The 72,089-nt window shown below is 38.9% G+C and overlaps 3 protein-coding genes across 3 annotated transcripts; all 3 read left to right on the top strand.

Moving 5' to 3' along the window:
- Positions 1-16,068: 16,068 nt before the first annotated feature.
- Positions 16,069-17,013, top strand: LOC142150488 (olfactory receptor 1E16-like). The gene has a single exon (XM_075205685.1). The coding sequence runs from the start codon at positions 16,069-16,071 to the stop codon at positions 17,011-17,013; it is 945 nt and encodes a 314-aa protein (XP_075061786.1).
- Positions 17,014-37,806: 20,793 nt separating this feature from the next.
- LOC142150487 (olfactory receptor 5P81-like) lies at positions 37,807-38,751 on the top strand. Its single transcript, XM_075205684.1, has one exon. It carries the CDS (start codon positions 37,807-37,809, stop codon positions 38,749-38,751), a length of 945 nt encoding a protein of 314 aa, XP_075061785.1.
- Positions 38,752-63,463: 24,712 nt separating this feature from the next.
- On the top strand, positions 63,464-64,408 carry LOC142150486 (olfactory receptor 5G3-like). The gene has a single exon (XM_075205683.1). It carries the CDS (start codon positions 63,464-63,466, stop codon positions 64,406-64,408), a length of 945 nt encoding a protein of 314 aa, XP_075061784.1.
- Positions 64,409-72,089: the final 7,681 nt, after the last annotated feature.

Here is a 72,089-nt window from a genome sequence, read left to right as displayed (position 1 = left end):
CAAAATTCCAATGTGTGCACACTGTGGCATAGCTGGAAGCATCTATTGAACAATATCTCTGAATATTATGTTTCATCTGTGATTGCTGTTTTGATATAAACGTAATCCTCAAAGTGAACCTATAAAATTTTGGTAGATACATATTCCTCCTGAGTAGTTAGATAGAGGAAATTGTTTGAGTCTATATTTCAGGAGTAAAAATATACCAGATTTGAAATTCAATTAATATAAGCGAATTGAGAAAAAAATTAATGCTGCAACCCTAAACTTGCTCTCTTAAAACTTCCGAACACACTATTTCATGCATGATCTCCAAAAAAACACTGTTTTAGAAATGTCCTATAATAACCCAGAATTTATATGCCCAAGCTGTGTGGCCAAATAATATCTCTAGAAATCAGATACTGCCAGCCTATTCTTTTTACTAGGTTTCTGGTATATTGAAAGAGCTGTCTTGGATCTAAAAGCTATCTAGATTTCTGCGATATAAAAAGAGCTGTCTTGGAGTCCAGATTGTCAGGCATTTATAAGCAGGAACTACTAACCGGTATTTTAGCTACGGAACAAGAAGGTGCGGAGACTAACATACCCCTGGGGGTAAATGTATCAAGCTGCGATTTTGAAAATCCCACAATTTTCTCTGGCAAATTCAAACTCACCAATGTATTAACCTGAAATTTGAAGTAAAATCGCCGGAGATGAGTTATTGTACAAATCGCTGGTTTTAAACTTGTAGCAAATCGCTCTCCCGATCTTTCCCCACTCTAACTATACAAATCTTCAAATGTATGAAGCTGCAATTTTGCAAACCCAAACGAGTTTAAAAAAAATCGCCAGATGCAAGACACTGCTTTCTAGGTGCGAGATTAGCAAAGATATTAATCTTACACTGCCTGCCTATACAGCCACAGGTCCAAGCGGCTGTCAAAATTTAAAAAATAGATGATTGTTTTATAAAAAAAAAAGAGTTGGATCCCCCATCCAACCACTATTAACCCTAGTGCTGCCAGCCTACTGCTGGTTGCGCAAGAATCGGGAAAAAATTTGCCCGTGTTTCCCCGATTTTCACGCAACCAGCAGTAGGCAATCCCTAGTGAGTGGGGTCCGCATAAAAAAACATGCTTAGCCCCCGTCTAGTGACAACCAGCCGAGTGCTGAAGCACAGCCCAAGGCTCTACCTACACCCATGGGCAGTGCGTTTAGGGTAATAACGGTAAACATTTACTCTATATCTAAATCATGTTACATATATCTAAAAAACATTTCCAGAATTCGCACATATCTCACACAAAACACTGCAAAAACCTTAATTCATGCACTTATCATCTCCAGCATTGACTATTGCAATTCCCTCATTACTGGTCTTCCGCAAAACAGACTCAAACCCCCACAATTTATTTTGCACGCAGCGACAAGCATGATTTTCCTTGCAAATCGTTATTCGTCTGCTGAATTAATCATTATGTCTCTACACTGTTTGCCTGTTTTCTACTAAATCCAATATAAATTACTTTTACTAACCTACAAGGTCATCAACAAAGCTGCACAAATATACATCACCTCTTTTGTCTCAAAATATCTCCAATCTCGGCAACTCCGTTCAGCACAAGATCTGCGTCTCTCATCCACCCTCATTACATCCTCCCATTCCCGGTTCCAGGACTTTTTTTTATGGAATTCTCTCCCTCACACAATAAGACTCTCCTCTGGTCTACAAACTTTCAAGCGTTCTCTGAAAACCCACCTCTTCAGACAAACTTAAAATATTCCTCAGCCACCCTCTTAACCTCACTACATCACCCTATTACACAATTTCACACAAGACAACTAGCCCCCTGACCAACATTGTTGTGTGACAGGATTATTTAGCTTATGAGTCACTTTTACCTTTGCAGTCTGGCTGGACCGAAATGCAAAATGTAGACTTAACCTCATGTATCAATCTCCCATTGTCCCATAGATTGTAAGCTTGCGAGAGGGCCTTCTCACCTTTATCTGTTTTACCCAGTTTGTTTATTAGTTTACTGTGTTTTCCCCAATTGTAAAGCTCTGTGGAAATGTTGGCACTATATAAATAAATGATGATGATGATGACGATGATGATGATAGCATGTGAAAAAAAACAGACGCCATTTTGATTGTGGAACTGCAAATCCCAGCCAGGCTGGCCTGCCCTAAACAGTCTGGGCATGCTGATGTTTGTAGAACTACAAGCAACAGCATACCCATGGCAGCCAGGTAATGCTGGCACTTGGAGAACCACAAGTGTCAACATGGCCTGACACCCATGCCTTGCTGTGACCTGTAGTTGCACAAACAAAAATGTTAAAAAAGCCACAAAACCCTAATTTAAACCACATCATTTTAATTAATAAAATAAAACCACAATAAAAACACAAAACACCCTTTTTAATACCACATCTATTTATTAAAAATATTAAAACCGCATATACTCACCAATCTGATGTCTTTTTTAAGCAGCTTTTAATCTAAAATGGCTTGAAACTTATGTCCGTAAATATTTGCAATTCCATAGAGTCCATTAGGACTTCCCAAAATATTTGTAATTCCACATGTCCATGCTTGAAAAAAATCTTCTGATCTTCGGGTCAGGTGGACCCCCATTTGTATATCCATCCGGAACATGCTTGATGTTGATTTCTGTACTTATATATAAAACAAGCACCCCGTCGCGAATGGTATAAACAGAGCCGCGGGCTCTATTTATAGTCTAAGGGGAAATCCCACGCTTTCATGGGGAAACCCATTTGCAAACATTTGTGATACAAAATGGGCCATTATGAACAGCTCAGTGACTACAAGCATGATACTGTGATAGGATGCCACCTTTGCAATAAGACGGTTCGTGAAATTTCATCCCTGCTGGATATTTCGCAGTCAACTGTAAGTGATATTATTAGAAGGTGGAAGCATTTAGGAACAAACAGCAACTCTGCCACGAAACGGAAGACCTTGTAAAATCACAGAGCGGGGTCATGACTGCTAAGACACATGGTGTTCCAAACTTCCACTAGCATTAATGTAAGCACAAAAACTGTGCAGCAAGAGTTTAATGGAATGGGTTTCCATGGCCGTGCAGCTGCAGGCAAGCCTCACAATACCAAGACCAATCCCAAACGTCGAATGGAGTGGTGTAAAGCACACCGACACTGGACTGTGGAATAGAGGAAACGTGTTCTGTAAAGTGACGACTCACGCTTCTCTGTTTGACAGTCAGATGAGCGAGTCTGAGTTTGGCAGATGCCAGGAGAACCTTATCTGTCTGACTGCATTATGCCAACTGTGAAGTTTGGTGGAGGATGGATAATGGTATGGGGCTGTTTTTCATGGATTAGTTTAGGCCCCTTATCTCCAGTGATAGGCAATCTTAATGCTTCAGAATACCAAGTCATTTTGGATAATGCTATGCATCCAACTTTGTAGTAAAAGTTTGGGGAAGGCCCTTTTCAAATCCAACATGACTGTGCCCCAGTGCACAAAGCAAGGACTTCAAAGACATGGTTGGATGAGTTCAATGTGAAAGAACTTGACTGGCTTGCACTGAGCCCTGACCTCAACCCATCGAACACCTTTGGGATGAACTGGTCAGGAGATTACGAGCCAGGCCTTCTCGTCCAACAACAGTGCCTGACCTCAGAAATGCTCTACAGAATGATAGGGTACAAATTCCCACAGAAACACTCCAACATCTTGTGGAAAGCTTTCCAGGAAGAGTGGAAGCTGCTATTGCTGCAAAGGAGGGACCAACTCCATATTAAAGTATTGATAGTTGAATACAATGTCATTACAGTCCCTGTTGGTGTAATGGTCACATGCCTGAATACTATGTATATATATTTATAGGCTTTTCTATAAAGGTGGGCTCTCAGTTGAGTTGAGGGATAACTGTAAAGTGGAACTACGGTATGAGTAATAGTGAGTGAAATATATATATATCGCTACTTAGGGTTACAGTATATATATATATATATATATATATATATATATATATATAAACACACAGTCCTTACAGATTTATTGAATGCCAAAACAGATATCAGTTATTTGTTATTTTTAAGCCTTGTTTTTATTCCAGTAAATAGTTGCTGAACATATTAATTAAATGTTAAAAAAAAAATCACAGGTGCTTTGTTATTGCTCCTCTATGAGCTCATGGAATTATTCTCACATATGAATTCACAGGGATCTCTCCCCACTATAAAAGTATCACAGGAGCTGGGAATTTGCACTGTCAGATCCAGAAGTCACAACACAGACATGACTGCTGAGAGGAGGAAGCTACCTTTCCATTAGATGTTTTCAACTGCATGACACATATTGTAAGTAAATATCATTGCAATCTGCATGTTATTATGGACACTCTATGGTAATATAAAGACCATACATTGGTTTTAGTGCAGACTGTCTTTGGAATGTTTTGGTGCAGAGGTCCCCATGGAAATTAGGGAAAGCACCCTCCCTACATTTCATAAAACAGGAATTGTGAATTATTCCATCCATTATATGTCTTTTATAACATTCCTGCTTGCTGTGACAGTTTCCTAAAGAGCAGTGACCATTTTTGCTGAAGATTAGGAGCTGACTCTGTGACTTAGAGTAAATACATTTAAAGGTCTCAGGATTTGTGGCCAAAACCAAAGGTTCATCAGCTTTTCCTGCTATTGAGGATGTTTATTTTATGGTTATGTATAATTACTGGTAGCTGTTATATCCACCACAGTGGTAGTTTTCATGCTTGTAAGCCAAAGAGAAAAAGTCCCTGACACAATAAATTAAAGGTAAATTTGCACATTGTATTTTAAATCTGTTTCCTCCAAGCTGATATTAAGGTGATTTACAATCTTTTATTATTTTTCTGCTTAACTCTGGTGGTAAAATAGACTGTATTAGAGCTGTTTCTAACTACTCTATTTGTGATCTGATCTTTTAACTGACAAGTGTCTCACAATCGTCTCCTTCCCTCTTAAAGTGAAAAAAGCCAGTTTTTAGGAAATAGTGAAAATATAAATCTATGGGTGCGTAAGTGTGCACACCCCCAAATAAATACTTTGCAAATGACCTTCTACTTTTACTTTTGTCAGGATTTTTTTAAAATAAGGTTCTATGAATGTTGCACACAGGGACTTTGCAATTGATCCCACTCTTCCCTACAGAAAAAATGTAAGGTCCATCTGCAAAGGGATCTCCTGTGCACAGCCCTCTTTAGTTCATTACACAGTTTGTTTGTTTTTTTAGAAATAGATATTTTGAACATACCTTATTGTAGTTACCGTCCCTCTACGACTTGTGTCAGGAGTTTTCCTTTGTGTCTAGTGGCTGCTATTATTTGGGGACTAGTTGCCATTAAGATGTGTTAATTTTAGGTTCACGACAGTTAAAAAACATAGCAATGATCATGTTAAAATACAGAATGTATTTATGTTTATAATAAGTGTAGGACTGGCCAGAAGGGAAAGACATTGACAACAGTTTGTCTGCTTAACATATATAGCACTATTAGGAACTTGCACTCCCTGTTTTAATACAGAACACAGCTCTGTATTGTAGTATAGAATAGTATTATAGTATAGAATAGTATTAATAATGTATTAGGTGCAGAATATCAATGTCTTTTTGTTTATATGTCTATGAAGAAACTAGTATCAGAGAAATCAATCATTTAGTGGAGCAATTGTCTATGAAGAATGAAAAAGTACAATTCAGATAGATCTTATATTCTTTAAAAAAAAATATTTTTTTACTTGTTTTATAACTGTAAAATAAACTATGTATTTTCATATTTTGCAGAGAATGTTCCGCCTATTTGTTTTCACTATTCTGTAGCTATTGCATTTCTTTTACACTATCAAAAGTGGCGTTGTACAACTGGGGTAAGTAAAAAGTCTATTTATCAGGAACACCACAGAGGATTTAATATAATTACATTTAGTTATGTTGAAAGCAGTTTCAGTGCTGTTTATATTGGTAAAATCCAGTATGTAGTTTGATGCAATTACAACAGTTGTTAGTTAAGATTGTCTCCTCAATTATAAATTAACTTAGCAACTTATTAATGTATTGAAGTCTGGTTGCTCGGAAGTAAAAGCACAGGGGTGGCACCTGACAGTAACATTGGCTCACAGAGGACATACTAGGGGTTGAGGTCCCAGTCGGACCTTTTGTTGGTGTACGCTGGCCAGAACTTTGACCGTGGAGTCCTTTTATGGGTCTTCCTCTGGATGAATTTGGATGACCTTAAATATAAAAACAACAATGACACTGGGCAGCCAACCAATGGTTCTGTTGGAAGAGCTTCTAAGCTGCCAAATATTTTTAAAATAACAGTTATATCCAACTCATTGTTAACTTAGTAACTTAAAGATTTAAACACGGGCAAAGACCGGTACTTCATATATATATATATATATATATATATATATATATATATATATATATAGCCTAGAGAGAGGCTGAGCTTATTTTAATATACTGGAGGAAAGGGTTGGAAAGCAGTGTCAGGGAGGTCGGAGAAAGCTAATCGGAGGCATTGTATGGTGAGATTCGATGGTAAAGGTGGGAAGTTGGGAACGGTTGTATATGTCACGGGCACTAGGAGTCTTTACCCAGGGATCACCAGGTGATAAGCTTACCAGAGCAGTATAGGTGGTAATATGGTACTCTGGTAGCAGGGTGATCACGGAACAGGAGACAGCAGCTGATAGAGATGCTCAGGAAAGTCTATGACTAGCAGCACTGGTAATATATATGTAGTAATACACGAGGAACTGAATGGACAAAGGACACGTGAGGGTAGTCAGTGGTCTGCGGTAGCAAGTTGTACCACTGCTATAGTGAGGAGGAATGTCCAACAGAAACGAGGAGGTGATGAGAGTCAGCGGTCTGCGTTTAGCAAGTTGTACCGCTGTCTGGGTGAAGGAATGGGATCCAGGTGAAGGTATCCGGGAAGTCAGTGGTCTGCGTTAGCAAGTTGTACCACTGCTATGTGGGAGGACACTGGAAACAGGAATCAGTGGTCTGCCTCTAGCAAGTTGTACCACTGAATATATATGTGAGGAGGAGCACGGGGAGAGACTGCAATACAGAGGATACACGGGCACCTTGAACTTGATCCACAATGACATGCACAATATAGTAATGACGAACAGCACTGCAATAATATAAAGTCACAGAAACTATCCGGGCAAAAGATAACACAGTCAATGATGGCAAAAGTCTCAGCGGATAGTAAGCTCCAGAGGAGAACAACTCAGTCCAGCAAGATATGCAATACACCAGCACAGTCAATGAGAAGTATGCATACCGTGGTTCAGGAGCAGGCTGTCAGACAGGAGTGCAGAGATACCTGAACGGCTGAAGGCCGGCAGGATGCGAAGTCCCTGGAGGGTGAAGCGGTAATCAAGTAGGTGTAGCGCACAGGTAGGTAGACCAGCAGGGGAACAAATACTCAGGAAGCAGTAGTATGTAGAACTGGACTCCTAGAGGACCCTGAAGAGTAGCGATGGTCTAGACGAGATGAAAGCAGTGAAGCGCAGATCCGATGCAGACTGGCGAGTAGAGACCAGCAGGAACACTGAGAAGCACGGAGAGCGGATCAGCTGCTGCAGACACGAGTAGAACTGAGAAGTAGCAGCCAGCAGGACTCTGCAGGTACACGGAGGTAGCGGATAGCAACCAGCAGGTGCAGCCACGATGAAACACGGGAGAGTAGAGCTGAGCTGGAACTGTTGAGCACGGAGCAGCGGATAGGAATCCGTTGTAGCAGTCTCGAAGAAACCCGGAAGAGTTGAGATGAGCTGAAGACTGTAGCGCATGGAGGCAGCAGATAGGAAACAGTCAAACAGTCACGATGAAACACAGGAGAGTTGAAGTGGTCAGAGGACTGTAGTGCACGGAGGCAGCGGATAGGAATCAGCAACAGTCACGATGAAACACGGCAGAGTTGAAGTGGTCTGAAGACTGTAGTGCACGGAGGCAGCGAATAGGAATCAGCTAACAGTCACGATGAAACACAGCAGAGTTGAAGTGGTCTGAAGACTGTAGTGCACGGAGGCAGCGGATAGGAATCAGCTAACAGTCACGATGAAACACAGGAAAGTTGAAGTGGTCTGGAAACCACAGGAGTAGAAGTGGTCTGGAAACCACAGGAATCAGCAGCGCTGAATACACGAGGAAACACAGGAACACCTTCAGAGGCTCATGGGGAATGAGACTCCAAGATCAGGCAACAAGGTATGGACAGCAGGTGCTTTAAATAGGGAGTGTTGCCTGATCAGCCAGTTAAGTTAAAGGAACAGGTACTGAAGGTTTTGAAAGGGCTGCGCATGCGCAGACCCTCAGGATGGTGGACGGCCACGGTTCCTAAACACACGGGAAGAAGCACTCACAGTCTGGTGAGTGACAGTACCCCCCCTTTTAAAGGTGGGCACAGAACGCCTGGAACCGGGCTTGTCCGGATTTTTGGAATAAAACTTCTTAAGAAGAGCTGGGGCGTTGAGATCTTCAGCTTTGATCCATGAACGCTCCTCAGGACCAAAGCCCTTCCAATGAACGAGGAAACGGAGAACTCCTCGCGAAATTTTTGCGTCCAATACATGAGTAATCTCGAAATCTTCCTCCTGATGAACTTGAACTGGCTGAGGTGCTGAAGGAGGAGCCGAGAAACGGTTGATGATGAGAGGTTTGAGCAAGGACACATGGAAGGCATTGGAAATACGAAGGTTCTTAGGAAGTAGAAGTTTGAAACAAACTGGATTTATCACTTGAATGATCCTATATGGACCAATAAAACGGGGAGCGAATTTCATAGATGGGACCTTCAAACGAATATTTTTGGTAGATAACCAGACACGATCTCCAATTTTCAGTGGTGGAATAGCCCGCCTCTTCTCATCTGCGAAAGACTTATATTTGGCAGATGTCTTCTTTAAACAGGTTTTGACCTGAGACCAAATATTTTTGAAGGTCTGACAAACAGTCTCTACAGCAGGAACTTGGGTGGGAGGGAGGGCAGGAAATTCCGGAAAAGACGGATGGTGACCGTAAACCACAAAGAATGGAGTTTTGGACGATGACTCATGGTACATGTTGTTATGAGCGAATTCAGCCCAAGGAAGCAATTCTACCCAGTTGTCTTGATTGGCTGATGAGAACATCCTTATAAAGGTCTCGAGATCTTGATTGACCCGTTCAGTTTGTCCGTTTGATTGCGGATGGTAAGAAGATGAGAGTTCTAATCGTATGCCCAAGGTTTTACAAAGGGCCCGCCAGAATCTGGAAACGAATTGTACTCCTCTATCTGACACAATCTCAGACGGATATCCATGAATACGAAAGATTTCCTTAACGAAATGTTCAGCCAGAGTAGACGAGGAAGGCAAACCAGACAAAGGGACAAAATGAGCCATCTTCGAAAATCTGTCTACCACTACCCAAATAGTATTACAATTTTTACTAGATGGCAGATCAGTAACAAAGTCCATACTAATATGGGTCCAGGGCTTGGACGTAATGGGTAGTGGTTGCAGCAACCCCGCTGGAGTTCTGCGGGAGGATTTAAACTGAGAACACAATTCACAAGAAGCAACAAATTCTTTGACGTCTCTCCTCATCGAGGGCCACCAGTAACTTCGAGAGAGAATCTCAAAGGTCTTGCGTTCACCAGCATGTCCAGAAAAACGAGAAGAATGGAACCACGAAAGGATTTTCCTCCTAAGAGTAGGAGGCACGAGGGTCTTCCCAAATGGTAGCACTTTAGTGGAAGAAGCAGCCAGCGAGATACATTTGGGGTCTAGTATAGGATGGTTGGAAACCTCTTCAACGTCAGAGGACGTCACAAAAGCTCGAGATAGAGCGTCAGCTTTCTTGTTCTTGGCAGCTGGTTTGAAGGTTATGATTAATTTGAAACGGGAAAAGAAAAGAGACCATCTTGCTTGACGAGGATTCAAGCATTGGGCAGACTGTAGGTATGACAAGTTCTTATGATCCGTGAAAATCGTCACAGGGTGACGAGCTCCTTCCAATAAGTATCTCCACTCCTCTAATACAACTTTGATAGCCAGCAACTCCTTGTCCCCGATAGTGTAATTTTTCTCCGCAGGCAGGAGACTCCGAGAGTAAAAGGCACAAGGATGGAATTTTTGTTGCTCCGAGCGTTGGGAGAGAATGGCTCCTAAGCCCACATTAGAGGCATCTACTTCTAGGAAGAAAGGAAGTGTCACATCAGGCTGTCGAAGAATGGGAGCAGAGGAGAAGGACTCTTTAAGAAATTGAAAGGCTTGGAGGGCCGCGGATGACCATTGCTTAGTATTGGCCCCTTTACGAGTCAGGGCCACAATAGGAGATGCAATGGACGAGAAGTCTTGAATGAAGCGTCTATAGTAATTGGCATAACCTAAAAACCGCTGGATAGCACGAAGAGTAGTTGGCAGGGGCCAATGTAATACAGCATTCACCTTTTCTGGATCCATTTTTAGGCCAACTCCGGAAACAATATACCCCAAAAATGGAATCTGGGGCAACTCGAATGAACATTTTTCTAGTTTGCAGAATAATGAATTTTTCCGGAGTCTGGAAAGGACCTCTGCCACATGTTAGTGATGAGAAGGCAGGTCCTGTGAAAAGATCAATATGTCGTCCAGGTAGACAACGACACATACATATAACAAGTCCCGAAAGATCTCATTAACGAAGCCCTGGAAAACAGCGGGGGCATTACACAACCCGAAAGGCATTACTAGATATTCATATTGTCCATCTCTGGTGTTGAACGCTGTCTTCCATTCGTCACCGGGCCGGATTCTAATTAAATTATAGGCACCACGAAGATCCAACTTGGTAAAGATCCGAGCTCCCTTGATGCGATCAAATAACTCAGTGATCAACGGAATGGGATACCGATTTTTAATAGTAATGGCATTGAGTCCACGAAAATCTATGCAGGGGCGTAGTGATCCATCCTTCTTTTTTACGAAGAAGAACCCGGCTCCAGCGAGAGAGGTGGAAGGTCGAATAAACCCTCGCTGGAGATTCTCCTGGATGTAATCAGATGTAGCTTGAGTTTCAGGTAACGAAAGTGGATAGACCCGACCCCTAGGAGGAGTCTTGCCAGGTAGAAGATCGATCGGACAATCCCATGAACGATGAGGAGGAAGACGTTCAGACTGAGCTTTATCAAAAACATCGGCAAATGAAGCATACTGAGGAGGGAGTCCCGGTGAGGAAGATGAGATGGAAGATTGCTGTATTTTAAGAGGAATGACTTGAGAAAGACAACGATGATGACATTCAGCTCCCCAAGACGTAACTTGAGGAGTGCGATAGTCAATCTGGGGAGAATGACATTGAAGCCATGGAAGGCCTAAGACAATCGGACTTGTCGTAACAGGAAGAATTAAAAACGAAATCTCTTCATGGTGTAGCACACCAATCTGAAGCGTTACTGGAGACGTACTCTGGGTGATGAGACCATTGATGAGACGTGATCCATCTATAGCAGTCACAGTAATCAGTGTTTTCAAAGTAATCACTGGTAGGGACCATTGATTCACTAGGGATTTAGAAATGAAATTTCCTGCTGCTCCAGAATCAATCAGTGCTTGAGACTCAAAGGATTTGGTAGCAAAGGAAATCGTAACATCAAAAGCGCAGACTTCTAATTTCGTAGAAGATGGAGAGGACTCCAGGGACCCTAACTTCACCTCTCCAGAACTAGTTAGGGCCTGGCATTTCCCGATTTCTTAGGGCAAGAACTGAGCATATGTGTGGAATCAGCACAATAGATACAAAGTCTATTCTTTACTCTTCGGTTCCTCTCCTCTGAAGTTAATTTGGAACGTCCTATCTCCATGGGGATCACAGAAGGTGAAGCTGGACGAAATTGAGGGGTTGAGCGAAGAGGTGCTTTAACTGAAGTTGTTTTCTCAGATTCTCTTTCCCGAAACCTCATGTCTACACGATGGCAAAGAGAGATCAAATCTTCTAATGATGTAGGAAGCTCTTGGGTAGTCAGTGCATCTTTAATTTTATCGGAGAGCCCCTGCCGGAAGGCGGCAATTAATGCTTCAGTGTTCCACTTAAGTTCAGAGGCTAATATTCTAAATTGAATGACGTACTGGCCTACTGTATGAGAACCCTGACGTAAACGAAGAATGCTGGAAGCAGCGGAGGTCACACGACCTGGTTCATCGAACACACTTCGGAACATAGAAATGAATTTGGCACTATCTTGTAATACAGGATCGTTTCTCTCCCACAGAGGGGAGGCCCAAGCCAGAGCTTGTCCAGAAAACAATGAGATAAGATAGGCCACTCTGGAACGATGGGTAGAAAAATTTTGAGGTTGGAGCTCAAAATGAACTGAGCATTGGTTGAGAAAACCCCTACAAGTTTTGGGGTCTCCATCGTACTTTGACGGAGTAGGCAGGTGAAGCGTGGGAGCTGTAGACACCTGGGATGGCACTGGGGAAACGGAGGAAAGCACAGGAGCTTCAACATTAGCTGTAACGGTCTGTTCAGATGTTCCTTGGGAGGCTAACGACTGGTAGCATTGAAGTAACAGCTGTTGGCGAGCATCCTGTTGCTCCACACGGGTGACCAGATGCTGCAGCATCTCTTTGGCTGTAGGTTCCGTATCTGGGTCTGTCATGGCCTGATCTTACTGTCACGGGCACTAGGAGTCTTTACCCAGGGATCACCAGGTGATAAGCTTACCAGAGCAGTATAGGTGGTAATATGGTACTCTGGTAGCGGGGTGATCACGGAACAGGAGACAGCAGATGATAGAGATGCTCGGGAAAGTCTATGACTACCAGCACTGGTAATATATATGTAGTAATACACGAGGAACTGAATGGACAAAGGACACGTGAGGGTAGTCAGTGGTCTGCGGTAGCAAGTTGTACCACTGAATATATATGTGAGGAGGAGCACGGGGAGAGACTGCAATACAGAGGATACACGGGCACCTTGAACTTGATCCACAATGACATGCACAATATAGTAATGACGAACAGCACTGCAATAATATAAAGTCACAGAAACTATCCGGGCAAAAGATAACACAGTCAATGATGGCAAAAGTCTCAGCGGATAGTAAGCTCCAGAGGAGAACAACTCAGTCCAGCAAGATATGCAATACACCAGCACAGTCAATGAGAAGTATGCATACCGTGGTTCAGGAGCAGGCTGTCAGACAGGAGTGCAGAGATACCTGAACGGCTGAAGGCCGGCAGGATGCGAAGTCCCTGGAGGGTGAAGCGGTAATCAAGTAGGTGCAGCGCACAGGTAGGTAGACCAGCAGGGGAACAAATACTCAGGAAGCAGTAGTATGTAGAACTGGACTCCTGGAGGACCCTGAAGAGTAGCGATGGTCTAGACGAGATGAAAGCAGTGAAGCGCAGATCCGATGCAGACTGGCGAGTAGAGACCAGCAGGAACACTGAGAAGCACGGAGAGCGGATCAGCTGCTGCAGACACGAGTAGAACTGAGAAGTAGCAGCCAGCAGGACTCTGCAGGTACACGGAGGTAGCGGATAGCAACCAGCAGGTGCAGCCACGATGAAACACGGGAGAGTAGAGCTGAGCTGGAACTGTTGAGCACGGAGAGCAGCGGATAGGAATCCGTTGTAGCAGTCTCGAGGAAACCCGGAAGAGTTGAGATGAGCTGAAGACTGTAGCGCACGGAGGCAGCAGATAGGAAACAGTCAAACAGTCACGATGAAACACAGGAGAGTTGAAGTGGTCAGAGGACTGTAGTGCACGGAGGCAGCGGATAGGAATCAGCAACAGTCACGATGAAACACAGCAGAGTTGAAGTGGTCTGAAGACTGTAGTGCACGGAGGCAGCGGATAGGAATCAGCTAACAGTCACGATGAAACACAGCAGAGTTGAAGTGGTCTGAAGACTGTAGTGCACGGAGGCAGCGGATAGGAATCAGCTAACAGTCACGATGAAACACAGGAGAGTTGAAGTGGTCTGGAAACCACAGGAGTAGAAGTGGTCTGGAAACCACAGGAATCAGCAGCGCTGAATACACGAGGAAACACAGGAACACCTTCAGAGGCTCATGGGGAATGAGACTCCAAGATCAGGCAACGAGGTATGGACAGCAGGTGCTTTAAATAGGGAGTGTTGCCTGATCAGCCAATTAAGTTAAAGGAACAGGTACTGAAGGTTTTGAAAGGGCTGCGCATGCGCAGACCCTCAGGATGGTGGACGGCCACGGTTCCTAAACACACGGGAAGAAGCACTCACAGTCTGGTGAGTGACAGTATAGCTGATATATATCTGATTTAAATATTTTAGGTAAGTAATATGGGATGAGGGGGTCACAAGTTGATTGATTCAACTGAATGTCAAAGAGTTTACTTTATGCAGAATATTGTTTGTTAGCAAATTATATGTTGTGTGAGGGGACACTGTTAAAGAGGAATACAGAGGGAATATAGAGGTAGATCTTGTTATGATTGTTGAATGTAATGTTAGGTGGGTGACACCTCTGTAACATGGTTTTGTCCATAATTGTATCTCCTGTCCATTGACTTTGCTTTCCTCTTAACATTGACCCTAGAATTTCAGAATGGAAGAATTGTATAGACCTTTAAAAAACAATTCATTTGATGATCTGAATGATATATATATATATATATATATATATATATATATATATATATATATATATATATATATATATATATAAACAAATACAATAGATAGTACAGCGCGTAACTCTGAGAAGATAAATAAGTTCCAATTCAAATATTGTCCTTTGGAAGAAGTGGATATCCTATGTTCAGGAGGCTGCCAAAGTTCCCACAAAGCCAGTTGGTGGACTGGAATAATCTAAAACAAAATAAGTAGGAGGGGGCGCCACATAGTATAATACTGTATTCAACAATACAGATAGGTGTACCACAAGCCAGAATTTAAATCACCAAGTGGACATAGGCACTCAGGTATTAGAAGTGAATCAGTCAGGATAAAAACACACAGAGAAGGAAATATTTCCAAGACCACCAACACCATACCAATATGCGTACCAGATAAAAGAACTTTAAAGCTTATCTGTAGGTATAGTTGGTCCCTTCATAGATTAGAGTAGCTTTGGTTCCCCTTCAGGTTGGTGGAGTGTTATTCTCAACACTTACAGGATCATAAACAGGCACTTCATATATCCTCAGTGGTAACCACGTTTATATAGAGAAAAAAAGGGGGAGGACTCTCATAGTGTAATACCATATGGTTACACATTTATTGCAGAGTAAAATACAGATGTACACTTACATTAAAAAATAAAGATATATGCTTATCTGGGTATCTTTGAGCTGGAACAGGACAGCAGGATTCAGTAACTATCACGCTACCACGTTGCCAAAGATACAGATCACTGAGTCCTTAAGAATAAGTCTCCAGCAAGGTTCAACACAGAATACGCTGCCACGCATTTACAACAGATAGATTAATCTTTATTTTCAATCCAGATCCTTTATATTATAGGTTAACTGAAAATAAAGATACAGAAAAGAAACCTACAGATAAGCTTTAAAGTTCTTTTATCTGGTACGCATATTGGTATGGTGTTGGTGGTCTTGGAAATATTTCCTTCTCTGTGTGTTTTTATCCTGACTGATTCACTTCTAATACCTGAGTGCCTATGTCCACTTGGTGATTTAAATTCTGGCTTGTGGTACACCTATCTGTATTGTTGAATACAGTATTATACTATGTGGCGCCCCCTCCTACTTATTTTGTTTTATATATATATATATATTTATTTATTTATTGAAGACATGAGGCTAGCCAAAATTATCATAAACTGATATTGGGATGGGTAAACATTAGTTTCTGTTGGTGATTAATATAATCCAAATTAAAATAATATTAGTAAAATATTCTTTAAGATGTGCTACATTTCCAGCGGTACCCAAGATCGCTGTTGCAATGTTTGATAACAATTTATCATAATTTACAATATGATCAAAGAGAGCAAATTACTTACAGTGTTAACTTTCTTGCAGGAAAAAAGTGTTGTCAGTGACCTCTTCCTCAGAATGTGTGAGGACAATCAGACTGAAGTCACAGTGTTTTTACTACTTGGATTTCAAGGTCTTTATAAATACAAAATTCTACTCTTCATTGTCTTCCTCTTGTCCTACATTGTGGTACTAATAGGAAACCTTGTCCTTATTGTGTTGGTGTCGACAAGTGATCATCTCAAAACTCCAATGTTCATCTTCCTTAAACATCTCGCAGTAGCCGATGTCCTAATAACCACCACTATTATACCAATGATGTTAGATATTATATTAAGGGACGAAAAAGAAGTATCTGTCACTGGCTGCATCCTACAGTTTTACATGTCTGGACTTCTTGGAACTTTGCAAAGTTTTCTTATTGTTATAATGTCTTATGATCGATATTTGGCCATTTGCTATCCGATGCGTTACAATTCAATAATGGTGCCCCACGTCTGCCTCAAAATGATTGTTGGGTCTTGGTTATTGGTCTTCATTTCATCAAGTGAAATAATTATAATTTGCCAGTTGCACTTTTGTGGTCTCAATTACATTGACCATTACTTCTGTGACCTTGGCCCAATAGTAGAATTGTCTTCTTCAGACACTTCCACCTTGCTATTGTTTAATTTTGTCATAACTATTTTAATGGGTGTCGTTCCTTTTTCCTTGATCATCATAACCTACATCATCATTATTTTCACCATACTTAACATTTCATCGAACAGTGGAAGAAAAAAAGCCTTCTCCACATGCAGCTCCCACCTTGCCACTGTATGTGCATATTATGGAACCCTAATCACAGTTTACATGGCACCATCTGACGAGAGCTCATTTAAAACAAACAAGTTTAGGTCTCTATTATACTTTGTTGAGACTCCTATGATGAATCCCATTATCTACAGCCTCAGGAACCATGAGATCAGACGAACTCTTAAAAAAGTGATCGTAAATTTTCAAATACAATTAAAGACAAATTAAAAAAGACATACAGACAGCAACAAAATACGGCCTAATACTACTAGTCTACACATTTTGTTAAGGACAGTTGTAATCAATATTACTTCCTACAACATGTTCTATGGATAGGAAGAACAAAACTATGCCTTAGTAAGCTGTCGAAGTTAGCAAATTGGATAAAGTAATTTCAATTGATTTTGAGCAAATTTGATCGTCCTTGCCTGAAATTATGCGTAGAGCATGCTATGGCGTGGAAGGGAATATCCAGCCTCAACACGTGGCAATAACAGTTTTTACACTTTAGTATACATTCGCACCAACACACACATTTGTAAATAGAACACATATTTTGTAGTTGCAACACATAGTTATTTATGTCGAAATATAGCACTGTTTATGTGTAATATTATAAGTTATATGCATATTAGTGATACATATGGTTCAGGTTAAAAGAAATGTGTCATGTCTAATATCATATTAATTCCCTGTACATCAGCAGCTGTTCGGTGCATTCGGCGAAGAGATCGCACATTGCATACTCTAGTTATTGATGTCAGGGAATAAACCTTTAATATGATATTAACTGTCAAATGCTAATAGACTGATTGTAATTGGAGTGTGGCGGGAAGAACAGAGCAGTTTGGCGGGAAGAACAGAGCTCATCCCCTGGAGAGACCCCCACCTCTGGATTCCTTAGATTGAATCAGCCTATTATGTGTAACCCCCTGGACCCTCCAGATGCCTGGATCAATAGAAGCAAGCTATACCACCTGCATTGTTTCACTGCATCTCTGTTTACATATAAGCAGTAGCTCTCATGTAGTGTTCAGTCACCTAGACCACAGACTTCAGGACTGAATGACTGTAAACTGGATCTAGAGCGCCTGCGATAAATAACGGCTGTACTTATTATTATTTCGCTTGAATTATTCTGCTACTTTTTTAGAATAAATATTTGTGCGTTGGAAACACAAATTGAGATTCGACAATCGTTATTGGATAGCGACAAAATGCTCTTAACAAAACCATTTTTGAAGTATGGTTTGTACATGTCTGCTTTAGCCTGTTATGGTTAAGAAGATTCCAAAACTGTATTTTATTTGCTTTCATCTGTCATTAATAGCGCTGCCATGTTTAATAACTTGGAGTACTAATTTTCATAGAATTTAGTCTCTGAATTAATGGTTTACCCAAAAAGATCCAAGGGGTGACTGATATGGACTTAGTAAATATCCTGTCAAATGGGCAACACAGTATATTCCCCCCAAATGACAAGAAAATTAGAGCGTGATTTGTGACTGCCATATCATTATTTATGCATAACATGATTGAGTTACAGAAGTGATGGTACTTTAACAATTGGCCTGAAACATGCAAACCTCTGCTGTATAGGGATAGTTAAAAACCCAAAGAGTCTGCAGGAACAGCCTGCAGACAGCCCTCTTGGTTTCTCATGCAGCACAGAAACACACAGGTGCACCACATGAGTGTAATTAGTTTGTTGCTTTCTTTAATTGGATTATAGTGCTTGGGTGGAGGATGAAAGACTGTTCTTGTGGGCAGTGCGACTGATGCCAGATACTTGGCCGGTGACTAGGGAGGTGAACTTTGTCTAGCTAGAGCGAGGGTTGTATGGTGTCATCCTGACAAAAGTCTGCTGTGCTAATTGTGATGTGAACAATAAAAGCCACCATGTTTTCCATGCAAGAAGTTGATTGTGTCTGTTGTCTGCCGGGTGTTAGTATCACATTGGTGTTATTGTGGAATTACAAAGGACAGTCACATATTACTGTCCATTCAACCAACCAGATGCAATGCTTGTTAGTGAAAAGTATTCAATACCACTATCAAGTAGCAAACTGTTATAAAGCTGTCAGTTGCAGGGGTGAAAAATAGCTGTTTTGTAAGAAAAAGCAATAAACCTGTGAACTGTGGAGCAGCTGTCATTTAATATATTAGGAATAAAACATATTTGTCAATACAACATAGCACAAGGCAGCTTTAGTTTAGAAGATTCAGCAATGTCTGTCCACCTTTGCCTTTTAATCCAACATTATTCTGAATTGTTTTTCTCCAGTCTTTCTTCCTAGTGAATTAGGCAGGATGGGAGCCTCCATGACATGATTCACGGTGAATCACAACATGTTGGCTCTGCCACCGTGGCAATATGATGTTTCGCAATTGGCCGCTCTCTACCCCCCAATACCCCTCAGCCCAACTCTGTCTTCGCACTTCACCCCTCACCTCCGGGATTTGACGGAGGGAAGGTTAAAAAGTTGTAGTTTAATGCTATTATCACTGTTACCTATATCTGTGATATGACTGCAGGCTGCTCTCCCCCCACTCGGACAGCATTGTTAGCAGAGATATAAAGCCATATATCAGCTATTGGTATTCACTGTCTGTGATTAATTAATTTATTACAATAATAACAAAAAAAAAACATTTTTAGTGCGCAAATATTATATTTATTACACATAGTTATTAATTATGAATTTTTAAATATGTTAATTTGTGAGTTCCTTAATCCAGTAATAAAGACATTTCACAATGCACCAGGATGTGGTGACATTATATATTGTTATATATTATAATATTTTGTTATATATTATAACATTGTATATATATATATATATATATATATATATATATATATATATTTATATATATATATACACAACGTTATAATATATAACAAAATTATATAATATATATACACACACACATATATATTAATGTATACTTATATATATATATATATATATATATATATATATATATATATATATATATATAGATATAGATATATATATATATATATATATATATATATATATATATATATATGATGAGACACACATATAAATATGGTACTGGACACAGTAGGGCAGTCACTGTTCAGCTAAACCCTGTTCCTGAATATCATTTACAAGAATGGTGCACAATGTCTTTAATTTAGTTTACCTCCTGACTTATACACAAATTAAGTTATTTATTTCCTAATGCTTTCCATTTTAGATCCCAAAATACTCATGCAAGTCACACTAACTCATTGCCAATAACCCCCTCAGGACTGATACTGTAACTTAGCGAAATAATGATCAGCTCATGAAATACAGACGTTAGGAGCTACATTTAAGCTGTTTATGGTTTGACAGAGAAAAATCCCCAGACAATACTTGTGATATCCTTATGGAGTTGCCAAATAAATGTTTGTTTATGCTGTGTGATTAATAAGGCAATTAACCTGAGGTTCTGTAAAACCTACAATTGAAACTATTTATTCTCAGACTTTGTTTAAATTGGAAATATGATTCTGAATTATGTGCAATAGTTTGTGTGCAGAAAAGTATTAGTGCATTATAGTTAGACCTACAACAGTAACCCAGTTTTTTATTAACATGAAATATAATAGTAGTAATAAAGATTGCACTGTGATTGTATTATACTTCAACTATGTAAGATAGTGAGTTAGTGAGTACATGGTATAACAGTACAATACAGTAAACAAATGAAATTACAATTCGCAACACAGCTACTGTGGTGCACAGGGTATATTCAGCGCAGGCTGAAACCTGTGCCCATTAATGTGGGTGCAACTAACAGGTTTAGAGCCACTGAAAGAGGTGCAAAGGCACTTGAGGAGTGGAGTCTATGGACAGAGAGACCAAGGAGGTGGTGTGTAGTGTAAATGGTGAGTTATAGGCAATTAGAACAGGAGGGCCCTGCTCATTAGAGCTTACAATCTAAAGGGAAAAGGGCAGACAAATGGTTGACACATGGGGTGAGACAATGTAAGAGGATCTGAGAGCATGAAGCAAGAGTGGGAGAGAAGGAGGATGAAAGAGGGTGAGTTATATTACATGGGGAAATTGGTTCACTAGGTGACAGGTAGGCTTTTCTAAAAAGATGGGTTTTCAGTTGATATTGGGAATAGAAAGCGGGGGTCCCCTTGCGCACAAGAAGTGTAGGAGATGGTAATATAGTAAGACCCTTGTATTCTTATTTCTGATTGAGTCAAAGCATCATACGTAAAAACATATTGTCACAAATAAACAACATAACAAACCATAGCTTGCAACCTTGTAAATTAATCTCATATCACATAAAGGTGGGTAACCAAGTGAACAAACATTGGAATGACATGCACAGGTATCAAATGCAGTATTCTTATCTCAAGGTGTTGGTTCCTATTAAGGAACTAGAAGTCTGTATTGCAGAATGGACAGACTTCCCAATAGGCGCAATATTGGAAGGTATATCCCATAAAGTTCAGTAATAAAGTTCCAAATATACAAAAGGCTCCAAGATAGTAGTAACTTGTCAGAAATAGCGAAAGGCTATATGGTGAAGATTAGTAGCAAGTGTCCCCTCATAAAGTCTCTGATGGTGTGCAGGCTGGGTGTACCAATAGGTGCCTGTGCTGAAAGCTAGCGAGGTTGAGGTGCAGTAACTGTCTGTGGTGTTGGGACATATACGGGCTGAGGACTTTCCCCAGGCGGATTGTAGAAAAGCCTCTCTCCTCTCAATATCCGCCACGACGCTGCTCTCCCATGAGGATGTTTAAGTGTGCAGGAAATGGAGAGTTGCGGCCGCGGCTTTCCGATGTGATTCGAAGAAAGTTGAAATAGTCTTGTCCTCTATGAACTCCAATCCGGAGCATGTGGATTTTAAGCAGAGGAACAACTTGGACCCTACGCGTTTCGCCGAGGCTTCTTCAGGGAAAATGATGGAAGCAAAAGGGAACAGCTACTTAAAGGTAATCCAGGAGGAGGTCACTTAAAGGTAATCCAGGAGAAGGTCAATTAAAGGTAATCCACGAGGATTGTAGCTAATAGAGGACAAGGCTATTTCACCTTTCTTCGAATCACATTCGCATGCGCGAACCGTCAAAACACAGAAGCCGCGACTCTCCGGTTCCAGCACACTTAAACATTGTAATGCGAGAACAGCGTTGTGGCGGACATTGAGAGGAGAGAGGCTTTTCTACAACCCGCCTGGGGTAAGTCCTCAGCCCGTATATGTTCCGACACCACAGACAGTTACTGCACCTTAACCTTGCTAGCTTTCAGCACAGGCACCTATCGATACACCCAGCCTGCGCACCATCAGAGACTTTATGAGGGGACACTTGTTATTAATCTTTACCATATAGCCTTTCACTATTTTTGATAAGTTACTATCCATCTTGGAACTTTTTGTCAATTTGGAACTTTATTACTAAACTTTATGGGATATACCTTCCAATATTCCGCCTATTTGGAAGTCTGTCCATTCTGCAATACAGGCTTCTAGTTCCTTAATAGAAACCAACACCTTGAGATAAGAATACTGCATTTGATACCTGTGCATGTCATTCCAATGTTTGTTCACTTGGTTACCCACCTTTATGTGATATGAGATTAATTTACAAGGTTGCAAGCTATGGTTTGTTATGTTGTTCATTTGTGACAATATGTTTTTATGTCTGATGCATTGACCCAATCAGAAATAAAAATACAAGGGTCTTACTATTTTACCATCTCCTACACTTCTTGTGCGCCAAGGGGACCCCCGCTTTCTATTCCCAAGATTTATTGTCTAAGGGTTGGGACTATTCCTTATTTTTCTGGTCCCCCAGGCAGCCCTCTTTCACTACACTGAAACAAGGGAGCGCGAACCACCTCCCCTCTTTCGTGTTTTCAGTTGAGTTGAGGAATAATTGTGGAGTGGAACTAGGGTATGAGTAATAGTGACTGAAATAGGTGCTATTCAACATTAGGGATGGCCAGTGTTCCTACTCTAGAGCGAGCAACCACTATGGAGATGTTCAGTTTTTTAAACTATGTATCACAAATATTCATCTCATACCAGATTTGGGTTTGAAATCTTGTATTTTGGCTTCATGCATGAAGAGACCCCCAACCTGACCACAGGGCAGGGTGACACAGACATTGGTGCTTTCAAAAAATAAGCTCTAAACCGCTGCATGTAAAATAGTGTATTTATAAAGAGGTGCACGCATGGACAGAGTAAAGCAGTTGGTTATGTGCAAAGTCCCTGAAAGGTGGGAAAGGAATACCAGGAATCCCCACCATGCTGCGAGCATTCTTTGTTTGTAACTGTATCTACAGGGCTCTTATTGAAAAGAACACTTGCTCTGCTGGAAAGTCTATGTCTTGCTTATTCCTGCTGCCTCTTTGGAGGAATCTTGGCTGGGACAAGTGGGACAGCTCATTTCCTTACAACTGGACTACTCCTTGGTTTTATCTGGATGTTGGACAATTTGTAGGAGAACACCATCTAGAGGAACTTAGACCAGACTTGTGGATACCAAAAACAGTCCACAAGCTCATCAGCGCTTAATACATTATAGAGTCTGTCCAGGGATCCCTGCTGCTACAGCAAAACATTTGTGGGAGAATGTGACCTCTAAGAGGCTAACTAATAGACATAAAGACATTGTATGGTTGGCTATCCAGGGGGGTCTGCCTCTCAGGACATTCATGCACTCCCGCAACCTCTGAAGATATGCTCACTGCCTCTTTTGTATCACCAGAAGAGAAACATCTCAGCATATTTTTGGGAATGTCCCACTGCACAGATACTGTTGGATGCCTTGGAAGACAAATTTAAGGACAGTGTACCCAGGACTTGCGTTTCTTACCACTCAGTATTTTATTGATTATTTCCTGTGACCCAGACTACTGGGGCAATCCATGAGGCCTGGTGCCTTTTCATTTTAAGGAGGCTATATGGCTTGCTAATTTTGAAAATGCAGAATTTGACCATCCAGGACTTTCACAGACTGATCCACAGCCTGCTAAGAGACTATAACATAATTTATTTATCTATTTATTTTGTCTCCTTTTTCTCCTTCTCTCCACATGTAAAGATAAAGAGTCGGTGTTATGACTCTCCATCCATTACCCCCTACAACACATAACCCCATCACAGTTTGAAGTTTCACTGAAATGTCTTGCCTTTAATTTATGCACCTTCCCCTCTATTTGTGTCTGTCCTCAATAAAGCTTCATGAGCTCTTCCCATCTACCCCTCTCACCAACCTTTTCCTCACAACCATAGCTTGTTTGAAAATGTTGTGTTGTTTAAGTGATGTATGGCTAGTGAAGTACTTTTGTATACTGTTGGATGACATATCTTGTACCGTATGTCTTGTATTGTTCTAAAAAATAAGTCTGATTATGTTTGACGGTGTATTGTGCTTACAGCTGTGCTAAGACGCAGTACACTTGACTGTATTGTATGTTTTTTGTATATTTATACATAATAAAGATACTTTTTCATTAAAAACATAGGAAAGACAAATAGAAAATGTTAATAGTCAGTCAAAATTAAAATTGTATATCTATACTGCTAATGAATGAGGTAGTATCAACTGGAGAAGTAACTATTACACCAGCCAATGAGAAGTAGCTGGTGTCATCATATTACATGAGCCCACCAGTACCCACAAATATACACTTTTGAAAACAAATTTATTACTAATATGTGTATGTCACTATCAGTCATATCTCTAAGAGGATTGGTTGACTTGCATCTCCACAACCGTACTGTACTGAAATTGTACTTGCCAACTCCCACACTCCTCTCCACATCTCTCCAGGCATATGGAGAAACATGTACTATATACACTTAACTCTAAATATGGCTGCTTTTCATTGTCCATGACCTGTAGAGAACAGTCAGAATCTTAGATTTTTATTGGCTCATCTAGCTCTTATAAGAGCTGTTCCCTAAGTGCATACATACACACCACTGGAAGGTAGAGCCTGTTAGACATCTTTACATGGTCTACTTGGCCTTCTTTTATAGAGTAATTACACAAAATGATTGAGGGGTGGGTAACAAACCCCCTTTTTTGGGCTCCCTCTTAACAAAGAGAACAGTGCTTAAGGAATTAATTGATTTTTGTGACATTGGACCAGGATCAACAACTTAAAAAAAAACCTTTACGTACATTTGAAATATCTTGGCCATATATATCTATATCATATGGTAATTAACGCCCAATCACAATTCTTGATTACCTAACCAAATATTAATTGTGGGCCCTGGTACAGATTTAATGTAAGAATGGGCATAATTCTTTTGAATGGCATTATTGAGTGCCTGTGACAGGGCCATCCACATGCACTATGCATCTATAACCAGGCCGGCACCTCCATTGCAAAACAGTAGTGTTGGAGTTTGTTCTACCTAATCTGGTGCACCTCCCAGAGTTGAGGGTCACTGGGCCGTATAACATGAACTGAAACATGCCCCATCTGCAGAATCAGAGAAGGAAACATCCATTTTAATTTATGTTGGTATTGTGTATATATATATATATAGGGGTCACATATTAATTGTATGCCACAAATATAAATCAATATATTTGCTGTATATCTGACTGTTATTTTTAAGCCTTGTTTTTATTCCAGTACAGTGCTGCTTTATATGTCAATTAAAAGTTTAAAAAAATCACAGGTGCTTTGTTATTGCTCCCCTGTGAGCTCATGGAATTATCCTCACATATAAATCCACAGGGATCTCTTCCCACTATAAAAGCATCACATGAACTGGGAATTTGTACTGTCAGATCTAGAAGCCACAACACAGACATGACTGCTGAGAGGAGGAAGCTACCATTCCATTAGATGTCTTCAACTTCATGAAACATATTGTAAGAACAAATCATAGCATTCTGCCGGTTATTATGGACACTCTATTGTTATATAAAGATCATAAATTGGGTTCATAGCAGACTGTTTCTGGAATGTTTTGGTTCAAATGCCCTATAAACTAGGTCCATCATCCTCCCAATATCTTCTAAAACAGGAATTGTGTTTAATGTGAGAGACATGATTTGTTCACTCCATTATATGTCATACACAACATTACTGCTTATTGAGTAATGGCCATTTTTGTGAAGATTTAGGGGTATATTTGCTAAACTGCTGTATTTAAAAAGTGGAGAAGTCACCTATAGCAACCAATCAGAATCTAGTTATCATTTATTTAGTACAATCTACATAATGACAACTAGAATCTGATTGGTTGCAATAGGCAGCATCTCCACTTTTTCAAACTCGCAGAAAATATACCCCTTAGAGTTGACTCTGTGACTTAGAATTAATACATTTAAAGTTCTCTGGATTCATGGTCAAAATCTCTGGTTTATCAGCTCACTTACGTTTTCTCAATCCTTATCTAATGGAGTAAAATTATTGGTAGCTATTGCATCCACTTTGTTGGCGGATGTTATGTTTGTAAACCAAAGAGATGTTCTCGACTCATTAAATGAAGGTAAATTTGCAAATTTTAAAAAAAAATTGGTTTCCCCCAAATTGATATTAAAGGGATTTACAATCGCTTCTTAATTTTCTGCTTCTCTCATGTGGTAAAATAAGACTATATTAGAGATGTTTCTAACTTTTCTATGTGTGATCTGATGATTTCAGCTGACAAGTGTCATAGCAGTCTCCCATTCTTCTCCTTCCCTCTTCACCACAACAAAACTTGGTAGATAGGACCACTGTTTATCTTTTTTAGTATCAAGAACACATGCTGCTTTTGGCAAAATAATTAACCCTTAATACAAAAATATGTTTTTGACAACCATTAGACTCTAGAAAATGAATGTAAAATGTTTGCACATAATTTTGTTATGAATCTGTGACTATAATTAATACAATCAAGTGGGCATCTCCCATATTGTGCTATCAGAACATAAACTAGCGCCCCTCCATAACTGGTAAATGCCTACTTTTAAGGATCAGGGGTCTGATTCATTAGTGATATTATCTTGTGCAAAAGTTAAGATGCTTATTTTAAGAAGAAACCGGGAGATAAGAGTGAAATTAAGATGGATTTTCATCTTAACTTAAGAAATTCTTCACTTACGCAGTGGATTTTGCTTTTTATCTCCCTTTTCTGAGCATGCACAGAGTGGATTTGCTTAAGATAAGCACACAATGGCAGATAAGATCACTAATGAATCAGGCCCCAGGATATTTTAGAACATTTTTGGTTCTTGTGATTCATGGATTAAAAATATCCATGACCATACCCCTTTTCTTTTACTATCTTACTCCATTTATTTCCCATTGTTTTCTGATTTATTTCCAGTTTTGGCTGCTGTTACATCCATCCTTCATGTATATTACACATTGTTACATACAGTGGATGCAAAAAGCCTTCACAACCTTATTGGAATTGAAGATGTTTGTGATATAAAGCCTAAAAGGAAATATTATGTCAGACCTTTTTCCACCTTGTTTTATCCTTGTAACCATCAAAATTCAAGTGAAGAACAAATGACCAATTTTTAGGAAATTTGTAAAATTAAAAAAATCAATGGTTGCATAAGTCCTCATCCCCATCCACAATCAAATGCTTTGTGGAAGCACCTTTTGCTTTAAGTTTTTATTAAGTCTCTGTCAATATTACAAACCCTGGGGATAAATGTATCAAGCTACGATTTTGCTTTTCCATCAATTTTCTCGGGTGAGTGTATTAAATGGCGATTTGATGTAAAATCGCCAAAGAAGTGTTTCTTTCAAAACCATTCTAAAAATCACTACAAATCTCAGTCCCGACGTTTCCCCACTCTAGCTATACAAATCGTTAAATGTATGAAGCTGCGATTTTGCGAACTCGCCCGAGTTTGAAATTGAAAATCGCCAGAAACAACCAGCTGCTTTCTATAGGCGAAATTGCCATACACATCAATGTTACACTGCTGGTCAATCTTCATATAACAGGAGGAACATAGGAAGTTTCAGTAAAGCATGATTTATGTTTTAGAGGGCAAACATATTTATAAATTAGCTTATGGTAACAAATTACTTTACGACTAAATTAGTTGTGCACATTTATGTAATATCAGTCTACAGTATGTACTACTTTATTATTATTATTATTATTATTATTATTATTATTATTATATTTTAATTATAAAGCACAAACATATTACATATTAATGTACATTGAGGGGATCATGGCACAAAAAATGAATTGCAAATGGAACCGAAAATGGGGCAGGCCAAATTTTTGCAATAAAAAATGGGTGTGGGCTACAGTTAATAATTGAGGTTGCAGAATAACTATTGTAGCTGCTGATGAGCAAAGTGCTTGTGGCTATTATTAGCCATCTGCAATGTCATCCTCTGACACAAACAGGCATTGGTGGCTACCATTTCTGTGCGCCATCTGTATGCATTTCCCCATTTGTGTTTGTTTCATTTAGAGTTGGATGTAAATGCTTCAGAATGTTGTTATTTTGTACATTTTGCAAAATGTGTTGCACGTTCCATATGCCCAAACTGCACCATTATTTTAAGATGCTTGTATCTAACACCTGCAGCTTGCACTTCAAGAGGCAGATAAGAAGCATTTTGGTGCAAATATATAATAATACAGTAAGGGGCATTAGATGTCAGGGCCACCTTAACTACTTTATGGGCCCCCAGGCAATGCAGTGTACCGGGCCCCTAAAAAAAAAAATATATATATATATAAATAGTGTGTGTGTATGTGTAAAAAAAAAATATATGTATGTAAAAAAAAACGTGATTATATATATAACCACTTTTTTTTACATATATATATATATATATATATATATATATATATATATATATATATATAGGGGCCCCCTTAACTTACCTTAAGTCCGATCCTCTTCTTTTTTCCGCGCCGCTGAGTCTCTTCTGCCCTCTTCCGTGCTGTGGTTGCAGTGAATGCTGGGCGTGACATCACGCCCAGCATTCACTGCGAGTGCAGCACGGAAGAGGGGACCAGGGAGGGAGCCGGATCACCGCTGATGTGACCGCAAGGTAAGTTTTTTTTTTTTAGGATTCGGATGGGCCCCCCTTGCCTGCAGGACCCCCGGGCACCTGCCCATCGTGCCCAATGGAAGAGACGGCCCTGTTAGATGCACATTAAGAAACCCTTCACTTTGAGATGCATCTTATTTTGACATACACTTATCTTTGAAATATGTCCTTTACCAAAAGCAAATTCAACACATGATGGGTGCCAATTTCTGTAATGAATATATGTATTTTTTTTATTTTTTTATTTCATTATTTTGGCTTACTCTCTAATTAACAGTGGGGGAGAAATTATTTCTCATGATGTTAATATTTCCTGATGGGGACACCATTAAAACTACATATTTGTGACTACAAGTGCTCATGTGAATGCTGACACTTGTAGTGCCACAAGTATATATTTTTAATGATGTCCCCAGTAGGAAATATTAAGTGTTGCCACATGATAAAAATATAAATATTCCCCCACTGGTGATGAAATGTTAAGCCTCTGTAATATAATAAAAATAAAAAAAATCCTTACATATAATAATTATTGGATATGGCCCACTAAATTATTCATAAAATATTTTGTCCCCCATAAGAAAATTAATAATCATTTTTGCCCCTCTATGAAAAAAAAACATGCTTTCTTTTAACTTTCATTGTGCCTGTCATTAGTTTCTGTTGAAAGACGAGTTTGTGTTTTTTTCACCGGCGAGTTTGATTACAACATGGGAGAGATAGGTGTTTTAAAATAGACATAAATCGTCAGTGATTGGATTTTGGAAAGTCAAAATTGCAGGTTAATTCATATGGCTTTTTTGTACTTAAAAGCGACGGTTATTTCTCACAATTGGAAGCGATTTTGCTGGAAAAATCGCAGCTTGATACACTTGCCCCTTGGACTTTGCAATTTATCCCACTCTTACCTACAAACAAACTGCGAGTGGATCTCCTGTGCACAGCTGTCTTTACTTCATTCCACAGGTTTCAATGGGGACTGAGGTTTGCAGCCAGCGCATCACAGCAAAAACCAATTAACGATTTAAACCAATTAAAACAGTGTGCCTAACTATTGTTTTGACCCTTTGCAGGAAAAATCCCTAAGAAGAGTCCTGTTGGGATTGAAATGGTACTTGCTTCTTTATATTTCTGCTTTTCTCTGCACCAAAATTCTGACACCAGTGAAGAGATCTAAGAACATGAGTGCAATCATTGCTACTCTTATTCATAGTTGCCTACTCTCCCGGAATTTCCGGCAGATTCCCGGGAGAGCAGGGCAACCTCCCAATTCCTTACTACCTCTATATTAAAGTGGTGGGGCCGGGCTTGTGATTAGAATTGTGCATCATCATGGCTCCACCCCAGCTGTAATTGGCCAGAAACTGTAATGAAGGCGGGGTCAAATTACGTCATCTGCCGGGCCTCCCCCGATCTCCCAGAGCACTTCTTGCCAAAGAGGACAAGTATGCTCTCATTTGTGCACATTTGTGTCTAGTAGCTGCTATTGCTTGGAGAGTAGTTGCCATTAAAATCTGTGTTCAGGTAAGACTTGAAGGACTGTCCAGAGGGGGAAGACTTAGGTGTGAGATTGTCTGCTTAATATATATTGCATTATTTGGAACTATCATTTCCCATTTTATTACAGCGCACAGCTTGAAGAATCTAGAATAGTATTAATAATGTTTTTGGGCAGAGGATCAATGTCATTTTGCTTACAGTATATATCTATGAAGAAGCTGGTATCAGAGAAATCACTCAGTCTGTGGAGCAATTTCCTATGAAGCCTGCAAATGTACGTTTCAGACGGATCTGTTTTCTTTGAAAAATATAGATTTTTTAAAAAATTTTGTTATAAATTTAATACAAACTATTTTTTATTTTTTTTAGAGAATGTGCATCCTATTTGTTTTGACTATTCTGTTGGTTTTACCTGTCTTTCATACCATCAAAAAATGACGTTGCGCAATTGGGAAGAGTAAAAAGTCTATATACACAGAAGTCCACAGAGAATTTAATATAATTACATTCAGTTATGTTGAAAGCATTTTCAAAGCTGTTTAAATAGGTAAAATCTGGTATGTAGTTTAAGGGGAATAGAGCAGAACTGACAGCAAAATTAATTTTGATTCTTCGTTTATAGGTTCCCAAGCTCCAACTCATTTAAGTGGCCAATGGTATTTGGAAAGTAGAAAATAATAATGGTAGAAACCTGTATTTCTATAGTCTGTACCATTGATGTAGTACAATGAGGTGAAAACCGTACACAGACAGATGTATGGCCTTGATGTTGAACAGGTCAGAATTTATTGTAATGTAATGATCTAATTGTATTACCCAGTATTGATATATAGTATTGATTTATTAATGTTTTTTCCCAATTGTAAAGCGCTATGGAATCTGCTGGCGCTATATAAATAAATGTTGATGATGATGATTGTGAAATTATAATGGGTTGGGTTAGTCGCACTTTTAAATTTATATCGCAAAAAGTAAACTTACATTAGTTCAAAACAGGCTACAACTCTAGTGAGTAACAGAAATTATTTATTTTATATATTGTCCATTTTGTAATAAATCCAATAAGCTCTAGTTTGTTTAATAGATGTGTAGGATATATAATAGAGTTGAGTGGTTCAGATTTGGAGAAATTCCTCAGGAGTATCGAGTCAAATCAAGAAATGACTCGCGCAAAACTCAGATCTGAAACATCACTCTGCAGTGATTGGGATGAATCCAATGCGAAATGGTCCAGTTGGATCCTAGCCAGGTTTTAAGGAGTTATATATATGTGTATATATATATATATATATATATATATATATATACATATATATATATGTATATATATATATATATATATATATATATATATATATATATATATATATATATATATCTATAATATAAATGTCTAGTGGCGTGTGTTAGTCTGTCTGTGTGTGTGTGTGGAAAATATAAAACCAAGCTGCGCCACCTGCTAGCCGGAGTTATACACTGACCTGCTAAATTCTTAGTGTGTGTGGAAAAAAAATTCAGAAAGGGCTGAAATTTGGTATACTAAGATGTTTTTAATTTGTTAATTTAATTTGTTAATTGTTAAAAGTGTTTATAAAGATTTTAAAAAAATATATATATATTTCTTGAAGGAGAAGTGACAGTTGGGAGTGGTTGGTGGTTGCCGGGGGTGACAGTGGGGAGTGGTTGGTGGTTGAGGCCAGGGCTATGGCCCAAATGCATGACAAGAACCTTTTAAACACCTTAAGTAGCTTGATTTGACTAGAATGCATGATTAACTTGTAGAATGCGGGTTAACTTGTATATATATATATATATATATATATATATATATATATTATACACATATTAATGAAAATATTTTATGTGGATGTGTACTAATAAGGTTATACATATTTCTTGGAAATATTACATAAAATCTTACAAATCCACTACAGCTGCTACTGTATGTATCACTAGCTGCATCATGCACACAGTATATTACAGAGCTCTATGCACTTATATTCCACCTTATCCCACTGCACACAACACTGCTGATTTTGTCCTGTCAAGTTTGTACTAATCTCTTGAAACTTCATGAAAACTCTTTGACATACTACATAAATCCAATCCAAATTAATTAAACTTCTTTTCACTATGTACAGATCTCTTTCCACAGCGAACAGACTATTTTGGGACATTGCACAAAGTTTAGAGAAAGTGGGACCAGTGAAAGTTAAGTACAGAGAGAAGACACCAGCATCTAAGGATTGTGGGAAGACATTCATATAATTACCTGTTGACTTTGCTGGTTGTGTGCTGAGCATACTTCAGAATACCTTTCAACATCTAGGTAATTTCTCCTGCTGCTGATATTGCCAGTGATGGTGGGGAATGGAGCATAGAGAGAGGGTGATCATATTGGAAGACGGTGGCTACTGGAGGAAAGAGTTGGAAATGAGTGCACTTATGACAGTGTCAGAGAGGTTGGAGAAAGCTAAATGGAGGCTTTGCGTTGTGAGATTGGTGGGCACTGGAGCTAAGTTGGGAAGAGTTGGAGAGCTGTTATATGTCTGATTTAAACATTGTATTTAAGTTATATGGGATGATGGGGGAATCACATCTTGGTAGATTCAACTCACAGTGTTAGAGAGTTTAATGTAAGCAGGATATGATTTGTTAGTACATTCTATGTAGAGTGAGGTTAAACTGTTAAAGAGGCATATCGAGAGGATATGGAGGGGTAGTATGTTGTGATCATTGAATATGATGTTAGCTGGGTGACATTTCCATGACGGGTTTTTGTCCACAATAGTATCTCTTGTCCATTAACTTTACTATCCCATAACATTGACCCTAGAATCCCAGAATTCAACCAACCATTCTAGAATTCTAGAGCAGTAAAATTGCATAGACCTTTAAGAAACAATTCATTTGATGATCAGAATGATAAAGGCAAATAGTTTAAAAGGAAATGACAAATTTTGGATAGAGGAAAATAAATGACATTTAAAAAAAGCAATAAAAAGAATAATCAAATTATTGACAAATTTTTCTTAGTTCAAACATGGGGCTAGCCAAAATGGGAATTAACTGATATTGGGATGGATAAACAGTAGTTTTTGTTGGTAATGTAGTGTAAATCTTATTAATATAAGTTAGAGATGCTCAGGCTCTGTTCTCCGAGAACCAAACAGGAGAGTTCCATTGCTCAATTGCTAATTGTTATTGCTGAAAAAGAAATAATAGGACTGGCAGTGTTGTTCAAAATCTGCAGTCACATTTTACTGTGTTATCAAAATGGTTTCACAGCAGTACGCAGAGGACCAGGAGCACCAAGCAGCTGCTGGCACCAGTCATGATGATAGTAACCCTTCTACATCATCTGCTAAAGCCTATGTTAATGTGCATAGTGTTTTAAAGTCAGGGAAACAAAAATATAAAAAAACACCTTTTACCTTGGTCAAGAAAAAAAGACCTGTAATCCAGGCAACGTTATCTGCAGAAAAAAATAAAATTGCCAACATGCCATTCTACACACGCAGTGGCAAGGAAAGAATGAGGCCTTCGCCTTTCTCTATTAGTGCGAGTTCTGCAACTGTCACTGAGCCATCTTCTTGTAAGGTCAGTCATGACCAAGCAAGACCTTGTCATTCTGACTCAAAAAATGGTGCTCAAATACTTTTATGTTTAAAAGCCGAGCTGGAGGAAAACAGTAAGGCATTAGAGGAAAAGGTATGTTCAGATTCAGAAATGACACAAATCCCTGAGAAGAGTCTATCCACGAGTGCTATGTGCAGGCCTGAGCCCTCTGATAGTGTACCCATAAAGAAGCATTTATGCAGATGTGTGCATGAGCAGGCCAAGTGTAGCTGGTGAAACACAAATTGAAGATGTCACTTTGGAATTGCAACAGAATGAGGGGGATATGTGTTTAGCTGACTACGGCGCTAAAGAAGATGATGATGAGGATGATGTTGTTTGTGTAAATCCTGCACCAGTGGAAGCAGTTCTTGAATGTGATAAGGAGAAGGCCATTGTTCTGCTTGGATTTAAGAACAAAAAAGGTGCTGAAACCATTTGAAGTAGCCATCTGTGAAGTGAGTTCAGACAACGTTAGCTTGAGCCAAGTGATTCATTTAATAAGACTTTTGGAAAAGCAGCTTGAGAAACTGAAGGAGATTAAACAATGCAATTATGCTAAGTAAAGCTGTGTACACACTACAGAGAAGTAAACGATTAACAATATACCAACGACAGAATAAATTAAAAAATCCCGATCAGCATACCGATTGACGTGTACACACTATACACGATTATCATCAGATCTCTGCTCTTCATCTGTCAAAATTATCGGCTGCAAGGTAGTCCATAAAAGGCAGGTGACAGCTCAGGTCTTAATTCATTGAGAGATGTTCAGCGGAGCCCGGCAATTGTATTGGGCAGCCTGTCTTGAAACAGCACTGTGTTAAGTGCCGTACTGTAAACAGCCCGTAAATTCTGTGTGACAGCTTTATCTCCGGCAGCTGAAGTTTAACCCCAAGAACGGAAGGACGCTGCTCTAATCTTCTCATGCTGCACTAATCTTATCCGTTCCAGCCAGCACATAGAGGGTTAAGACTACATGTGCAGGGGGAGAGAGGGGGGAGCAGCCTGTACCATCCATATCAATCTCTTCTCTAAAGAAAAACAGCCGCAGACAGTTGACAGAGACCGTGGATCATGACAAGATCAGCAGCAGGCAGACTGAGACCTGTCACTCTGAGATACATTATTGGCCAATAGTCGGGTGAATTCATACAAACTGCAGGATTGGAAGGTGATTGGCTGGCAAAAATTAAACAGTATGACCAACCAAACGACACAATGATCGGCACTTTGGGGCGACTTTAGATTATTGTGTAAGTTTACACACTACACAATATCTGATCAAACAGTTGGATGTCGGCTGATTTGTCCAATTATTGGACGAAAAACCTGTAGTGTGTACCCAGCTTATGTTGGACTTGTAGATCAAGTACTATATTCGCTTTGCCAGGATCCAAAAGTTACCAAAATCTTGAAATCGGAATACTAAATTTTGTTGACTGTGCTTGATCCTAGGTTTAAGAGCTATGTCTTCTCTCTGTTTCCAACTGACCCAGATTTCAAGAGATGGAAGGAGCTCCTGATGAGTAAGATAACAGCTCAAGTGTTACTTGACAGGACGGCGTCTCCTCTTTCAGTTTCTCAGTCAACTGTTGCTAGGAAAAAACTTAGCTTTCCCAAGAGACCCAGGGATGATGCAGATGGCTCATCACAACATTTTGACATCTGGGGGTAAATGTATGAAAGACCGATTTCTGCAAGTCGCAGGAAATCTTGCCTTTAAAAGCCATCACCCCTTTAAATTTTAGCTGCAAATTCACCGATTTCCGGCGACTTGCAGAAATCAGACTTTCATACATTTACCCCCTGGTCTGGTCTAAAAAAATTGACCAAAAAACGTGACACCTCTGCCGTATCTCCACCTGATCCTACTTTCAGCATCCAAAGGATGGTGGAGGATTATTTAAACGACAGCATAGAAATAGACAAATCAGACAGTCCCTTTACATACTATGAGGAAAAAAGGGAATTGGAGACCCATGTACCAACTCACTTTGCACTGCCTAAGCTGCCCACCCTCCAGTGTGTACTTAGAAAGAGTTTTCAGCACAGCCGGGAACCTTGTCATCGATCGCCGTAGGAGGCTACTTCCTCAAAATGTGGAAAAGATGATGTTCATAAAAATGAACTACAATTTCGACTAGGAAGGCCTTTCCCACCAATTACATCAAAATACAGTGACTTCTGTAATGGTGGATTCCAGCGGTGATGAATAAATAATGTGTGAGAATGATGTACACACTGATGAGAATGTGTGCCAATGTTACATACATGTGCTATATTCTGTTGTGTGCATTGCAAAAATCAAAGACACCCATTGATGATGCAGATGACTCAGCACAACATTTTGACATCTGGTCTGGTTTAATTGACCAAAAAACGTGACACCTCTGCTGTAACTCTACCTGATCCTACTATCAACTATCAACATCCAAAGAATGGTGGAGGAATATTATAATTTTTTTTGAACTGTATAAAGATAACAGTTTTATGAACACAGTAAAAGCACCCTGGATTGGTCTTGGTCTGATAAATGCACGCCTCCCGGAGGAATCACACTCGTTGCTGTGTATTAGCTTTAGAATTACCACAGTTATCCAAAGAACGGGTGTGGCGGTCAAATGAACCATAACTGATTTCATGAGCCATTCTCAGTTTCACTGTTCCAGTTGTGTGCTCTGGGTGACAGCGATCTCCTCGATTTCATCTTACAAATCTTAGTCTGCAGGGGACAGTGACATACCCATTTGTTTTCTCAGGTCTCTTAGCTGTTCTTTAAACTGGACATATTTGTCATCCTGAATCAGGGCCTCCTCTGTATTATTCTTCTGAAGCTCAGTGTATCTCTCATGTGCAAGCTCTCTTAAATCTGGGATCTCATCCAGTGGGACATGTTTTAATGTAAGTACAGTCCCTTCAACTGCATTTATATATTGGTTTAAATCACTGTTCAATGCAGTGTATTCCAACATGACAGATTCCATGCTGTCCACATGTTCCGTGTCACAGTCTGTCTGAAGCAGATCTAATGCCACTCCAGTTGTAATATCCATTCCTGTGTCTACAAAAGTTTAGCAGTTCTTCAGGGATGAGAGGGAGTCATCCACAGAGGAGAAGAAGATTAAAGATGCAGTACGAGCAGACATGGTTCAATAATATAGAGTTCATTGACAGCACTGTTAGGTTTAAGGCAGCTAAGCTATTGGTAGCTTATTTTGTGGGGGCCCAAACAAACCTAGCACAAAAGTGGCACTGTTTGTAGCTGGATTGATTGCTTTGTTAAACTGTACATGTCCTTTTCACTATCTTACATAAGGATATGTGGGAGGGCCCAAGAACAATTCCATCTTGCACTACTTTTATTTTCTGCCACTGCTGTGTGGCAATATTTCCTAGATGTGCTATGAACTGCCGTGTGCTTGTGTTGTTGCTCTGTCGCTTAGCATCCAGCCAGGCTACTGCAGTCTTTGTCCGAAAGTGTATGAAATTAATATTGTGACCTTTGAGGTGGTCACAATTGAATGCAAATGACTGGAAATCAGTGTTATTGAGGTTAAAAATAATGTAGGAACACAAAAAGAGAAAAAGTATTTTATTTTAGCATATTTTAGCTATTTTTCTAAAAAATACAGATCCAAAACCAGAACACACGAGGGCGGTTTTGCTAAAAACAAAAGCAAAACCAAAACATGAAATTATTCCAGATCCAAAACCAAAACCAACACACGGGGGTCAGTGAACATCTCTAATATAAGTAACATATGTTTTGAAATGTACAAACTTTCCAGAGTTACTCAACATAACAAATTGACTAAAACAGTGTTAACATTCTTTCAGGAAAGAAAACGTAGTCAGTGACCTCTTCCTCAGAATGTGTGAGGACAATCAGACTGAAGTCACTGTGTTTTTACTTCTTGGATTTCAAGGTTCATATAAATACAAAATTCTACTCTTCATCGTCTTCCTCTTGTCCTATATTGTGATACTAAATGGAAACCTTGTCCTTATTGTCTTGGTGTCCACAAGTGATCATCTCAAAGTTCCAATGTTCATCTTCCTTAAACATCTAGCAGTAGCTGATGTCCTAATAACCACCACTATTATACCAATGATGTTAGATATCATATTAAGGGATGTAAAAGAAGTATCTGTCACTGGCTGCATCTTCCAGCTGTACCTGTTTTTCATTTTCGAATGTGTACAAAGTTTTCTTATTGCTATAATGTCGTATGATCGATATTTGGCCATTTGCAATCCGATGCGTTATAATTCAATAATGATGCCCCACGTCTGCCTCAAAATGATTGTTGGGTCTTGGTTCTTGGTCTTCATATTAACAAGTGAAACAATTATGATTTGGCAGCTGCACTTTTGTGGTCTCAATTACATTGACCATTACTTCTGTGACTCTGGCCCAATAATAGAATTGTCTTCTTCAGACACTTCCATGTTGTTATTGGTTGATTTTATCATAACTTTTTTAGTGGTCTTTGTCCATTTTTTTTTAATCATCATAACCTACATCATCATTTCCATCACCATACTTAACATTTCATCCAACAGTGGAAGGAAAAAAGCTTTCTCCACATGCAGCTCCCACCTTGCCACTGTATGTGCATATTATGGAACCCTAATCACAATTTACATTGTACCATCTAACGAGAGCACATTCAGCACAAACAAGTTTAGGTCTCTATTATACATTGTGGTGACTCCTATGATGAATCCCATTATCTACAGCCTCAGGAACCATGAGATCAGACAAACTCTTCAAAAAATGATTGTAAATATTCAAATACAATTGAAAACAAAATAAAAAAGACATACAGACAGGAACAAATTAGTGCCCTAGTGCTACAAGTTTACACATTTTTTAGAACAGTTTTAATAATAAATACTTACAACAACATGTTCTAGGGATAGGAAGAGGAATGCCATGTCTTAGTAAACCTTTTCTTGAAGAATTCTTTGTAAATTTCTGCTTTGCTCTGTTAAAATTGCTGTCTCAGTCATTGATAGCGCTGTCATGGGTAATAACATGGAATATTCATTTTCATATAATTTAGACTCTGAATTAATGCGTTATCCAAAAAAAACAATGGGATGACTGTTATCATATTAAAAAAGGAAAGAAGTGGCTACCATGTAAAGATTTATGTGTAAAATGATTGTGTTGTATAAGTGATGGTGGTTTAACAATTGGCTTGAAACATTCAAAATGATTATTATTATTACTATCTGAAGTTATTAAGTTATCAATGCGTTGGATGTAACTGTTAACATTTAAAAAATAATTAGCAACTTAGCAGCTCTTCCGACACACCCATGAGATGGCTCCCCAGTGTCATTTTCTCAAACTTCAATGCAGAATTCACAGCTAAGGAGCCTGAAATATGGTGAAACACACAATGCTTATTGCTGTAAGGTACAAACCGGATGTTGTAGGAATGAGGAGTACAGGGAGATGCAGATACCAAATAACAGGAACACGGCAGATGCAGGTAAACAGGTATAAAGAAATCACAGGAAACGGGTGAACCAGGAGCACAACACAGCAACATGGAACATGGGACAACAATGACCAGCACAGGAAAGAGAGAGAGGCAGGTATAAATAGGGAACACCTAGGTGAAGGAGATAATTGGTGCAGCAAGGTAAACTCCTAAAAGATAGAGAAGCAAAACATAATAGCAACTCATCTGGTGGATCAGAGGTACTGCTGATAATACATTCAGAGAAACACAACAATAATATCCAATCCAGTCCCAAAGGCAGGAGCTGCTAAGATGAAGCAACATCCTGACACAATGCTGCATAGGAAGTGAGGCAGATTCTGACACATTTTTATTTTTATATTGAATGTCATCCAAATCCATCCAGTGGAAGGTCCAGAACAGGCTCCTCGGGTCAAAGTTCTGGCAAACTATCACCAACGCAAGGTCTGATTGGGACCTCAACCCCCTTGTATGTCTTCTGGGATCCAATGTTTCCAGTCTATGAAGTTTTCATCCAATTTCATACAGTGGATGGATTTAGATGAAACATTTTTTGGTTCTAAATATAACGGCTTAACCGCCAAGAGCTGATTCACGATGGGAGCTCCGGACAGAGCTAGTCTAGCATTGCCAATTATGTTTTTTTCATTTTTTAAAAAACCTGGATTTTTACATCAATATGCCAGCGGTGCCAGCCTGGAACTAGGTGAGAAAATAAAAGGGACTAAAGAGGGTGGTTTAGTTGAGTGTTTATTTTGATAAAAGTATTTTGAGAAATGGTGTCTGAGTTTTATTCATATTTTTCTATAGTCATTACAGGTTGCAACACGCCCTAGCAGCTAGAGGTATATTCACACTTGTAGTATTGCAAGTGCCAGCAAGCCCAACCACTTAATGGAGGCTTGGGCATGTTGGGATCTGTAAAGCACCACAGATAAAATTATTATTTTAATTGACCTCATCTGTAGATAGCACTAGCTCTATTCAACACAGGGGAAACCTGCATTTTTTTTGCGGGCCCCATCACATTAGGAAATCCAGCCACCTAGGTCTAGTCATCACTTTGGTAGGGGGACTCTACATTACGGGTTTCCCTGCCATAGTACAAACAGACCAGGCTGACATAGCCTAATTTTGAGTGGACTCCACACTTTTTGTCACCTGATTATGACAATACATGCATTAAATTAGTAGCATTCACATCTAATTAATAGACCTACTTCACCCGTTACCAGCCTTCACCATTAAAGTAATAGCATCCCCCATTAAATAATTTAAACTATTCCTCACCATACCCAGGATTAAATTAAATGCCTCCATATTAAACAAACAGACTCTCACCAGCCCCAGCATTCAATTATGAACATTTCCATTTAATGCAAATGGCTATTTGCCATTTTAGCCCCACAATCAAATTCTTGCTTACAAATTTCCACACATTTAATCAATATATTTTTTATATAATTAATATTTTACTGATTTTTTTTTACATTACTTATGTGTTCATAATATGCATCATATATTTATGCTCTCCAAAGAATCTCCTTCTCTCCACCTCCTGCATCTCCTTCTATTCCCTCCAGATCCCCCCTTCTGACTCCTCACCAGACCCCTCACTCTTTCTCTCCAGACACCCCATACACTCCAGACACCCTCCTCACCAGACCACTCACTCCTTCTCTCCAAATCTCGCCCATTCACTTCAGACACCTTCCTTTCAAGACTCCTCCCCCCTATTCACTCCAGACACACTCCTCACCAGGCCCTGCACTCCTCCTCTCCAGACCCCCCATTCATTCCAGACACCCTCCTCACCAGACCCCTCACTCTTCATCTCCAGACCCCCCATTCACTCCAGACACACTCCTCACCAGACCCCTCAATCCTTCTCGCTAGACCCCCCTATTCACTACAGACATCCTCCTCACCAGACCCCTCAATCCTTCTCTCCAATCGCTCCCATTCACTCCAGACACCCTCCTCTCCAGCCCTCCCTCCTGTTATCTCCAGACTCCTCACCCCATTCTCTTCAGCCCCTTCTTCTCACGAAACAATGCAGTATTATACTTACCTTAGCTTCTCTTCTTCTTTCTGTTATCCTTTTCCTGTGTCCTTCTTCCTTCTGTGCCAGCTCCTAGACGCCTGTGTTCTGACAGCGTCCTGATGTCATTATTTGTGCGTCAGGACCTTTCACCCTCACTAGGCCTTGCGCCCTGGGCTGTCGCACAGCTCGCACCACCCTAGTTACGGCTCTGGCATAACATAACACTACACATGACTTCCATCTCCATTCAGTTCAATGTCAATCAACCCTCAGATACAGCTGAAAATGCATAATAATAAGTGAGCAATGGTAGACAATAAATGGAAGTGTTGTTCTACATTGATCTATAGGTGCTGGCTTATGTATGCCTCTAGTGCAATGTTGTATCATATGCAAAATAAAACACTACATTTAGGCAGGTGATATAAAGCTTGTTTCTGTCATTTAATTATTAAGAACAGTAGGTATGGAAAAATGTGTCATACACCTAACATAACCTTATAGACATGTAGATACAACTATAATATTGTAGTACATTGCAAAGGCAGTCCTAGATTTTTTTAGGTGCAGGATTTTTCAGTATGCCTATGCGCAGTTTAAAATGCAATCAGAGCAGGCGGACAAGGATTCTCTATCTGCTATAGGCACAAGTGCATAGTATGCGGCTGCCGACCCATGCAGTCGCGCCCCCCCCCCCCCTTCTATCACTAGTACACTGTGCTGTGCATCCGGAGCCAAGATGCATAATTCATATAATATAATTATTATTATTATCCTTTGTTATGCCACAAGAGTTCCGCAGCGCCGTACACAGCACACACAGTAGACTATACAGGGTGACACATACCTGAACAATAAACAAAAAGACCAAAACTTCAGAAACTCCAGGCGGGCTAATGCCATAAAAATGGAGCAGAAGAACAGCAGGGGGTAAATGTATGAATCTCCGGATTCTTCATCTCCGGCGTGTTCAGCCTCTTTAGCGCTTAAATTTAAAGCGGCGCTGCATTGTAAAGGGAAGTTTCCCTTTACAATGCAGCGCCGCTTTAAATTTAAGCACTGAAGAGGCTGAACACGCCGGAGATGAAGAATCCGGAGATTCATACATTTACCCCCAGGTATGAATACAGGAGGGAAATGGGCCCTGCTCAAACGACCTTACATCCTAAGGAGGGTAAACAAAACTCAGGCACAAAGGGAGCCAGTTGAAGTGTGGGGAGAGAACAGGGGGCCGGGGGGAGAGAGGGGAGAATGAGCAGAGGAGATAAGGGGGCTAGGTGGAAGGTTGGTAGGCTTTGAGGAACAGGTGAGTTTTAAGTGCCCGTTTGAAAGAGCATAGATTAGGAGAGAGACGGATGGAGCGAGGCAGGTCGTTCCAGTGAAGAGGGGCGGCACGGGAGAAGTCTTGGATTCTGGAGTGGGAATAAGTGATGAGAGTGGATGAGAGGTGACGGTCATTGGCCGAGCACAGGGAGCGGGCAGGAGTGTGAATGGAGAGGAGGTTAGTAATAATATATAATAATATAATAATTATTGACAGATTGGGATAGTGAGTGCTCATCAAGAAATATTAGGATATTAAGCTTAGCTCAAACTAGACTTAAGTGTGAGATTTACCCCCTTAGGAAACAGATTGTATCCCAAGAAACTCCGCCACACAGATGTGATAAATGATAGATTATTTGATTGGAGAAAAAGACACATAGAGTATGTGCAGTTTTAATTTAGAAATATATTAATTTGCATTACATTGTCCAAGCAACTGTTTGTAACAAGGAGCATAGTGTTCCAGTGTGTGACAGTTTATTGGGATCCTATTGCCATTTTTAATAAGTGGTGGAAGATCAAAGGTGTATGTGGGTGTAAGAACACTGTTTGGGGACAATTCCGAAATATATAACCTGTAGGATAGGTGAGTAAAAGATTGAGTGATGAAATCATGTGTAACCGAATACACTAAACTCTGTCTAAGTCAGGGGCACTGGGGGGGTAAATTTACTAAACTGCGGGTTTGAAAAAATGGATATGTTTCCTTTAGCAACCAATCATATTCTAGCTACCATTCATTTAGTACATGACCCAGAGTGCCTGTTCTGAGCCTTCAACTGGAAGGGTTCCGAAGAAAACTTCACAGACTGGAAACATTGGATCCCAGTAGACATATTAGGAGACTACGGTTTCGGTCGGACCTTCCGTTGGTGTAAACTGGCCCAAAATTTGGACTTTGACCAAATATGTTTAATAGGACCAAAGGGGGGGGATTTTAATCCGCTCCAAGGTAAGGATAAACCTCAGATTAGTATGGTTTATAATTAACATACAATATGAGGGGGTGCTCTCATAACTAGACGAATCTAGAGTTTAGAAGGAATACAGTTGATATTAGATATCAACTGAACAAAGTAGTGTACGAGGCACTCCTATCCATAGGATTTGTAAACATAAAATCAACTTTATTAGTTATTTGTTAAAAAGATTTAGACAAATGACCAAATGTCATAACAATCGGCGAATTAAAAATATAGATGTGAGAAAGATTGAAATACAGTGAAAGAGAATATATAAAATTGACCCGTAGGGAAGGTCAATTGCCCCTATTTATTATCTATTCATATATTTAGCTGGATATAGCTGATTACATAGGGGTTGGTCTAATCTCAAATTGAGTAGTGGTTTTTAGGACCACTATTAATTGGTGTATTCGGTCTCATCAGGGTATAAATTTATAGTATGTTTAGCTATCATTATAGCCATCACAGGGTCATTATACATCCCACATCAGTTAGGATACTGTCATAGATAAATATGAAGCGTTCTCATGTGTTATTATTGTATCCTCTGTGGGGAAAATATTAGGCTAGAGAGAGAGAGAGTATGAGAAGGGTTTATATTTATGCATAATATTAGTCGCTATAGTTAATTCCCACATACAATCCCAACTCTTATTGATAACCCTATATGAAAATGTGATCATAAGTATCTGCGTGATATAATCATATATTGTTGCACATAACCTTTATTCCAGTGAAAGAATCTCTTATAATCTATTTGCAGATTTATAGTGGCATGTAGTGGATAAAGGGTCCTATCACAAAGATATCATATGTGTAATAGTAGCACCCATCAATATGTATATTTTAATATCCAAACCAAAATATGATTAAACCAGTTGTAAACCTTGTTGCACAGAAAAAATATATGTATAGAGGTTTATATATCCATCTGTGTTATTACTAGATATTGGGTTAGAAGCCAGTATGTCTGCATAACAGTATCAGCAAGTGAGAAATCCCTCTATGCAGAGTCTCACAGCCGTGATATCTGCCCTCAAATGGAGCTCTCTGAGCTTCCCACTGGGATCGTCTGAGCAACCCACAGATACATTGTATGTCCCTAAGATAAAGACCCTGAGATAGACTCCTATCAAACGATTTAAATTATCTAGTAATTATTTAGATATTGCCCTTATTTGTGAGACACGACCGCGGTGAAATACCGCTGACCTGTTCCCTACTTCCGGGTCTTGTGACGTCACGCGTCACGTTACCCGACGTACGTTTCGCCAAAGCTTAATCATGGGAAATTAATAGGACAACAGTTTAATAAAAGATATTTGAATGTGACCTCCCTGGACTTTTAGAGACACATCACATGCGTCCACAAAAATATCTACAATGTCATCTTGGCATTGTTGGATTTATTTTAATAAAACAGCTATCTAGGTATCTGCTAGATCAAAAGAGCTGTCTTGGAGACCAAATTGTCGGGCTCTAATAAGCAGGAATGACTAACTGGTATTTTCGCTACTGAGCAAGGAGGTGCGGAGTCTGGCATTTAACAGGAGCCCCCGCAAGGAGGTTTGGACTTGGCTACAAGGGCTACACAGGTTGCGGTCCTCCAAGAAAGTTACCAGTGTGCTGATGGATAGGAGAAGTCAGGACAGTCCGGGTCTAGCCAAATCAGGAGGAGGCAGTAAGAGGGATGATCCAAATAGTGGTCAGACTTGCTGAGGTCACAACAGGCAGACGAGAGTCGCGCAATCCAGCAGAATGATCAGGGGACCAAGGTCACAACAGAAGGCAGACACAGGCACAATCCAGAAGAGTAATCAAGGGAAGCCAGATCAAACCAAGAAAGTAGCAATCAACAAAGAACAATGCTGGAGACAAGAGACCTGATACTCTGGCACCCTAATGATGCCAGAGTACAGTTTAAGTAGAGGAAGTGTGGACCTGATTGGGGGAAAGGAGAGGGCGGTCAGAGACACTGACCCCCGAAACAATGATAGCGTCCCATTACCTAGCAATGGGAGATGCTACTACATATGCGCCAGATGGCGTGAAGAAGGCCGGGGATGCTGCATGCCTGTTGATTAGCAAAAGGATGCCCCCGGCTGGAACTAACAGATGTCCTTCCCCGCTCCATGGGAGCACTGCGTGGAGGTCTCCTGAAGCAGATAAAATCATTCAAATTTTCATCTAGAGATAATGTTGGGAGTCTATTGTAATATGAATACTATCTAGTGTAGAAAGGTAATTTTTATACTATTAACCCAGAAACTGTAACATCAAGGTCTCAACACTTTTTAGTGTTTTTTTTTTCTTGTATGGGAATTGTATTGGAGTTTGTCGAAAGGGTGTTGGGTCAATAGGGAGTATAAAATATGTATCCCAGATAATCTTAGGACCTCAGTTTAAGAAAAATATCTGAATAATGTATAGGGCAGCATCCCTATATGAGACATACAGATCATTAATAAATAATAAATATTATCTGCATACATTACCAATATTTCAACTGTCTATACTGTCCAAGAAATGTCTATATTATTCCTAATGTTATATGCTAATAGCTTGACCACTGTGACAGCTGCATAGGTGGCAGAATACATCCCTGCCTGGTGCCTCTATACTATGTAAAGGGGGAAGAAGGAAGCCACCTGGAAAGTATTCAACAGCCATAAGACAATGATATAGAATCTTAGTTTCAAGAACTCAGAACCAATGCCTATTTTAACCAGGATTTGCCTTGAATAGTTTTATTATATTTTTATTGAAGCAAAAAGCTAATAGACTGTCCAAAATGTATTTTTCTAGCTACACTGCAAATGAATGAGGTAGTATCTACTGGAGGAGTGTACGTGTACGTGAAAAACAGTCATATCTCTAAAAGTCATGGTGGACTTGCCTTTCCACACCCTTACTGTACTGATCTTATGCTTACCAGTTCATGAAAACCTGTCTGATATTACTGAGATTACTGAGATTGACTCAATGGAGAGAGTCACTTAGGTGGCAACCTAACACTGCAACGCTACAGTCTAACACATTAGTCCTTCAGGGTTCATTGGAACTATGCCAGAGCAGCTGTGTGCCTAGTGGTGCTGCTGCTCGTCACGTCCCTCTCCCAGAATCCTACTGGATCACCAAGTAAGCAGTTCTTTATTAAATATACATTTTTAACATATTTTACATTTTTTCCTTATATTTTTTAAGTATTTCCCCCATTGTTGTGGGGAATGATGACCCATACAAATTTATTATTACATTTAATTGCTTGTACATGAATTGTATTGATTCTTGTGACAATTAAAAAAACCTTTATATACATTTGAAATTTCTTGGCCAGATATACCTCTATCATATAGCAACTAGGGATGTGCACCGGCAACTTTTGGTGTCTCGTGTTTTGTGTTTTGGATTCGGATTTTCTTGATGTTTTGGGTTCGGATTTGTTTCGCAAAACACCTGCCGAAAGGTTTTGGTTCGGATTTAAGGTTTTGGATTCTGATTTTTTTTGAAAAAAGCATAAAAAGTTAAAAAAGTTTTTGGGCTTATTTTCACTCCTACGCTATTATTGACCTCAATAACATTCAATAACAATCATTTCCATTAATTTACAGTGTATTCTGAACACCTCACAATATTGTTATTACTCCAAAACGTTGCAACGAGGTATCTTTCTGGACTGCGTAGTGGAGTGGTCCCCACAATATAATAAGAAAACCATCAACTGGTCTTAATCGCACCAAAAAATGTACCTGGACTAAGTAGAGGAGTGGTCACCACAATATAATTTAAAAACCCTGAACTTGTATGAATCGCACCAAAAAATGTACCTGGACTGCGTAGAGGAGTGGTCACCACAATATAATAAGAAAACCATCAACTGGTATGAATCACACCAAAAAATGTACCTGGACTGCGTAGAGGAGTGGTCACCACAATATAATTTAAAAACCCTGAACTTGTATGATTTGCACCATTAAATGTATCTGAACTGCGTAGAGGAGTGGTCACCACAATATAATAAGAAAACCATCAACTGGTATGAATCGCACCAGAAAATGTACCTGGACTGCGTAGAGGAGTGGTCACCACAATATAATTTAAAAACCCTGAACTTGTATGATTCGCACCAATAAATGTATGTGGACTTCGTAGAGGAGTGGTCACCACAATATAATAAGAAAACCATCAACTGGTATGAATCGCACCAAAAAATGTACCTGGACTGCATAGAGGAGTGGTCACCACAATATAATAAGAAAACCCTGAACTTGTATGATTCGCACCAATAAATGTATCTGGACTGCGTAGAGAAGTGGTCACCACAATATAATAAGAAAACCATCAACTGGTATGAATCGCACCAAAAAATGTATCTGGACTGCGTAGAGGAGTGGTCACCACAATATAATTAATAAAAAACCCTCCACGGGTCTGAAATCCCCAAAAAAAAAATCTGGACTGCGTAGTGGGGTGGCCCCGGTACCCAATTTGATACCGGGGCCACAATATAATTAATACACCCTCAACTGGTCAGAATGCCACCAAACAAGTATCTGGACTGCGTAGTGGGGTGGCCCCGGTACCCAATTTGATACCGGGGCCACAATATAATAAATACACGCTCAACTGGTCAGAATTCCAGGTAACAGATGGTGGACACCGGATGGACGTCTAAAACCAACATAGCAGTTAAGGGCGCAGTTCCTCTTTTTTGTGACTGCACAAACAATTAACGTAGTAATAGAAATGGCAGGTTTTTTTTGTTTTAAATATATAGAGAAAGAAGGTAGTACTAGAAATGGCAGTTATTTAGTTTCTTTTAAATAGAGAAAGAAAGAATGTAGTACTAGAAATGGCAGTTATTTTTATTTTTTTTAAAATATAGAAAGAAAGAAGGTAGCAATAGAAATGGCAGTTCCTCTTTTTTGGAACTGCACAAACAGTGATGAAAATGAAGGTGGAGCTGGTGGCATGTCACGGTCCTCTTCAGAGGACAATCTCCTGACCAGCAGGTCTTTGCACCGCTGTAGACTTGTGTCCGCCGGAAACAGTAACACAACATACGCTTTAAACCGAGGATCGAGAACGGTGGGCAGAATGTATTCCTCTGACTTTAAAAGACTGACCACCCTCGGATCCTGGCAAAACGTACGAAGGGCTTCATCCACAAGAGCTACATGCTTGGTGGAATCGCAATGGTTTAACAGCTCCTCCCTCACTTTCTCCAGCTGCTTCTGCAAAAGCCTGATCAGGGGAATCACCTGACTCAAGCTGGCAGTGTCGGAACTGACTTCTCGTGTGGCAAGTTCAAATGGCTGCAGAACCTTGCACAACACGGAAATCATTCTCCAGTGCGCTTGACTCAGGCACATCCCCACTCCTTTTCCTATGTCGTAGGTGGCTGTGTAGGCTTGAATGGCCTTTTGATGCTCCTCCATCCTCTGCAGCATATAGAGGGTGGAGTTCTAGCACGTCACTACCTCTAGTTAATTTAGATTGCAAGGCTTGTAAATACTTTGAAGATAAAAAAAGCAGGCTGCACAGACTGTGGAGCTAGAAAGTGAAATTAAATGGACCACGTTACTTTGGTGGCTATCTATGCCGCCCTACACTTGTAGTTGAATATAAAAAAAGCAGCCTGCATTGACTGTAGAACTAGAAATTCAAATATACAAAGAAATGGACAAAGGCTGTTTGGTATCTGTCTGCATCAGATCCCTTCTCCACTAGGAGTAAAATAGAAAACTATTCAGCTGTTATATAATCTAGAATATAAATAGAAATTGAGAAAGGCAATTTGGTATCTGTCTGCATCATAATCATCAACATCCTCCTCAGCGCCAGCTACATCAATATCCTCCTCCCGGTGTACAACATTCACACATTCATTAGCCAAATCTGTAACTGGACTGTGGGTGATCCTTCCAGCATATGCAGAGGGCGTGCTGCAAATGCTGGATGGAGTCACCTCTTCCCGTACAGTGATGGGAAGGTCAGGCTTCACAACCACCAACACCCTTGGACTCGCCTTGGGGATTTGTGATGTCATATGTTTAGAAGGCAGAGTTCTTTTCTGTTTTGTTGTTGTTGCTGACAGCATAACTCTCTTCAATTTTTTGTAGGGGGGGAGGAGGAGGGCTTAGATCCTTGGGTGAAGCTGGACCACTAGTCATGAACACGGGCCAGGGCCTAAGCCGTTGCTTGCCACTACGTGTCGTAAATGGCATATTGCCAACTTTACGTTTCTCCTCAGATGATTTTAAGTTTCTCTTTTTGCTATTTTTTGAGAACTTGGGCTTTTTGGATTTTACATGCCCTGTACTAGGAGATTGGGCATCGGGCTTGCCAGACGACGTTGATGGCATTTCATCGTCTATGTCATGACTAGTGGCAGCAGCTTCAGCATTAGGAGGAAGTGGGTCTTGATCTTTCCCTACTTTATCCTCCAAATTTTGGTTTTCCATTATATGTAGCACAAGAGAGCGTACCCCTAAGCCACACACACTCGGCAAAGCCTTTAAAAATTATATGCGGCACAGGAGAGTACCACTGGACTTATACTGCTGAATCAGTGAACTTTGTAATATATCAGTACCACTGGACTTATACTGCTGAATCAGTGAACTTTGTAATATATCAGTACCACTGGACTTATACTGCTGAATCACTGAACTTTGTAATAGCAGTACCACTGGACTTATACTGCTGAATCAGTGAACTTTGTAATAGCAGTACCACTGGACTTATACTGCTGAAACCGTGAACTTTGTAATATATCAGTACCACTGGACTTATACTGCTGAAACCGTGAACTTTGTAATAGCAGTACCACTGGACTTATACTGCTGAATCAGTGAACTTTGTAATAGCAGTACCACTGGACTTATACTGCTGAATCAGTGAACTTTGTAATATATCAGTACCACTTGACTTATACTGCTGAATCAGTGAGCTTTGTAATATATCAGTACCACTGGACCTTTACTGCTGAATCAGTGAACTTTGTAATAGCAGTACCACTGGACTTATACTGCTGAATCAGTGAACTTTGTAATAGCAGTACCACTGGACTTATACTGCTGAATCAGTGAACTTTGTAATATATCAGTACAACTGGACTTATACTGCTGAATCAGTGAACTTAGTAATAGCAGTACCACTGGACTTATACTGCTGAATCAGTGAACTTTGTAATAGCAGTACCACTGGACTTATACTGCTGAATCAGTGAACTTTGTAATATATCAGTACCACTGAACTTATACTGCTGAATCAGTGAACTTTGGAATAGCAGTACCACTGGACTTATACTGCTGAATCAGTGAACTTTGTAATAGCAGTACCACTGGATTTATACTGCTGAATCAGTGAACTTTGTAATATATCAGTACCACTGGACTTATACTGCTGAATCAGTGAACTTTGTAATAGCAGTACCACTGGACTTATACACTGCTGAATCAGTGAACTTTGTAATATATCAGTACCACTGGACTTATACTGCTGAATCAGTGAACTTTGTAATATATCAGTACCACTGGACTTATACTGCTGAATCAGTGAACTTTGTAATATCAGTACCACTGGACTTATACTGCTGAATCAGTGAACTCTGTAATAACAGTACCACTGGACTTATACTGCTGAATCAGTGAACTTTGTAATATATCAGTACCACTGGACTTATACTGCTGAATCAGTGAACTTTGTAATAGCAGTACCACTGGACTTATACACTGCTGAATCAGTGAACTTTGTAATATATCAGTACCACTGGACTTATACTGCTGAATCAGTGAACTTTGTAATATATCAGTACCACTGGACTTATACTGCTGAATCAGTGAACTTTGTAATATCAGTACCACTGGACTTATACTGCTGAATCAGTGAACTCTGTAATAGCAGTACCACTGGACTTATACTGCTGAATCAGTGAACTTTGTAATATATCAGTACCACTGGACTTATACTGCTGAATCAGTGAACTTTGTAATAGCAGTACCACTGGACTTATACTGCTGAATGTGTGAACTTGGTAATATTGCAGTACCAATGGGCTTATACTGCAGGATTGGTTTTGCAAATTTTGTTGTAATTAATTTCTTTTTAAATTATTTTTTTGTATTTTTTTTTTTATAACTTTTTTTTAATTTTTTAAACACTTGGGAATAATGGGGAAATAACTATGCCCTTCGAAGCACAGAGCACAGGACACAGCACCACTGGACTGAACAGGACACAGCACAGGACCCAGTAGCACCACTGAACTCAAAATTGACAGAGCACAGCACACAGCACCACTGGACTGATACTGCTGAATGTGGGAACTTTGTAATATTGCAGTACCACTCGACTTTTACTGCTGAATGTGTGAACTTGGTAATATTGCAGTACCAATGGGCTTATACTGCAGGATTGGTTTTGCAAATTTTGTTGTAATTAAAAAAAAATTTAATTCGTTTTTTGTATTTTTTTTTAATTTTTTAAACACTTGGGAATATTGGGGAAATAACTATGCCCTTAGAAGCACAGAGCACAGGACACAGGACCACTGGACTGAACAGGACACAGCACAGGACCCAGCAGCACCACTGAACTCAAAATTGACAGAGCACTGCACACAGCACCACTGGACTGATACTGCAGAACACAGCACAGCACAGCACAGCACAGAACTAAACAGCACAGCACGAGATCTACCAGGACAGAGGACCACCTAACACACCCTCCCTCTACCCTGATCAATGCCCGAGTGAAGATGGCGGCGACTAGCGGGGAATTTATAGGTTCCGAGTATCGCGAGATCCGACAGCGGGATTATGACTCCGAGCCTCGGTTTCAAGTTTTCATTTGGCGCCAATACTCGGATTTGTCTCGGATGCGACTCGGATCGGAAATGTTCCTGTGGGCTCGGATTCACGAAATCCGAGTGCGCTCATCTCTAATAGCAACTAATGCCTACTCGCATTTCTTGATTACCTACCCAAATATTAATTGACTACCCCTGGTATAGACTAAGTATGTGGATGAGACATAATTCTCTGAATGTCAAATGCACTATTCACCAATAAACAGGCCAGCACCGCTATTGCGACACAGTGGTGGGTGGAGATTGTTCTACCTAATCTGGTACACCTCCCACAGTTTTGGGAGGCACTGGGCCATATAAAACCTGTTCCATCTGTAGAGTCAGAGAAGGAAACAGCCATTTTATTTTATGATGCTAATATACACCCTATGTACAAAGGTATTTGGCTACACCTCTTAATTATTGAATTGAGGTGTTTCAATCAGACCCGTTGCCAGAGGTGTATAAAATCAGCACCTAGCCATGCAGTCTCCATTTGCAAACATATGTGACACAAAATGGGTCGTTCTGAAGAGCTCAGTGACTTCAAGTGTGGTACAGTGATAGGATGCCACCTCTGCATTCCTGTTTGATATTTCACAGTCAACTGTAAGTAATATTATTAGAAAATGGAAGTATTTAGGAATAATAGCAACTCAGCCACTAGGTGGAAGACCACGTAAATTCACAGAGCGGGTTCAACGACTGCTAAGGTGCATGTTGCGTAAAAGTTGCTAACGCTCTGCTGATTCCATAGCTGAGGAGTTCCGAACTTCCACTGCTATTAATGTAAGCACAAAAATTGTGTGGCAGAAGCTTAATAGACTGTGTTTTCTTGGCCAAACAACTGCATGCAAGCCTTACATCACCAAGACCAATGACAAGCTTTGGATGGAGTAGTGTAAAGCACACCGACACTGGACTGTGGAGCAGTGGAAATGTGTTCTGTATAGTGACGAATCACGATTCTCAGTTTGGCACTCAGATGAGTGAGTCTGGGTTTGGAGGATGCCTGGAGAACGTCACCAGCCTGAATGCATTATGCCAACAGTAAAGTTTGGTGGAGGAGGGATAATGGTATGGGGCTGTTTTTCAGGGTTTGAGCTATGCCCCTTATGTCCAGTGAAGGGCAATCTTAGTGTTTCAGCATACCAAGTCATTTTGAACAATGGTATGCATCAAACTTTGTGGCAAAAGTTTGGGGAAGGCCCTTTTCAAATCCAACATGACAGCGCCCCAGTGCACAAAGTAAGGGCTTCAAAGACATGGTTTGATGAGTTTGGTGTGGAAGAACTTAACTAGCCCACACAGAGCCCTGACCTCAACCCCATTAAACACCTTTGGGATGAATTGGAAAGGAGATAGCGAGCCAGGCTTTCTAGTCCGACTTCTGTGCCTGACCTCATAAATAATCTACAGAATGAATGGGCACAAATTCCCACAGAAACTGTCCAATATCTTGTGGAAAGCCTTCCAAGAAGAGTGGAAGCTGTTATCGATTCAAAAGGGGGACTAACTCCATAATAAAGTATATGTATTTAACACATTGCAGTCCCTGTTGGTGTAATGGTCACGCGTCTGAATACTTTTTAATACCGAATACTTTTGTACATGATGTGCATATATATATATATATATATATATATATATATATATATATATATATCTATAAGGGAACTGGTAAGAACATAACTAGTCTGCAGCAGCAGTCTGCAGACAGGGTTAAAGGTTCCCTGGGTTCCTCTTTTAGCACATACACTCACATGTGTTCCAAATGGGTGGGATTGGTCTACTTTGTAGTAATGAGTTTGTAGTGCTTGGGGTGGAGGATAAAAGCACGGTCTTTTATGCAAGTAAGTGGCCGGCTTGCAGACAGGAAAGTAATGTCTGGCCAGGAGTAGGTGGTGCGTTTTTTTGGTGTTACTTTTTCTGGATGACTGCTGTTCCATCACTGAACTGGTTACCATCCTGATAATAAACAGTTAAATGGTTCAGCATACCTGTGTCGGATTCCTGTGAATGCTGTACTTTTTCACAATATATACACAGTCATCACAGATTAATTGAATGTCAAATGCAGAAATCAGTATATTTACTTTATATCTGTTATTTTTAAGCCTTGTTTTTATTCCAGTAAATTGTTGCTGTACTTATTAATTAGACGTTAAAAAAATCACAGGTGTTTTGTTATTGCTCCTCTGTGAGCTCATGGAATTATCCTCACATATAAATCCACAGGGATCTCTCCTCACTATAAAAGCATCACAATAGCTGGGAATTTGTACTGTCAGATCTAGAAGCCACAACACAGACATGACTGCTGAGAGAAGAAAGCTACCATTCCATTAGATGTCTTCAACTGCATGAATCATATTGTAAGAACAAATCATAGCAGTTTGCTTGTTATTATGGATGGTAATATGCTATCTATGGTAATATCATCATCATCATCGCCATTTATTTCTATAGCGCCACTAATTCCGCAGAGCTGTATGGAGAACTCATTCATATCAGTCCCTGCCCCATTGGAGCTTACAGTCTAAATTTCCTAACACACACACAGACACAGACAGAGACTAGGGTCAATTTTGATAGCAGCCAATTAACCTACTAGTATGTCTTTGGAGTGTGGGAGGAAACCGGAGCACCCGGAGGAAACCCATGCAAACATGGGGAGAACATACAAACAGATAAGGCCAAGGTCGGGAATTGAACTCGTGACCCCAGTGCGCTGAGGCAGAAGTGCTAACCACTTAGCCACCGTGCTGCCCATTCATATAAAGATTGGGTTTTTGGCAGACTGTTTCTGGAATATTTTGGTTCAGATGGCCCCTTTGGAAATTAGGTCCAACATCCTCCCTATATCCCCTAAAACAGGAATTATTTTTAATGTGAGCTACATAATTTTTTTCCTTTATTGTATGTCATACACAACATTACTGCTTGTTGTGACAATTTCCCAAACTATTGGCCATTTTTATTAAGATTTAGGGGTATATTTACTAAACTGCGGGATTTAATAAGTGGAGATGTCACTCTTAAGCAACTAGTCAGATTCTTGTTATCCTTTAATTAGTACATTCTACAAAATGACAATTATAATCTGATTGTCTGCTATAGGCAACATCTCCACTTTTTCAAACCAGCAGAAAATATACCCATTAGAGTTGACTTAGAATAAATACATTTAAAGTTCTCCGTATTTATGACCAAAACCTCAGGTTTATCAGATCATGTACCTTTCCTCAATATTTTTGTTTTCTGCTGTTGAGGATGCTTATTTTATGGTGTATAATTATATTAGTGGCTATTACATTCACTTTGCTGGCGGATTTCTCGCTTGTAAACCAAAGAGTAAATTGATATTCCCAACTTCTTAAATTAAGGTAAATTTAGACATTTAAAAAGCAAAATATCTGTTTCCCCCAAATTGATATTAAAGGGATTTACAATCTTTTCTTATTTTTTTGCGTATCTCCTATGATAAAATAAGACTATATTAGAGCTGTTTCTAACTTCTCTATATGGGATTGCTGATTTCAGCTGACAAGTGTCATAGCAGTCTCCCATTCTCCTCCTTCCCTCATCACCACAACAGAACGTGGTAAGTAGGACCACTGTTTATTTATCGTTTTTAGTTTCAAGAGCACATACTGCTTTTGGCAAATAATTAACCATTAATGCAAAATTAAATGTTGTTTTTTCATCCACGAGACTTAAGAAAATGAACGTAAAAAAATTTGCACATAATTCTGTTATCAATCAGGGAATATAATTAAAACAATCAAGTGGGCATCTACCATATTGTGCTATCAGCACATATTCTATTGCCCCTCCATAACTGGTAAATGCCTACTTTTAAGTATCAGGATATTTAGGAACATTTTTGTGTCTTAGGATTCATGGATTAAAAAATCCATGACCATACCCCTTTACTTTTACTATCTTTCCCATTATTTCTTACCAGTCTTGGCTACTGTTACATCCATCCTGCATGTATATTATACATTACTACATACAGTGGATGCAAAAAGTCTTTACAACCTTATTGGAATTGAAGTTGTTTGTGACATAATGCCTAAAAATATAAATTATGTAAGACCCTTATCCACCGTTACTTTTTCTTGTCAACACCAAAATTCAAGTGAAGAATAAATGGCCAATTTTTAGGAAATAGTGAAAATAAATTAACCTATGGTTGCAAAAGTCCCCATCCCCAATCAAATGCTTTGAGGAAGCACCTTTTGCTTTTAATGTTTAATAAATCTCTATCAGTGTTACAAATACTGGGGATAAATGTATCAAGCTACGATTTTGCATTTTCAGCGATTTTCTTGGGCGAATTTAAACTCACTGATGTATTTAAAGGTGATTTGATGTTAAATCACCAGAGAAGTGATTCTTTCAAAATGGCCATTCTCTAAATATCTACAAATCTCACTCTCAACGGTTTGCCATTCTAACTATACAAATATATGAAGCTGTGATTTTGCAAACTTGCCTGAGTTTGAATTGAAAATCGACAGAAACAACCCGCTGCTTTCTAAAGGCATGGTTGGCAAACACGTCAGTGTTACACTGCTGGGCAATGTCCATATAACATATAATTAGCTTACGAGTAACAAATTATTTTACGAATAAATTAGTTATGCACATTTATGTAATATTTTTTAATCAGTCTATAGTATGTGCCACATTATTAATATTATATTGTAATTATAAAGCCCCAACACATTACATATAAATGTACATTGAGGGAATCATGACACAAAAAAATTAATTGCAATTTTTACAATAAAAAAGAGATGTGGGGAACAGTTGATAGTTAAGGTAGCAGAATAAGTATTGTAGTATAAGTTTACTGGAGAGTAAAGTGCTACTGGCTATTATTAGCCATCTGCATTATCATTCTCTGACTAAAATAGCCAATTGTGGCTGCCATTTCTGTGCACCATCTGTATTGCATCTACCTATTTACATTTGTTTAATTTAGAGTTGGATGTAAATGCTTCAGAATGTTGTAATTTTATTCATTTTGCAAAATGTGTTCCATGGCCCATATGCCCAAATTGCACCATTGTTTTAAGGTGCATGTATCTAACACCTGCAGCCTCTTGCTCTTTAAGAGGCAGATAAGGGCATTTAGGTGCAAATATATTATATTACAGTAAGGAGCATTAGGTGCATTTTAAGCAACCCTTCCCCTTGAGAAGCATCTTATTTTGACATACACTTATCTTTGAAATATGTCCTTTACCAAAAAGCAAATTCAATGCCTAAAAATGATGGGTGCAAATTTCTGTAATGAATATATGTAATTTTTTACCAAATTTGTTATTTGATTCTATTGGCTTACTATCTAATTAACAGTGGGGCAATAATTTTTTTTCTCATGATTAATAATTAATATTTCCTGATGAAGACACCATTTAAAGTACATACTTGTGACACTACAAGTGCTCATCTCATGTGCATGCTGACACTTGTAGTGCTACAAGTATGTACTATTAATGTTGCTCCCATCAGGAAATATTAAGTGTTGCTACATCATAAAAATATAAATATTGTCCAACTGGTGATGAAATAATAAGCCACTGTATAATAACATTTTTAAAAAATTCCTTGCATATAATAATTATTGAATAAGGCCCACTAAATTATTAATTAAAGAATTTGTCCCCCGTAAGAAAATTAATAATCATTTTTGCCCTTCTACAACAAATAACATACTTTATTTTTTATTTCTGTTCAATCTCGGTCAAATTTTCAATTCTGTTGAAACTCAGGCGAGTTTGTGTTTAATCTTCGGTGAGTTTGATTACAACACTAGAGAGATAGATATTTTAAAATTGATACAAATCATCAGACATTGGATTTTGGAAAGTCTAAATCGTAGGTTAATACATATGGCGATTTTGCTCTTAAGATCACAGGTTAGCTCTCTCGATTTGCTGTGATTTAAAATTGCTGAAAAAATCGCAGCTTCATGCATTTACCCCTTTGGACTTTGCAATTTATCCTGCTCTTACCTGCAAAAAAATGGAGGCCCATCAAACTGCAAGGGGATCTCCTGTGCACAGCCCTCTTTACTTCATTCCATAGGTTTCAATAAGATTGAGACTTGCAACCAGCAAATCAAAGCAAAAAAAAATGATTTTTATTTTTATATATCTATGAAGAAAGTGGTATCAGAGAAATCAATCAGTCAGTGGAGCAATTGTCTATGAATACTGCAAAAGTACAATTCAGAAAGATCTTTTTTGTTTAAAAAATATCAATTTATAGATTTTTTAATTTTTTATTGTAATCATAATACAAACTATTTATTTTAATGTTTTTGTAGAGAATGTGCACTTTGTTTGTTTTGACTATTATGTTGCTTTTACCTTTGTTTACCACTATCAGAAAGTGACGTTGCGCAATTGAGGAAAGTAAAAAGTCTGTTTACACGGAAGTTCACAGAGGATTTAATATAATTACATTCAGTTATGTTGAAAGCAGTTTCAAAGCAGTTTAACTAGGTAAAATCCAGTATGCAGTATGTAGTTTAAGGTAAATAAAACAACTGACATCAAAAGAAATTTTGATCCTTCGTAGATAGGTTCCTAAGTTCCAAATCATTCAAGTGGCCAATGATATTTAGAGAAATATAGAATAAAAATAAGAGCAACCTTTAGTTCTATATTCTGTACCATTGATGTAGTATAATGAGGTGAATACCGTACACAGACATATGTAAAGCATTGATGTAGAAAAGGTCAGAATCTAATGTGATGTAATGATCTAATTGTGAATTTATCATGAGTTGGCTTAGTCTCACTTCTAAATTTATATGACAATTTATTAATTCATGAAAGTATATACTAATTCATATACAAAAAGTAAACTTACATTAGTTCAAAATAGGCTACACTTTTAGTGAATAACTGAAAAGATGTTTTTTATAAAATGCCCTTTTCTTTATATACACAATAAGCTCGAATTTGTTTAATAAATGTGTAGGATGGATTTGGAGAAATTCTTCAGGTCTGAATTTTGGAGTATTGAGTCGAATTGAGATATGACGCGTGCCAAATTCGGATCTGAAACGAGGCAAAATGTCATTTCTAGTAAAATGTTGGATCTCGCAAGTTAAGGATCAATATTTTTTTTATATATAACTCTCCCTCCTGTTGTCATCTGCTATTTTAGAAGTGATATCATGTGGGTAGGAGGGTGGCTACATTTCTGTGCTAAGAAAATCACTTGTAGAAGGTTGGACAGGGTGAAAGAGGAAATTTATATAGCAATAGCTGTGATTTTACTGCAGTTTTATTAGAGATCAGTCTGTTAGAATTGTGTGCTGATCAATATTGAGTGAAGAGTGGTGCAACTGGTTGTTATAGTATATATAGTATAGACATCTGAACTATTTGGTGGAGGAAAAACAAGGTGCTGTACGACTCTGAGCAGCACAACCCAAAAAACAAACAGATTTCTTGCCTTTAAAATAAAAAACCCAAGCAATTTTGTGAGAGGCGGTATCAGTGACATCAGAACTTTTTAGTGGAGAAAAAGAGGGTACTATTTGGATGTGAGCAGCACACCCCAAAAAATAAATACAATTTTTGGGTTTAAAATCTCAGGTGTTTCAAAGTTAATGAAATTGTGTGAGGGGCAATATCAATGATTTAGTTAGTAAGCAGCCAAAAAACGTGGTGTTGTTTGTGTTCTTTGTTTTTTAATTTATTTATTAAAGAGCCAATTGTCTAATTTTTACTTATTTTGTGGAGCAGTGTCAGAAGAATTGAGAGGTAGCATGCCCTTCTTTTCCTATCTCCTTGAGGGTTCACCTGGTGTGGTGGCATCTACAAGTAGTTCCAACTTCAAGTAGCATTATTCCTCTTTTCAACCATGGATCACTCTAAAGATCAGGAGCATCCCAGTACCTGTATTAGTACTTTTCTGACCTCTACTGGAAAAAAAGGTCATGAGGGAAGAAAATGTTAAAAAGCATGTTCGAAATTCAAATACTCAATGTCAAAGAAAACATTAGCTCTCGATGTAAGGATTAAGAGAGAAGTTTTAGATGAATGTGGTGATTTGTCAAAAAAAGGGAAAATTGCTAACATTCCATATACCACCCGCAGTGGCAAGAAAAGGCTCAGACCATGTCCACTTTTTGGTACTTCTGATCCTACTATTGCTGGTACACGTACACATACTAGAATGCCCATTGCAAAAAAGAGTACCCAATCCAGTTCCATCTGAGTGTAGGTCTGTCACCTTCAAAACACCCACATAAATACATGTAAAGAACACTGAGGCTGAAGAACAACTTGGGCACTCACAGAATCCTAAAAAGAGTCTAAGGGTATCCAAGAGTGCGATATGTGAGTTTGACATTTGAGATTCTGACACTGTAATTATAGAGCAGCCTCCTTCACAAATTTCTTCACAAATGTGAAGATGAGTAGTAATGATGCTGATTTAGACATGGATATAGAGGATGTTACTTTGGACCCTGCAAATGAGCAAGAGAATAAAGAGGAAAATTGAAGATCTCAAATGAGTGTGTTGTATTCGAACAAGATAATGAGGAGAATGATGATGATTGAGCAAGACATCCACCAGTGGTGCCACTTTATGCCTTTTCTGGGCCTTCCACTGGATATTTTTGGATAACATGTAATATAAAAACAAAAGCCACACTTGGCAACTACCTCATGGGCGTGTTGGAAGAGCTTCTAAGATCCTAATATTTTTAAAATGTTGACAGCTACATCCAAATCATTGTTAACTTAATAACTTGAAGTTTTAAACATGGGCAACACTTGGTAACTCAGCTTATATATATATATATATATATATATATATATATATATATATATAAATACACATAAATTAAGTTGTTTTATTAGCATGTGCACTAATAATGTTATACATATTACTTAATTATTGTATAAAATCTTACAAATCCACTGCAGTCACTACTGTCCTATGACTAACTGCATCATCCATATATATATCTATATTAGAGAGCTCTATTATGCACTTATATTCCACCTTATCCCATTGCACACAACACTACCAATTTTGTCCTGCCAAATTTGTACTAATCTTCTGAATTTTCATGCAAACTCTTTAACATACTACATAAATCCAATCCAATTAATGCAATTAAACTTATTTTCATTATGTACAGATCACTTACCATAGCAAACAGGCTATTTTGGGACATTGTACAAAGTTTAGAAAAGTGGGACCAGTGAAAGTTGAGTACAGAGAGAAGACATCAGCATCTAAGGATTTTTGGAACCCATGCACATAATTACCTGCTGGCTTTGCTGGTTGTGTGCTGAGCATACTTCAGGATACCTTTCAAAATCTGGGTAATATCTCCTGCTGCTGATATTGCCAGTGATGGTGGTGAATGGAGCATAGAGAGAGGGTGATCATATTGGAAGACGGTGGCTACTGGAGGAAAAGAGTTGGAAATGAGTGCACCTGAGACAGTGCAGAGAGGTTGGAGAATGCTATATGGAGTCTTTGTGTTGTGAGATTGGTTGGCACTGGAGCAAAGTTGATTTAAACATTATATTTAAGTAATATGGGATGATGGGGGAATCACATCTTGGTAGATTCAACTCACAGTGTTAAAGAGTTTAATGTATGCACGTAACGGATTAGACTGGATAGCTAATCTAGATTGGCGCTGGCCGACCAGAGGTGCAAAGTCTAATGATCTAACAAGCTCCCCAGAGTTCACCAAGAACTACCGCAGGGTGGGATGGTCTTAGCTGCCGGGAGCTCGCAGGTCACGGTCCTCTGACCTGCCTCTGGATGTAGCACTTGCGGATGAGATGAGCAAATAAGAATAGAAGGTAGATAGTAGGGCACACACCGTCAGACAACCGGAACTGGTACACATTTGGGCGGCACGGTACAGAATCAGGAGGTGGTCTCAGCGTGAAGGGATTCCTGGGTTCGATACACGATCGGACGGCAGAAGCACAAAACAGAAGGCAGATATAAGAACAGACAAGCCAGGTTGAGAGTACAAGATATTAGCAGAGGATTGTCAGCAAGTCGGGTTGGTATACAAACGCAGGGGAATCAGAATAGTCAGACAGGCAGCACTGGTACATGGGAATCAGGTCAGGTAACAAACAGCACAAGGATCCATGAGAAATCTGAAGCCAGGAAGCATACAAGTTACTCTGACACTCACCGAATGTCAGAGTGAAGTTTAAATAGCTCAGCAAGTTCAAAATCCCCACCCCGAGTTTGCGATCATGTGACTGCCGATACCCGGAAGCGCAGCTTCCGACAGTAGAGATCGGACAGTGCTGGAGCATGGACATGTAAGTTCATGACAATGCAGAATATAGTTTTTGTCCACAATAGTATCTTCTGTACATTATCTTTGCTTTCCTCATAACATTGACCCTAGAATTCCAGAATTCTACCACTGTAGAATTCTAGAATAGTAAAATTGTATTGACCTTTAAAAAACAATTAACTTGATGATCTGTATGATAAAGGCAAATAGTTTAAAAGTAAATTACAAAGTTTTGATAGAGGAAAATAAATGACAACATTTTAAAAAAATGTATTTAAATAATCAAATTACTGACAAATATTTCTTAGTTAAAACATAAGGCTTGCTAAATTGAGCACAAACCGATATTGGGATGGATAAACAATAGTTACTGTTGGTGATTAATGTAGCCTAAATCATATTAATATTAGTAACATATGTTTTGAAATTAACCAACTTTCCAGAGTTACTCAACATAACAAATTTACTAAAACAGTGTTAACATTCTTTCAGGAAACAAATCGTAGTCAGTGACCTCTTCCTCAGAATGTGTGAGGACAATCAGACTGAAGTCACAGTGTTTTCCATTCTTGGATTTCAAGGTCTATATAAATACAAAATTCTACTTTTCATCATCTTCCTCTTCTCCTACATTGTGATACTAAATGGAAACTTTGTCCTTATTGTTTTGGTGTCAACAAGTGATCATCTCAAACTTCCAATGTTCATCTTCCTTAAACACCTCGCAGTAGCCGATGTCCTAATAACCAGCACCATTATACCAATGATGTTAGATATCATATTAAGGGATGAAAAAGAAATATCTGTCACTGGCTGCATCATCCAGATGTACCTGTTTTTCATTTTTGAATCTGTACAATGTTTTGTTATTGCTTTAATGTCGTATGATCGATATTTGGCCATATGCAATCCAATGCGTTATAATTCAATAATGGTGCCCCACGTCTGCCTCAAAATGATTGTTGGGTCTTGGATTTTGGCCTTTATTTTAACAAGTGAAATAATTATGGTTTGGCAGCTGCACTTTTGTGGTCTCAATTACATTGACCATTACTTCTGTGACTTTGGCCCAATAGTAGAATTGTCTTCTTCAGACACTTCCATATTGTTATTGGTTGATTTTGTCGTATCATTTTTAGTGGTCTTCATCCCTTTTTCCTTAATCATCATAACTTACATCATCATTTTCATCACCATACTTAACATTTCATCCAACAGTGGACGAAAAAAAGCCTTCTCCACATGCAGCTCCCACCTTGCCACTGTTTGTGCATCTTATGGAACCCTAATCACAGTTTACCTGGTGCCATCTGACGAGAGCTTATTTAACACAAACAAGTTTAGGTCTCTATTATACATTGTGGTGACTCCTATGATGAATCCCATTATCTACAGCCTCAGGAACCATGAGATCAGACGAACTCTTCAAAAAATGATTGTAAATATTCGATTTCAGTTGAAAACAAAATAAAAAGACATACAGACAGGAACAAAATGTGGCCCTAATCCTACAAGTCTAAACATTTTTTAAGGACAATTGTGATCATAAATACTTACTACAAAGTCTGCTTTGGTCTGTTACAATTTCTGTCAATTGTCATTGATAGCGCTGTCATGTGTAATAATATGGAATATTCATTTTCAAAGAATTTAGTCTCTGAATTTATCGGTTATCCAAAAAGAACCAATGGTTGACTGTTATCATGTTAAAAAATAAGTGGCTACCATGTAAAGATTTATGTGTAAAATGATTGTGTTTGTGTTGTTGAAATCATGGTGGTTTAACAATTGGCCTGAAACATGATTAAACATTATTATTTTTATTATTATTATTATCATTTATTTTCTTTTTTATATAGCACCTTTCTCCCATTAGGATTAAAATTATTTTACATTGTTGCAGAGTGTGTGGCAGCCATCTTGGTCTATTTTTGTCAGAAGACATTTAGATTGCAAATATGTTTTCGACAGTGTGGGAGAATCTGAAGTAACCGGAGGAAAGAAAATGACTAAATACTGTGGAAGTACATTTTAATTTGGTTATTTGCCATGGCGATCTTTAACATTTTTTTGTAAGGTATAACTTGATGAAAATGTAATATACAATAATTATACCTACTGAGATCCTTTTTAAGCACACAAAACAAATTCAGATCATCGACTTCCAGAATCACAATAAATTAATTGAGTGAATTTTTACACAGTATAAACAACTGTGAAAACTATCCTTATCTTTAGTAACGTTGGGCCTGATTCATTAAGGAAAGTTAAGCAAAAGTAAGTAAGTAAGACAAAACCATGTTGATTTGGAGGGGGAGGTTAAATTGTGATGACAGATTTATAATTGGGATAGAGCATGTCCTAGATCAACTTTAAATTTCAGTGTAAAATAAGCTATCAATTATTTGTGTGTTACATGAAAAAACTGCCAGTATTTTCCTTACATGCAAAATAATAAACTAATATGCACCCCTTGTATTGCAACATGGTTGTCAGGCACCGTCCCCTCTGTTCCTTTGCTATGCGGTGACGGGCGCCTGATGTGTCTCGGCTGGGGTGCCCTGTTGCCTAGCAACAGGCGTGCCATGTCTCCAGCTTCTCCCCGCTGTTGGGTGCATGCGCCCTGACCAGTCCCATTGCCTGGCTTCTGTCGGCACGCAGCATGCCTGTCCGTCCCTCCTCCTGCTTCCTCCAATCCCTGGCCTCCTCTTCCTATTTAAACCTGGCTCTGGCGCCATTATGGTACCAGAGTAACAGGTTCCTGTCTCCAGCATATTCATTTGTTGCATATTATTGGATTTTGATCCAGCGCTCCCGACTATTCTCCTGGATTGTGATTTCCCGTTGTGACCATTCTCCTGTATTCTGACCCATATTGTTCCTGCAATCTTGGCCTGTTTGACTACCCATTTGAATCTTCCTTTTGTACCTTGCATTCCCGATTGGCTTCTGACCCGGACCGTCTGACCCTCCTTACCACTACACCGGCAACTAGCTAGTAGGACCGTGACCTGCGTGGCCTGTGCAGCAAAGTCCAAACCTCCTTGCGGGGGTCCCTGGTGAACACCAGGGGCACATTAGACTCTGCACCTGCTAGTTCAGTGGTGCTAATAGCGGTTAGTGGCTCTCTGCACTCAAGTCTACGGCTAAAGACTGACAATTGTTTTGTCCAGAACACTTGATAAAGAATACTTGCTCAATTTTTTGCTTAACTTTCCTTAATGAATCAGTCCCATTATCACTTTGTATTTGGCTCTTTTAGATGTTTGTAAATATTTTGACTTGACATGACAATCTTCGGTGCCTTATTGAAATTTTTAATCCATTGGTCTGTTTTTACTCTCAGGACTAAGTTGCAGAAAGTTGACCACTATCTTAATAATGTTCACTGAATAAAATAAAGCATTTTGCACTTGTTGTAGGGTGCACTGTTTTTTTATAGTTGTACTAAATATGACACTGAGCGCTGATATCAATATAATGAAATTTGGCACTTCATGTCAATTTATGTCACCAAGGTTCCACAGTCGGTACGTTATTATAAAATCATTTAACCTGAGTACCCCTAGTCCACCACCAAGGGGTAAATGTATCAAGCTTCGATTTTTTCAGCGATTTAAAATCGAGGCAAATCGCAGGTGGTAACGCGTGATTTGCCTCGATTTTAAATCGCTGAAAAAATCCCCAAGTCGCCAGATGTATTAAGCTGTGATTTTTACTCTGATCTTCAAATTCGCTGGTCATCTCTGGCGATTTTCTGTGATTTCAAACACTCCAGTGTATAGCTAACACTCCTGTATGTCCAAGCTGAGAGCACTATTAACCCTAGTGCTGCCAGCCTACTGCTGGTTACGTGAAAATCGGGGAAAAATTTGGGTGGGTTCCCCCCCGATTTTCATGCAACCAGCACTAGGCAAACCAGCCCTGGGTGGGTGGCACTATATCAGGGGGATACATGGCAGGGGGCTTGACAGACAAAAACTTAGTGTATAATGCTTATAGCCCGTCTGAGAATACAGTGGGCATCGGTATGTTGATGGATAGTAAACCACAATCTGAGCCTCCACTCTTTGTTTGTTTGCAGTACATTGGATTTGCGCCCTCTGTTTGGTCACTATATGTATAATGTATCTTTACTCCATATAATGTACTAGAGGCAGATCCAGAGGGGGTTGGGGAGTGATCGGGACAACCTTCCCCCTTAGCAGGGGCGTGCTGCCTGTGGCCACACACTATATACATGTGCCTATGGCTGAAAGGCAGATAGAAAATCCTTACCTGGCTCTGACTGTGTTTTAAACTGCCGACAGGCACATGTATATTTTGTGTGGCCGCACTCCTGCTTGGAGGGAAAAGGGGGTTTTAGTGTGAAATAGAAGATAACTCAATGATTGTCAATTTAATATCAGGTTAAGGTTGTAAAGTATATTGGACAATCTTTCAAGTACATGAACTATCTTATGATTCGTACCACACTCAAAAGCAAGCAAAATGCACACATTTTGCAAAATATGCTTCAAGCGCATCCTACATTAAAAGCCATAAGCCAGATGAATAAATAAATTTAAAAAAAGCATACAGTGGGCATCGGTATGTTGATGGATAGTAAACCACAATCTGAGCCTCCACTCTTTGTTTGTTTGCAGTACATTGGATTTGCACCCTCTGATTGGTCACTATATGTATAATGTATCTTTACTCCATATAATGTACTAGAGGCAGATCCAGAGGGGGTTGGGGAGTGATCGGGACAACCTTCCCCCTTCTCTTATAATAAGTATCTAAGTCCATGTAATAAACCCTGCATGTGTAACATACTTATGTATAAGCATTTCCGATGTATGATCCTGAATGAATATAGCACATTTATTATTATTATGCGTTAATGTAATCTTGTAAATTCCGTCATTTAATTCCGATATGTATGCGATTGTTTTTCTTTTTGTTGTTTAGCATGTTTATATCTTAAAAAATTTCAATAAAAATACTGGATTTAAAAAAAAAAAAAAAGCATGCCCATCAAAAAAGCCAAACTAGCACTAGTTCTGTCAGCCTAGTATTTTATTGTCATAATCAGGTGACAAAAAGTGTGGAGCCCACTCAAAATTAGGCTATGCCAGCCAGGTCTGGCTGCACTATAGCAGGGAAACTGTAACGTGGGCTCCACCTGCCATAGTGATGACCAGCCCTAGGTGGCTGGATTTCCTATGCGATCGGACCAGCAAAAAAATACAGGTTTCCTCTGTGTTGAATAGAGCTAGTGCTATCTACAGATGAAGTCGATTCAAATAATAATTTTTAATTTTCTGGTGTACTACAGGTCCTAGCATGCGAAGCCTTCATTAAGTGGTTTGGCTTGCTGGCACTTGTAATACTAGAAGTGTGAATATACCTCTAGCTGCCAGGACAGGTTGCAACCTGTAATGAGCAGAGAAAAATATAAAAAAAATCCAGACACCATTTGTCAAAATATTTTTATCGAAATAAACACTCAACTAAACCACCCTCTTTTGTCCTCTTTATTTTCTCACCTAGGTCCAGACTGGAACCATTAGCATATTGATTTAAAAATCCAGCTTTCTACAAAATGAAAAACATAATTGGCAATGCTAGACTAGCTCTGTCAAGAGCTCCCATCGTGAATGAGCTCTTGGCAGTTATGCTGTTATATTTATAACTAAAAAATGTCTCATACTCCGAGGTCAGGATGTGGCATAAAGATATAGGCAACATAATCATCACCATCAAATTTATGATGATTACACTTGTCAAGAGTTCAAAGTTTTTAATGTTTTTAAGTTTTATGGCATTTCTCGCTGTAATTCCTTACTTCCTTCCTTTTTTTGATCTTAACATCATTTTAATTGTTTGTTTGCATTACATTGGATTTGCGCCCTCTGTTTGGTCACTATTTGCATATATTTTATGAACTGCAGTATTATTCTATTAATTGAGAGCGCCTTTTTCCCTAATATTTTACATTATACATATAACATAATAGATATTCCCAGTCAGGGATAATGAATGCTCATCAAAGAAATATAAGGATACTAAGCTTAGCTTAAGCATTAAGATTGAATTACATTATACAGGCTGTGGGTGGAGCAGTATGTCCATTAGAAGTGACGTGATTTGTTAGTGTACGGGTTTTGGAAAGTTCGCTTTTTACATTTGAAGGGAATTTATGGTGGCGGAAATACTACTTGTCAAGTTAGATGGTAAGTAGCTATTTTTACATTATCACTGTTGTAATGATCGTCATTTTTCTGTTAGTGTGTAGTGTGTCGGATTTGTAAATGCCGCTTAAACGACTACCACCAGGGCGGTGGTAGTCGTTCATGCTTACAGTAGACTGTCTAGTTAAAGCATTATAAAAAAAAGTAGCCCTCTAGGTGAGAACATTGTAGACAAATGCAAAAGATAAAGGCTACCTATGCATGTATATAAGAAATATTAATTTCAAAGAGCATGGCTTCATATGTCATATTTTAGGAAATCAGTGTGCCACTCTGTACTTAGGGGTGACAACCAAACAAGGCTTGTGAAGTATAGATAACAACTGTACAGGTAAACCACAGTATTCACATATCTTTTGGAATTATATTTGCTATTGTTGTAATTCCATCATATTTGATATGCAAATGTGCAGGAGATTGCGACTGGTTTATTGAACGGGAATTATGTCTCTGGAATACGTCCAAGAAAAGTTATGGAAAGGCAGAACTTTTGGATTATTTTTGGACAAACTATTATTGAGACCCTGGCAACCTTTCCTTCCCCACATTAGCATATATATTGCCCCTCTGAATGCACTGCCAGTTGAACCTGCTTAAAAACCTTGTGTGAGAGAGGGCACATGATCAGCACATGGGGCTCAATCTTATTAAAGGACTCTCCATTTGATTCTGCCTTGCCCCATATATACAGATTATGATCCATAAATTTTATTCTCTGTAATTTTATCCCATTTTTTTATAACTATATTGCATTTATTTTTTGAATGTCATTTGCTAATTGTTCTTTTTTAATTATTTTTGAATGCTCTGTAACTTTCTATATTTAATCTAATATTTAGTTTTGTTCTTGATATTGAATCCATTAGCCTTTTATGAAGAGTATTGCTTGATCGTGTTAACCCTTTGATTGCTGGTGTGTGCATTGCTAACCTGTATGTAGCAAGGGGTATTGTGTGCCAGTGTGTGCCAGTATTTAGGGGTCCTATTTACCTTATTCAATAGGTGGTGGCTGATCATAGATGTGTATGGGTATAAGAGCACTGTTGGAGGGTGATTCAGCAAATCTATAATCTGTGTGACAGGTGTTGAAATCGTGTGGATCCCCATACAGTGAACTCAAAGTCAGGGACGCTGGCAATGCATTCCTGACAGAAACAATAAATAAACAATTGCAAACATAAAAAGATAAAGAAAAAGAAGATAATGATATAATATAACAAATATAGCATAAAATAGATATAAATAGGTAGGCAATATAAAATGTACAAAAAATATATAAAATTCCTTAAAATAGTAATTATTATATATTTGATCTTGCAATATAAGGCTATTGTTCTATACAATATATTAAAAACAAAGGAATAACAAATACCCTGTACAATAAGGACATTCAAATAACAATCCAAAACTCCAATCTGTCATCTCCTCTCTCATTTATTTGAATTATTTATATGCTATAAAATTTCAGGTGAATGGGGTTTGCATCATGGCATAATGGCAGTATATGTAATGGGAGGAGTTTTTTAAGCTTAATAAACAGGTGATATTTGTAAATACGTTATCTTAAAATTCTAATAGTACAACCCACATATTGAAAATTGCACAGAAAAGTGGGAACATACACCGCATAGAAATGTTACCATTGATAAAAAAAAAGTATTGTTTTTTAAGTAAAAGCACTAAGCCCCATATTTGCACTTAGCACATTTTTGATAGATAGACCAATTACCACCTCTAGATCCCTTTTAAATTCCAGGTAGAAAAAGAGAATTCATATTTTTCGAAGATTGGCTTTGGAATAAACTAATCTAAGTTTGCAGGAGAGAAATGGGGCTAGTGATCAGGTCATTTTTTTAATCAAATGTTTTTTTTAATGGTCATAGCTAAAAATTGATAGGAATCTGTATTCATGACAAATGTCATTATCTCCTGTGCATCTCTTATTAGCAAACAGAGTATAACATGTTACCCTATTCGCCTCAGTTACATCATATTTCTTCAATTAACCTTTTCAGTAACAAATGTACTTGGAGCTGAGTTCTGTTCAGTTTTGCAGTTTCACTTATACAGAGAAGTTGGTTTTTCAGTATACTGTGGAGGAGATTAAATTGGCAGCAATGGGCCACCTGATATCATCGCGATATTCATCTGTGCACATTGCACGCCACTACGGTAAGGAATATCTGCTTATGGTTCCTCACACCTCGTAGAGTTGGACTGTTCTAGAGACCGTGGAAGTTGAATAATTGGATGAAGTCGGCTAAATTAATTAATATTAGTTTACTGTGTGGTTGTGATTAGTACGCAATGTCTAATGACACAATCGCACAGGTAAATAACACACACACTTACACTTTTAAATAGTACACACTTTCTAAAAGTTCCAATCCACACTCAATAATTTAATAAATAAATTAAAGGTTATTTATATATAGATAATATTACAGCAAAGGTATTTATGGTTGAGGTCCTCTAAAATATATGGAGTTTGGTCTCATATTAATCCTTATTTTACCAGCAGAAACCCGGTTTCAACAGAGCAGTGATCGCATCTAGCAGTCGCTAGTTACGAACAATATTAGATAAATACTCAAAAGCACTCTGTTTATGGGTCAGTTTAAACAGGTTCTGTAGCGGAAAGATATATAGGCAACAGTTGAAGTGAGTTGTCCGCTCCTTTGGAAGAAGATCAAATGAACTGACCTATGACCAGAAGTCTACTGAAACATCGGAAACCCTGAACCAATGAAGAACTCTCTTAGTGTTATCTGTGTATATTTATGACATCATCAGTGTTTTTTTCTAAACCTAACAGTATATAAGTTTGGTTTCTGAATCAGGAACGGTCTCTATTTGTCAACAAACATCAGCTTTGACGGACTGTTCCTGGATCTAGGGCTGTACAGCGTATGTATC

This window comes from Mixophyes fleayi, chromosome 4 (assembly GCF_038048845.1).
Source record: "Mixophyes fleayi isolate aMixFle1 chromosome 4, aMixFle1.hap1, whole genome shotgun sequence".
NCBI lineage: Eukaryota > Metazoa > Chordata > Amphibia > Anura > Limnodynastidae > Mixophyes > Mixophyes fleayi.
This window is presented reverse-complemented; position numbering and strand designations above follow the sequence as displayed.

Bases quoted from the DNA above. Each gene is read 5' to 3' on its own strand.
- LOC142150488 (XM_075205685.1), top strand. From the start codon at position 16,069: ATGTGTGAGGACAATCAGACTGAAGTCACAGTGTTTTTACTACTTGGA.
- LOC142150487 (XM_075205684.1), top strand. From the start codon at position 37,807: ATGTGTGAGGACAATCAGACTGAAGTCACTGTGTTTTTACTTCTTGGA.
- LOC142150486 (XM_075205683.1), top strand. From the start codon at position 63,464: ATGTGTGAGGACAATCAGACTGAAGTCACAGTGTTTTCCATTCTTGGA.